Genomic DNA, 72,089 nt, shown 5'->3' with positions numbered 1-72,089 from the left:
AATTTGAGATGCAATGACCAGGTTTTGATGTTTATCACCAGTTATAGAAACAAAATGAAAGTTGAGCACGTGCTGCCCAGAGGTTCTGGAAGTGCCTGTGCACAAGTCAAGAAACTGAGACTGCTGCTGCTGATATACCACAAATTTTCCTATGGTGAGATTGTACATAATGTTTCTTCCAAAAAACTCAGAGTCATTGGACAAAGAGCAGTTTGGCCACTAGTTTCACCAAAGCCAGTACCAGACTGTAGACTGAGAAAAGTGAATAGCAGCTCTCAATTCACAATTTATTTAATGTTATATAGATTACACCATAAATTCCCAAATGAGGCAGATGGCCAGGTCAGGATCAGGATTATTTATAATTTGTGAACACAAAACTAAGATTTATTGTTTCACACAGTAATTAAATTCAGAACTTGGTAGAACCCTGAATTTTGTCCTGTACCTTATAGTTTCCATATTTATAAATGTTGTTTCCTGTTTACACCCAACATACCAACTACTAATACTTTCAAAATATATTTTAAAGATTTTCCATGATTTATGGATTGACCCTAATTGCCAGTGTGATTATCCAAATGAGCTTAATTGATTAAGAGTAACCAAATCTCACAGTTAGCAACCCACTGCTATTCAACTGAATATTTTGTAAATGCCTGGTTAGTGCAATATAGGATGGTAGGCCCTTTGGACAGTTTAGCAATGAGATGAACAGGATTCTGGCCACAAAGACAAAATTTCTAGATGATTTGAATGCAGAGAAGAATCAAATAAATACAAAGTAGAGGAGGTACTTTTTTTCAACCTTGTAACTTAGCTTATGCTTTGACAAATGGAGATAAAATAGAGGAAGCTTTTCAGAGAGATGAAGCAATAAAAGCAAACGCATATAAGTGAGAAAGAAGTAAAAGTGGGACTCTGTAAATGCAATTTGTTATTTTTTGAATGATGTTATTTATTTATTAATGAAGGACACACTGAGGCAGAAACATAGGCAAAGGGAGAAGCAGGCTCCCTGTGGGGGCCCTAGGTGGGACTTGATCCCAGGACCCTGGGGTCATGACCTGAGCCAAAGGCAGATGCTCAACCACTGATCCACCAAGATGCCCCTGCAATTGGTTATTTAAAATGATTGGTCATTTGGCAATAAGTATATGATATATGCAAGGTAGTCTATTGGCACTATAAAGTATCTGAAGGAATATAAATACTATGCTTGAATCCAGCCAAACCTCCAGAAAGCTAAATAGCTTTATGGTCTAAATAGAATGATATTTTATTTTATTTATTTTTTAGAATGATATTTTTAAAAAAGTTTTTATTTATTCAGTTATTTGAGAGAGAGAGAGAGAGAGATCACAAGTAGGGGGGAGGGATGGAGGGAGAAGCAGACTCCCCACTGGGCAGGGAACCAGATATGGTGCTTGATTCCAGGACCCTGGAAATGTCTGAAGGCAGACGTTTAAACAACTGACCACCCAGACATCCCTAGAATGTTATTTTAAAATGCATAAATTCACCACATATTTATTGAATACTTACTATATTCCAGGTGCTGAGTATACAGTGGTGAATTAAACAAACATAAGACCTGCCCTCAGAGAACTTACAGTCTAGCAGGATATTCAGAAAATATAGGCAAACAAATAAATATGTATAATTTGTATTTTTCCTACTTCCTATTCCCTTTTTATTTTTTTTTAAAGATTTATTTATTTATTCATGAGAGACACAGAGAGAGAAAGGCAGAGACATAGGCAGAGGGAGAAGCAGGCTCCTTGCAGGATGTGGGACTCAATCCCGGATCCCGGGATCACACCCTGAGCCAAAGGCGTTGAGCCACCCAGGTGTCCCTCGATTCCCTTTTTATATTTATTATTATCTTACTAAATGTGTTATTACTCTAAACTGCCTCTGTGGAATGAAGTAGAATATAAATAAATGCATAAATAAATAACATAGTCTTATGAAAATGTGCTGGGAAAATATATTTTAAGTGAATTTTTAAGTGAATGGAGTCAAATTAGTAGGAATTTATTTTTCTTGAACTAGAAGGATATGTGAGCAGTTATATCAGCTGATGAAATGGAATTTCCAAAGTTAAGATCTTTTGTTCTTAAAGCAGTAGGGAGAAAAGGAAAGCAATTTCTTCATGTATTCTGTCAATTCTTGAGGCATCCCAAGAAAAAAATTACAAACAAAACAAGAATTTCACACTATGCAGTCTAGTCCCATTACAACCTTTTCCACATAAGTGATTTCTATGCCTCTGCCAATGAGGCACTCATTATAATCAAGCCCTGGAATAAAGGATTTGTCCTCCTCTCAAATCATTAAAGTATAAGTGGCAACAGTGTTCTTCACAATATATATAGAATCAAGTGTACAAATCACACTCTCCTCAGTCATAAACTAAAATGAACATGGTTATGGTTGGTGATTCACATTTAAAAGAGGCATTTTTGTGAGGCCATAGTTGGTAGACTAAAATAAGCTGGAGCTATCTTCAACTCTCTGGGACTTACCATTTATTAGGCGGCAGGATCTAGACTAAGTACACAACCAGAAGATAGAGTACCATAAGTGCTCAGTAGTGCTATAAATAAACAAAACAAAACAAAACAAACCTAGAGGTTTTGAGTTTCAGTAGAGGGATCAGGTAAATTTTATGAAGAGGGCATTTGACCTGGGCCTTGAAAAAGGATTATCATTCTGATAAGTGTAGGATGTGGGTATGGGCATTATAACTAGAGGAAACAGCATCGACAAAGGAAAGGAGGCATAAAAGTTTAAACATATAATGTGTATGTAAAAAAATATATAGAAAAAAGTTCAAACACTGGTAAGTAGTCCAGGGTGTTTAGAATAGAGGCTAACAAAAGAATGCCATGGTATATGAAAGTTGGCAATTTTAATGGATCAAAATCATGAAGAACCTTAAATGTAGTGCTAGGGACTTTGGATTTTCAGATGGAATAATAAACACTCAATAATTGAATGAATGAATAAACATATACATCCATAAAAAAATAAATGCCACTTAAGAAATATGGAGATCCTTGTAGATATCATTTTAATCTAATCATTTTTAAGTCTTTGTTGCTTTGATCTTTTGACATTAGTGCAATGAGAGAATAAAATGTAAAAGCTGCAAAAGAGATTTTGATCTCCTGTAGTTTGGAGCAATAAATATTTGGCAGTTGTGATGAAGTGCTGGTTTGCAGTAGGGGGGCTAGATTTAGAGGGGAAGATGTTCAGAGATACACACTGTAAGTTTGGATGCCTTCAAATTGCAGCCTTGGAGATTTAAAGTTCATGTACATGTCTGTAAAAGATCTAAGAAGGACTTGTAAGAAGCTATGGTGAAAGTAGAAATGTACAACGCCAGAGAAATACACAAGAGAAGACTATAATTTATGTTGTAATGCCTGATATTCCTGGAGGGAGTTTCTGATAAAATTTTGTGTGAAAGTCTTTAGCCAATCCATCCTGTGAGGGCCTTGAATGGTGTGTCTTGTTTTTTTTTTTTTTTTTAAACCAGGACCCACCAACCAAGTCCAATCTTGGCAGTCCTATATCTGGAGCTAGTGTGAATGTTATGCAGCTACATATAGAATATGTTGGAAAAGGCCCTAAAAGACTTTTCTGACAAAAACTATCATCGCTCATATGAATCCTGGTCAAGAGCCTGGTCAGCTAGTCAAGTCCTTCATTCAAGGAGTAGTTTCCAGTAAGAGTGACTCATTGTGTGTCACAGTGGTTTTCAGATCTAAATTAACAGTGACAACCTTTCAAAGAAAATTATTCTATACCTCACTACATAAAATGGACAAAAGTGGAGTTTTTCAGCTGAAGCAGAGGAGTACTGAGCTCACTCACTCTTCTAAAACACTCTGTGAAACCAGAGTTCTGAGAAAAATAGATTCCTCCCAGACACCTGAAAAGCATTCTGGAAAGGAATATGATGTTAATTGAGAGAGAAACTTGGAGTTTTGGTATGACATGAAAGGGCCAACTTTCGTGGGACAGTCAGTGGGAACCCTGAGAAATAAGAGGCAGTATACAGATATGATAACCTGCAGGAGTGGGAAGGTTAGGAGGTGACTGTTGATTAGGATATGAACAGATGCTGAAAGTAATAGGGGCCACTATGTGGACTTTCCCCATATCCAAGAAGCTTCTGTCTTGTTTATGTTCCCTCTTCACTCTATTTCCTGCCTGCCCCACATCACCCCACCAACTAAATTTTTCTTTTCTGATGACTTGATTTCTTGCCTCTTTATCCCTATGCTAAAAATATTCTGAACTTTTTTGACAGCAGGAGGCCTGAATGCTTCCTAAAAATTCATAGTTTGATAACCTTTCTTCTTCACCTCAGGTTATATAATTATTCTACATCTTAAATTGCACCTCCTATTTAGGGCTGGCTTATTGTTGCCCTCAGTATATAGACATCTCTGTTTCTAGGCCCTATTTAAGAACATATATTCAGGTGAATTAAAACCATTTATCTGTCTCTTGGCTCTTGTTATCCTGCCTGTATCTTGTGCCTTCTTTAAAACCTTATTTTGAATTGTCTCTTTGATTAGCACTTAGAATTTATTTACCGCTACTTGTGAGGAGGACATTTGGGAGAATAGATGGTTAAGATACATCTACCTGGCAACTGAGAGGACACTTGTTTTCCTTCCTTCATTCATTCTAAACAAATGCTTCAGGCCTGGCCTTGACTTGAGGTAACAGTTTCCATTGAGATTCTCTTTCACTCCCACTTTTGTTGCTTAGCAAGGATTTTCACATCTCTGCAGGGGCTGCTTTCTTGCCCTTGGAATTTCCCATGAACTGGATGCAGCGGACTTGGCCCTGGGTCAGAACCCTCCCTCTACAGTAATGTATACTATTAAGCAAATGGCACTAAGCAATGTTCTCTCCCCAAGTCAAAATGTTCCTATTTAGGTAAAATTTGAGCCTGCTGCTAGCAGTTAGGAGCCAGAACGGCAAAGGGAAATACAATGTAAAAGCAATATGAGTTTGAATGAAATTATGATAAGTGTCAGATGGTACCATTACCCACATCCCCATAGGCAGGCATTAGGGAAGCTCTGTAACAAAATGCTGGAACAGATTCCAATAGTGGAAGGAAGAGTAGCATTCCAAAGTGAAGAAAAAAAACATGTAAACTCCTTGAAGTCCTCTGGGAGTGACAGATATGGAATGAGTGCCCATGATTTGTATGTTGGATGAATGAATGAAGTACTGGAATATTTCTTATTTCTGGATATGCATATTACATATGTTAATTATTATATATAATGTTACTATTATATATATGGTGTATGTGTTTTCTGTTTGAATGTTAGGAAAGGAAGGAATATTAATGTCACATTTATTTTCAATAATTAAACAATGGGTGTTACATATAAATGAATTCCCAGATAACTGAAACTTACTCATTTCAGATGTGAAACTAGTTAACTTGATCATTGTGGGGAGATAACATTCCTAATTAAAAGATTAGGGGCTCCTGGTTGGCTTAGTCGGAGGAGTGTACAACTCTTCATCTTGGGATCATGAGTTAGAGCCCCAAAATGGGTGTAGAGATTACTTAAAATAAATAAAAACCTAAAAAAGTAATTAGATTAATGTGATCCTACCTTAATAAACTGAATATCCCACATATATACTGTTTCTTAATCAGTTAGTTTACCATTTTCTTGGTATATTTTTTATTGGAGTTCGATTTACCAACATATAGTATAACACTCAGTGCTCATTCCGTCCAGTGCCCCCCTCAGTGCCCGTCACACAGTCACCCCATCCCTCCGCCCACTTCCCCTTCCACTACCCCTTGTTCATTTCCCAGAGTTAGGTGTGTCTCATGTTCTGTCACCCTCTTTGATTTTTTCCCACTCATTTTCTCTCCTTTCCCCTTTATTCCCTTTCACTACTTTTTATATTCCCCATATGAGTGACACCATATAATGTTTGTCCTTCTCTGATTGACTTACTTCACTCAGCATAATACCCTCCAGTTCCATCCATGTCGAAGCCAATGGTGGGTATTCCTTGTTTCTGATAGCTGAGTAATATTTCATTGTATATATAGACCACATCTTCTTTATCCATTCATCTTTCGATGGACACCGAGGTTCCTTCCACAGTTTGGCTATTGTGGACATTGCTGCTATAAATATTGGGGGGAAGGTGTCTTGGTCTTTCACTGCATTTGTATCTTTGGAGTAAATAAATCCCCAGTAGTGTAATTGCTTAGTCATAGGGTAGCTCTATTTTTAACTGTTTGCAGAACCTCCACAGTTTTCCAGAGCGGCTGTACCAGTTCACATTCCACCAACAGTGCAAGAGGGTTCTCCTTTCTCCACAACCTATCCAAAATTTGTTGTTTCCTGTCTTGTTAATTTTCACCATTCTCTGGTGTGAGGTGGTATCTCATTGTGGTTTTGATTTGTATTTCCCTGATGGCAAGGGATGCAGAGCATTTTCTCATGTGCATGCTGGCAATGTGTAGGTCTTCCTCTGTGAAATTTCTGTTCATGTCTTTTGCCCATTTCAGGATTGGATTGTTTCTTTGCTGTTGAGTTGAATAAGTTCTTTATAGATCTTGGATACTAGCCCTTTATCTGATAGGTCATTTGCAAATATCTTCTCCCATTCTGTAGGTTGTCTTGTAGTTTTGTTGACTGTTTCTTTTATGGTGCAGAAGCTTCTTATCTTGATGAAGTCCCAGTAGTTCATTTTTGCTTTTGTTTCCCTTTCCTTCATAGATGTATCTTGGAAGAAGTTGCTGTGGCCAAGTTCAAAAAGGGTGTAGCCTGTGTTCCCCTCTAGGATTTTGATGGAATCTTGTCTCACATTAAGATCTTTCATCCATTTTGAGTTTATCTTTGTGTATGGTGTAAGAGAGTGGTTTAGTTTCATTCTTCTGCACGTGGCTGTCCGATTTTCCCAGTACCAGTTATTGAAGAGACTGTCCTTTTTTCCAGTGGATAGTCTTTCCTGCTTTGTCAAATATTAGCTGACCATAATGTTGAGGGTCGACTTCTAGATTGTCTATTCTGTTCCATTGATCTATGTGTCTGTTTCTGTGCCAGCACCACATTGTCTTGATGACCACAGCTTTGTAGTACAACCTGAAATCCAGCATTGTGATGCCCCTGGCTCTGGTTTTCTTTTTTAATAATCCCCTGGCTATTCAGGGTCTTTTCTGATTCCACACAAATCTTAAGGTTATTTGTTCCAACTCTCTGAAAAAAGTCCATGGTATTTTGATAGGGATCGCATTAACGTGTAAATTGCCCTGGGTAGCATTGACATTTTCACAGTATTAATTCTTCTAATCCATGAGCATGGAATAGTTTTCCGTCTCTTTGTGTCTTCCTTAATTTCTTTCAGAAGTATTCTGTAGTTTTTAGGGTACAAATCCTTTACCACTTTGGTTTGGTTTATTCCTAGGTATCTTATGGTTTTGGGTGGAATTGTAAATGGGATTGACTCCTTAATTTCTCTTTCTTCAGTCTCATTGTTAGTGTATAGAAGTGCCACTGATTTCTGGGCATTGATTTTGTATCCTGCCACACTGCATTGCTGTATGAGTTCTAGCAATCTTGGGGTGGAATCTTTTGGGTTTTCAATGTACAGTATCATGTCATCTGTGAAGAGGGAGAATTTGACTTCTTTGCCAATTTGAATGCCTTTTATTTCTTTTTGTTGTCTGATTGCTGAGACTAGGACTTCTAGTACCGTGTTGAATAGCAATGGTGAGAGTGGACATCCCTGTTGTGTTCCTGATCCTCCGCATTGAGAATAATATTTGCTGTGGGCTTTTTGTAGATGGCTTTTAAGATGCTGAGGCATGTTCCCTCTATCCCTACACTCTGAAGAGTTTTGATCAGGAATGGATGCTGTATGTTGGTATGTTGTCAAATGCTTTCTCTGCATCTATTGAGAGGATCATATGGTTCTTGTTTTTTCTCCTGTTGATATGATCTATCATGTTGATTGTATTGTGAGTGTTGAACCAGCCTTGCAAGCATCCCAGGGATAAATCTGACTTGGTAATTGTGAATAATCTTCTTAATATACTGTTGGACCCTATTGGCTAGTATCTTGTTGAGAATGTTTGCATCTGTGTTCATCAGGGATATTGGTCTATAATTCTCCTTTTTGGTGGAGTCTTTGTCTGGTTTTGGAATTAAGGTGATGCTGGCCTCATAAAACAAGTTTGGAAGTATTCCGTCCCTTTCTGTCTTTTGGAATAGCTTTAATAGAATAGGTATTGTCTTTTCTTTAAATGTTTGATAGAATTCCCCTGGGAAGCCATCTGCCCTAGACTTTTGTGTCTTGGGAGGCTTTTGATGACTGCTTCAATTTCCTCCCTGGTAATTGGCCTGTTCGGATTTTCTATTTCTTCCTGTTCCAGTTTTGGTAATTTGTGGTTTTCTAGAAATGCGTCCATTTCTTCTGGATTGTCTAATATATGGGCATATAGCTGCTCATAATACGTCTTAAAAATTGTTTGTATTTCCTTGGTATTGGTTGTTTTCTCTCTTTTTTCATTCATGATTTTATTAATTTGAGTGTTTTTATTTTTAATAAGGCTGGCTAATGGTTTATCTATCTTATTAATTCTTTCAAAGGATCAAGTCCTGGTTTTGTTTTGTTGATCTGTTCCACAGTTCTTCTGGTATCTATTTCATTGAGTTTTGCTGGAATCTTTATTAACTCTCTTCTTCTGCTTGGTGTAGGTTTTATTAGCTGTTCTTTCTCCAGTTCCTTTAGATGTGAGGTTAGCTTGTGTATTTGATTTTTTTCCAATTTTTTGATGGATGCTTGTATTGCGATGTATTTCCCTCTGAGGGTGGCTTTTGCTGTATCCCAAAGACTTTGAAGAGTTGTATCTTCATTTTCATTAGTTTCCATGAATCTTTTTAATTCTTCTCTAATTTCCTTTTGACCCATTCATCTTTTTTAGCAGGATGCTCTTTAACCTCCATGCGTTTGAGTTTCTTCCAAATTTTTTCTTGTGATTGAGTTCTAGTTTCAAAGCATTGTAGTCTGAAAGTATACAGGGGACAATCCCAGTCTTTTGGTATTGGTTGAGACCTGATTTGTTACCCAGTATGTGGAGCATTATTGAGACAGTTCTATGTGCCCTTGACGAATGTGTATTCAGTTGCATTTGGATGGAAAGTTGTGTATGTATCTGTGTAATGCATCAGGTCCAGTGTATAATTTAAATCCCTTGTTTCTTTGGTGATTTTGTGCTTAGAGGATCTGTTATTGACAGAAAATGAGGTGTTGAAGTCTCCTACTATTAGTGTATTATTATCTAAGCATATCTTTAGTTTGGTTATTATTTGATTGATATACTTGGCAGCCCCCACATTAGGGGCATACATATTCGTGATTGGTAGGTCTTTTTGTTGGATAGACCCTTTAAGTATGATATGGTGTCTTCATCTCTTACTACAGTCTCTTGGATAAAGTTTATCTGATATGAGGATTGCTACCCCTGCTTTCTTTTGAGGACCATTTGAATGGTAAATGGCTCTCCACTCTTTCATTTTCAGGCTGTAGGTGTCCTTAAATCTAAAATGAGTCTCTCTTGTAGACAACAAATAGATGGGTCTTGCTTTTTTATCCAGTCTGAAACCCTGCATCTTTTGATTGGATCATTAAGCCCATTCACGTTTAGGGTAACTATTGAAAGATATGAATTTAGAGTCATCGTAATACCTATTCCTTCCCTGTTTTTGTGGAATATTTCTTTGGGCTTCCTCTTTCTTTTACAGGGTCTTCCTTCATATTTCTTGCAGAGCTGGTTTGGTAGTCACATATTCTTTCAGATTCTGCCTATCTTGGAAGCTCTTTCTCTCTCCTTCTATTCTGAATGAGAGCCTTGCTGGTTAAAGTATTCTTGGCTGCATGTTCTTCTCATTTAGGACCCTGAATATATCCTGCCAGCCCGTTCTGGCCTGCCAGGTCTCTATGGAGAAGTCTGCTGTTAATCTAATAGTTCTTCCCATATAATTTAGGAATCTCTTGCTGCTTTAAGGACTTTCTCTTTATCTTTGGAATTTCCAAGTTTCACTATGAAATATCGAGGTGTTGAACATTTTTTATTGATTTTTTGGGGGAACCTCTCTATCTCCTGGATCTGAATGCCTGTTTCCCTCCCCAAATTAGGGAAGTTTTCAGCTATGATTTATTCAAATATCCTTTCTGGCCCTCTGGCCCTCTTAGCATTTTCTTTTTTTTAATTTATTTTTTATTGGTGTTCAATTTACTAACATACAGAATAACCCCCAGTGCCGTCACCCATTCACTCCCACCCCCCGCCCTCCGCCCCTTCTACCACCCCTAGTTCGTTTCCCAGAGTAAGCAGTCTTTACGTTCAGTCTCCCTTTCTGATATTTCCCACACATTTCTTCTCCCTTCCCTTATATTCCCTTTCACTATTATTTATATTCCCCAAATGAATGAGAACATATAATGATTGTCCTTCTCCGACTGACTTACTTCACTCAGCATAATACCCTCCAGTTCCATCCACATTGAAGCAAATGGTGGGTATTTGTCATTTCTAATAGCTGAGTAATATTCCATTGTATACATAAACCACATCTTCTTTATCCATTCATCTTTCGTTGGACACCGAGGCTCCTTCCACAGTTTGGCTATCGTGGCCATTGCTGCTATAAACATCAGGGTGCAGGTGTCCCGGCGTTTCATTGCATTTGTATCTTTGGGGTAAATCCCCAACAGTGCAATTGCTGGGTCGTAGGGCAGGTCTATTTTTAACTGTTTGAGGAACCTCCACACAGTTTTCCAGAGTGGCTGCACCAGTTCACATTCCCACCAACAGTGTAAGAGGGTTCCCTTTTCTCCGCATCCTCTCCAACATTTGTTGTTTCCTGCCTTGTTAATTTGCCCCATTCTCACTGGTGTGAGGGGGTATCTCATTGTGGTTTTGATTTGTATTTCCCTGATGGCAAGTGATACAGAGCATTTTCTCATATGCATGTTGGCCATGTCTATGTCTTCCTCTGTGAGATTTCTGTTCATGTCTTTTGCCCATTTCATGATTGGATTGTTTGTTTCTTTGGTGTTGAGTTTAATAAGTTCTTTATAGATCTTGGAAACTAGCCCTTTATCTGATATGTCATTTGCAAATATCTTCTCCCATTCTGTAGGTTGTCTTGTAGTTTTGTTGACTGTATCCTTTGCTGTGCAAAAGCTTCTTATCTTGATGAAGTCTCAAGTTCATTTTTGCTTTTGTTTCTTTTGCCTTCGTGGATGTATCTTGGAAGAAGTTACTATGGCCGAGTTCAAAAAGGGTGTTGCCTGTGTTCTCCTCTAGGATTTTGATGGAATCTTGTCTCACATTTAGATCTTTCATCCATTTTGAGTTTATCTTTGTGTATGGTGAAAGGGAGTGGTCTAGTTTCATTCTTCTGCATGTGGATGTCCAATTTTCCCAGCACCATTTATTGAAGAGACTGTCTTTCTTCCAATGGATAGTCTTTCCTCCTTTATCGAATATTAGTTGCCCATAAAGTTCAGGGTCCACTTCTGGATTCTCTATTCTTTTCCACTGATCTATGTGTCTGTTTTTGTGCCAGTACCACACTGTCTTGATGACCACAGCTTTGTAGTACAACCTAAAATCTGGCATTGTGATGGCCCCAGATATGGTTTTCTTTTTTAAAATTCCCCTGGCTATTTGGGGTCTTTTCTGATTCCACACAAATCTTAAAATAATTTTTTCTAACTCTCTGAAGAAAGTCCATGGTATTTTGATAGGGATTGCATTAAACGTGTATATTGCCCTGGGTAACATTGACATTTTCACAATATTAATTCTGCCAATCCATGAGCATGGAATATTTTTCCATCTCTTTGTGTCTTCCTCAATTTCTTTCAGAAGTGTTCTATAGTTTTGAGGGTATAGATCCTTTACCTCTTTGGTTAGGTTTATTCCTAGGTATCTTATGCTTTTGGGTGCAATTGTAAATGGGATTGACTCCTTAATTTCTCTTTCTTCAGTCTCATTGTTAGTGTATAGAAATGCCACTGATTTCTGGGCATTGATTTTGTATCCTGCCATGCTACCGAATTGCTGTATGAGTTCTAGCAATCTTGGGGTGGAGGCTTTTGGGTTTTCTGTGTAGAGTATCATGTCATCGGCGAAGAGGGAGAGTTTGACTTCTTCTTTGCCAATTTGAATGCTTTTAATGTCTTTTTGTTGTCTGATTGCTGAGGCTAGGACTTCCAGTACTATGTTGAACAGCAGTGGTGAGAGTGGACATCCCTGTCTTGTTCCTGATCTTAGGGGAAAGGCTCCCAGTGCTTCCCCATTGAGAATGATATTTGCTGTGGGCTTTTCATAGATGGCTTTTAAGATGTTGAGGAATGTTCCTTCTATCCCTACACTCTGAAGAGTTTTGATCAGGAATGGATGCTGTATTTTGTCAAATGCTTTCTCTGCATCTAATGAGAGGATCATATGGTTCTTGGTTTTTCCCTTGCTGATATGATGAATCACACTGATGGTTTTATGGGTGTTGAACGAGCCTTGTGTCCTAGGGATAAATCCTACTTGGTCATGGTGAATAATTTTCTTAATGTACTGTTGGATCCTATTGGCCAGTATCTTGTTGAGAATTTTTGCATCCATGTTCATCAGGGATATTGGTCTGTAATTCTCCTTTTTGGTGGGGTCTTTGTCTGGTTTTGGAATTAAGGTGATGCTGGCCTCATAGAACGAATTTGGAAGGACTCCATCTCTTTCTATCTTTCCAAACAGCTTTAGGAGAATAGGTATGGTTTCTTCTTTAAATGTTTGATAAAATTCCCCTGGGAAGCCATCTGGCCCTGGACTTTTGTGTCTTGGGAGGTTTTTGATGACTGCTTCAATTTCCTCCCTGGTTATTGGCCTGTTAAGGTTTTCTATTTCTTCCTGTTCCAGTTTTGGTAGTTTGTGGCTTTCAAGGAATGCATCCATTTCTCCTAGATTGCCTAATTTATTGGCGTATAGCTGTTCATAATATGTTTTTAAAATCGTTTGTATTTCCTTGGTGTTGGTAGTGATCTCTCCTTTCTCATTCATGATTTTATTAATTTGAGTCTTCTCTCTCTTCTTTTTAATAAGGCTGGCTAATGGTTTATCTATCTTATTAATTCTTTCAAAGAACCAACTCCTGGTTTTGTTGATCTGTTCCACAGTTCTTCTGGTCTCGATTTCGTTGAGTTCTGCTCGAATCTTTATTAACTCCCTTCTTGTCTTGGGTGTAGGATCTATTTGCTGTTTTTTCTCTAGCTCCTTTATGTGTAAGGTTAGCTTTTGTATTTGAGTTCTTTCCAGTTTTTTAATGGATGCTTGTATTGCGATGTATTTCCCCCTGAGGACTGCTTTTGCTGCATCCCAAAGATTTTGGATGGTTGTATCTTCATTCTCATTAGTTTCCATGAATCTTTTTAATTCTTCCTTAATTTCCTGGTTGACCCTCTCATCTTTTAGCAGGATGGTCCTTAACCTCCACGTGTTTGAGGTCCTTCCAAACTTCTTGTTGTGATTTAGTTCTAATTTCAAGGCATTATGGTCTGAGAATATGCAGGGGACGATCCCAATCTTTTGGTATCGGTTTAGACCCGAATTTGTTACCCAATATGTGGTCTATTCTGGAGAAAGTTCCATGTGCACTTGAGAAGAATGTGTATTCAGTTGAGTTTGGATGTAAAGTTCTGTAGATATCTGTGAAATCCATCTGGTCCAGTGTATCATTTAAAGCTCTCGTTTCTTTGGAGATGTTGTGCTTAGAAGACCTATCGAGTATAGAAAGAGCTAGATTGAAGTCACCAAGTATAAGTGTATTATTATCTAAGTATTTCTTCACTTTGGTTAATAATTGATTTATATATTTGGCAGCTCCCACATTCGGGGCATATATATTGACGATTGTTAAGTCCTCTTGTTGAATAGATCCTTTAAGTATGATATAGTGCCCCTCTTCATCTCTCACTACAGTCTTTGGGGTAAATTTTAGTTTATCTGATATAACGATGGCTACCCCTTCTTTCTTTTGAGGACCATTCGAATGGTAAATGGTTCTCCAACCTTTTATTTTCAGGCTGTAGGTGTCCTTCTGTCTAAAATGAGTCTCTTGTAGACAGCAAATAGATGGGTGCTGCTTTTTTATCCAGTCTGAAACCCTGTGCCTTTTGATGGGGTCATTAAGCCCGTTCACATTCAGAGTTACTATTGAGAGATATGAATTCAGTGTCATCATGATAACTATTCAGTCCTTGTTTTTGTGGAATGTTCCACTGAACTTCTTCTTAAAGGGGAATTTTAAGAGTCCCCCTTAAAATTTCTTGCAGAGCTGGTTTGGAGGTCACATATTCTTTCAGTTGCTGCCTGTCTTGGAAGCTCTTTATCTCTCCTTCCATTTTGAATGAGAGCCTTGCTGGATAAAGTATTCTTGGTTGCATGTTCTTCTCAGTTAGGACCCTGAATATATCCTGCCAGCACTTTCTGGCCTGCCAGGTCTCTGTGGAGAGGTCTGCTGTTACCCTAATACTCCTCCCCATAAAAGTCAGGGATTTCTTGTCTCTTGCTGCTTTAAGGATCTTCTCTTTATCTTTGGAATTTGCAAGCTTCACTATTAAATGTCGAGGTGTTGAACGGTTTTTATTGATTTTAGGGGGGGATCTCTCTATTACCTGGATCTGAATGCCTGTTTCCCTTCCCAGATTAGGAAAGTTTTCAGCTAGAATTTGTTCAAATACATATTCTGGCCCTCTGGCCCTTTCGGCACCCTTGGGAACACAAATTAAGCGTAGGTTTTTCTTCCTCAGGCTGTCGTTTATTTCCCTTAATCTATCTTCATGGTCTTTTAATTGTTTGTCTCTTTTTTCCTCAGTTTCCCTCTTTGCTATCAACTTGTCTTCTATGTCACTCACTCGTTCTTCCACCTCGTCAACCCTCATCCTTAGGACTTCTAGTTTGGATTGCATCTCATTCAATTGATTTTTAATTTCTGCCTGATTAGCTCTAAATTCTGCAGTCATGAAGTCTCTTGAGTCCTTTCTGCTTTTTTCTAGAGCCACCAGTAGCTGTATAATAGTGCTTCTGAATTGGCTTTCTGACATTGAATTGTAATCCAGATTTTGTAACTCTGTGGGAGAGAGGACTGTTTCTGATTCTTTCTTTTGAGGTGAGGTTTTCCTTCTAGTCATTTTGCTCAGTGCAGAGTGGCCAAAAGCAAGTTGTATTGGGAAAAGGAGAAAAAGAGAGGAGAGAAAGAAGGAAAGAAAAGAGAAAGAGAAAAAAAAGGAAGAAAGAAAAACGAAAAAAAAAAAAGAAGAAAAAGAGAAAGAAAAAGAAAGAAAGGAGAAAAAAGGGGGGTGGGGGAAGGAAACAAATCAAAAAGCAAAACCAAAAACAAAAAAAAAAAGAACCATGGGGGAGTATCTTCTGATTCTGTGTACTTTAAGTCCCTTGGCTTCCCCTGGAAGTTGTCAGTCAGTCTAGCTGGTGTTCTGGGGGAGGGGGCTGCTGTGCTGATTTTCAGGTGTTAGCAGTTGGGGGAGCTGCTGTGCCCCTGCCTGGTGCAGGGCTCAGTGGGGGTTGTTTACCCCGTGAGGCCCCAGGAGCAACAGCCCTAGTGGCGGGGCCAGCTCTGGAAACCTGGATTCAGCCCCCGCAGGAACTCCGGAGCTCTCCGTCTGCAGGGCCTGGAGGCTCCGGGTCGGGACCACTGATCTGCTCAGCTGGGGCAGGAGCGTCCTTGCTGTCCTGGGCCCTCCCGGCCTCTGCCTGTCCCGGGGGAGGCCGGATCCTGGGCTGTGTCCCGGCGCCCTGTGCCTGCGCTGGTGGATTCGCGCTCCCGGGCCGTGCAGCCCCCTCTGCGGAGCCGCCGCCCGAGCCCCTCCGAGCTGCTCCGGGTCCCGCCGGGTCCCGCCGTGCGCGCTGCAGCCCTTAGGGAGCTCGGCGCACTCTCCTGGGCGCGCAGTTGCTCTGTTACTGTCCCCGGGAGCCCGAGGGCATCCCCGCCCTCCTGGGTCCTGCTCCACCTCCCCGCGAGCCCCTTTCCGCCCGGGAAGGTCGGTGCAGCTCCTGCGTCTCCGGGACGGGGCTCTCCTGTCCTGGGGACACTCGCCCCGGCCTCAGCCCGGCTCCTCGCGGGCTCCTCCCCCTTGGAGGCCTTTGTTTCTTTGTTTCTTTTTTCCCGTCTTCCTACCTTGATAGAAGCGCGAACTCTTCTCACTGTAGCATTCCAGCTGGTCTCTCTTTAAATCTCAGGCCGAATTCATAGATTTTCAGGCTAATTTGAAGGTTTTCTAGGTAATTTGGTGGAGACAGGTGATTTGGGGACCCTACTCTTCTGCCATCTTGCCCCTCCTCCCCAGCATTTTCTTTAACCCCAATTATGTGTCGATCTTTCTTTCTGTGGCTATCATTTATTTCCCTTAACCTTTCCTCATAGTCTTTTAATTGTTTTTCTCTTTTTTCCTTAGCTTACTTCCTTGCCATCAATTTGTCCTCTGTGTCACTCACTCTTTCTTCTACCTCATTAACCCTCATCATTAGGACCTTCAGTTTGGTTTGCATCTCATTTAATTGATTTTTAATTTTGGCCTGATTAGATCTAAATTCTGCAGTCATGAAGTCTCTTGAATCCTTTATGCTTTTTTCCAGATTGATCAGTAGCTTTATAATTGTGCTTCTGAATTGGCTTTCTGACATTGAATTATAATCCAAATCCTGTAACTCTGTGGGAGAGAGTTCTGTTTCTGATTCTATCTTTTTTGGTGAGTTCTTCCTTCTAGTCATTTTTCTGAGTGCCGAGTGGCTGTATGAGTGGGCTGAGTCAATAATATCAACCACAACCTAAGTATATTTCACCCTAGATGATTCTGATTAGGTCAGAGACCAGAAAATGAAAACAAGATCAGAGCAAAATAAAAGCAAAGGACCACTAAAGTGAAAAAAAAAAATTGAAAACAAAGTAGTAAAAAATAAATAGCCATAAATCCGGAAGAAGAAGAAAAGAAGAAACAAGAAAAAAAAGAATGGAAAAAAGCAAAGGTAAATAGGGAAAAAAAAAAGAAAAAAAGGGGGGACTGGGAGATGGTGGTGGTGTAGAAGTTGTAGTAGAGGGAAAATGTAGTCTACCTGAGGGGCCCGTAGCTGGGGATTCTCTTGTTTCTGAGTGTATTAAGTTGTCTATGTTAGAAAATGCTCAGTCCCAAAATTATATAAACCAGTAATACTTGTAGAAACCCCTCAAATTGACCCCAAAATATAAACGAGATAAAAGAGGGGGGCAGAATGGGAATGAAGAGAGACTATAATCACAGAATGAACCAGGATGGTATACCCCTTGGTTCTGGGTACGTGTTGGTCATGTTTTAGAAGGTATTAACTTCTGCCTTTTACAACAAAATGAGGCAGAGGATACAAAAAACACAAAACAAAAAAACATATTTTGTATATCTCCCAAAATTGAGTATGTTGAAGGGAATATAGAAGTGGGAAATATATCTAAGACATGTAATTGTAGAAATATGAAAGTCAAAAAGAGAAAAATGAGGAGGTGGTAAAATATTGTAGTTAAGGTGGGAAAAGAGAAAAATTTTGGAAATTTTTAGTCTGATATAAAAACAAGTTGTACTTGAAAAAGGGGGAGTACTCTCTAGTTCTATATACTATAAATCCCTCAACTTCCCCTGGAGCTTTCCAGCGCTGCTTGATCAAGAACTTGCCCCTGTCCTTCCAGCTGGTCTTCTGGGGGAGGGGCTGCTATGCTGATTCTCAGGTGTGTGTACCTGGGGGAGCTGCCCCGCCCTCTGCCGGGTGCACAGCTCTGAGCTGTTTATCCTGTGAGGCCAGTGTCCCCTGGTGGCCCCGCTCCGTCCCAGGCACAGCGTGACACAAGGAGGAACAACAACACTGGCAGGGGCCAGGTCTCTACCCCTGGAGTCCGCTTCCTGCATAACTACCATAGTCTCCCAGTCCGCACTGGCGTAGGTGCTCCCAGGGCAGCACAGGGTGGCACAGGGTGGTACAGGGGCGCTCATCTGCACAGCTCAGGGGCACCTGGTGGCAGAAGCGTCCTCACTGTCCTGTGCCCTCCCAGCTCCACCTGCCCCGGGGGGAGCGCAGGATCCTGGGCTGTGTCCCCAGCGCCCTGGGATCCAGGGCCTGTGCTGCTGGAATCGCACTCCTGGAGCCTCGGCTCCGAAGGCAGCAGGGCACGGATCCCTCGCCAGAAACCTGCCTGATAGTCTGGCTCCTCCCCAAGGCCCCGCAGGGCGAGCGCTCCAGCCCTTTACCGAGCTAGGCCTGTGGGGTGTGGCGTGGTCTCCCCGGGCACACTTCCTCTGTTAGTGACCCTGGGAGACTGGAGGCTCCATTGCCCCTCCTGCGATCTGCCCAAGTTCCCTGCTAAGAGCTTTTTAGTCTGGGAAAGAATCCGGTGCGGATTTTTAAAGTTCCTGCTTCTCCAGGGCTGGGCTTTCCTATCCAGGTAGGCTTTCGCTGCTGGACTGTAGCCTGGCTCTGCATGGGCCCCTCCCCCACTTGATTCTTTTTTATTTTTTTCCGCCTTCCTACCTTGTTAGAAGCACAAACTCTTCTCTCTGTAGCGTTCCAGCTGTTCTCTCTTTAAATCTCAGGTCAAATTCTTAGGTGTTCAGGATGATTTGAAAGTTATCTAGGTAAGTTGGTGGGGACAGGTGACTTGGGGACCCTACTCCTCTGCCATATTGCCCCACACTCTTGTTTACCATCTTAATCAGTAGTATATAGTACTCTTTTGTTGGGGAAGGATTAATCAGGAAAGTGACATTTTTATCTGGGATTTGAATGATGGCTAGAAATTTGCCACACATAGAAGAGGATAGGCAATACGGGCAGAAGGGATAACATGGTCAATAACATAGATGCACAGTATATTTTGAGAAGAATAAGCAGTCTCATGTAACTATGATACATGTATGTGTAGCCCCTAATATAACTAAGGGAATGAAATACCAGAAGAAGAAACTAGAATAGGAATTTGTGATTGAATTATAGAAGGCCTTGTAAGTTATTATAAGAGGTTTGAATTTCAACATATACCATGGTGAGTTATCAAAGGCTTTTTTGCAGAGCAATGATGTGTTCTCCATGTTTCTGTGTTTTTATGTTTATATCACAAGCTGCATTAAGGAGTGTTTGGGAAATACTTAAAACCCCTGTAATTTCCTACAGCCCTTCTCCTGCTTGTAATTTCTGTAATCCAAGGGAAAGTGATATGCAAACAACTTCAAGTCCCTTTCCAATCAGATTACTGTTCCTATACCCCTCCAAAATAGAAATTCTGAAGTTGCCTCTGCTCTATTTTTATATATCCATGTAACTCAATATCTAAAAAGTGTTTTATGTGTGCTTGGCATCACATTCTTCTGTACTTTGTATACATTTCCCTATTTTAATTATTCAGCAATACCACAAAGTATTCATGATTGTTAGGCCCCCATTTGAAAGAGAAGGAAATTGAAGTTCAGAGACATTAGATAACTTATCAATGGTCACATGACTAGTAAGTGGTAGAGCCAGTGCTGAATTCTGTCTGACTCCAAAGCCCACAATTTTGTGGTAGTACAGGCTAAGAATGTGACATAGACTTAAAGCATTTTGCATAGGGTCTAAGCAAGAGTGGTTAATTTTGAGATTATTTCGAAATAAAGAATTTTCTGGGGCGCTTGGGTGGCTCAGTTAGTTAAGCATCTGCCTTTGGCTCAGGTCATGATTCCAGGGTCCTGGGATCAAGCCCCATGTCAGGCTGTCTGCTCAGAGCCTGCTTCTCTCTCTCTCCCTCCGCCTGCTGCTCTGCCTACTTATGCTCTCTCCCTCTCTCTGTGTGTCAAATAAATGAAGAATTAAAAAAAAGAATATTCTTTCAAGATGTCCAAAAATTCATTAGAGCAGTCTGGTAGGACTGTATTATGTTTTTTCAATGTCTATTTCTAAAGAGATTAGAAAAAAAGCAACTGTTGAAGTCATTCAATTAAGAAGTTATTTTGAAAGCACTAGTAAGAAATTAGATGTTTCTTCTGTGACTTAATTCAGTGTGTGTATGTGTGTGTGTGTAGCCATTGTTAGAGTGCAGACACTATTATTGTTACTGTGTGTACCTAGCAATAATGAGATATGTTATTTTATTTTTTTAAATAGGTTCCATATGCATGCAACATGGGGCTTGATCCCTGAGATCAAGAGTCAGATGGTCTACTGACTGAGCCAGCCAGGTGCCCCAGGAAATATGTTATTTTAAAAACTGTATTATTTAAATTGCAAATTAATTATCCTGGCCACCCAATCCCTATTTGTATTAGTCTGTAAGCTTATGGTCTTTTTTGTCTTTATCTAATCTCACATTTTTCCAGATGTTAACATTTTCAGGATTATTTCATATACATTTTCTTATTTGAATTATACATAGTCATGTAAGTAAATGAGGCTCAGAAGACATTTAATGTCTTAACCTGGGATCCCTGGGTGGCGCAGCGGTTTGGCGCCTGCCTTTGGCCCAGGGCGCGATCCTGGAGACCCGGGATCGAATCCCACGTCGGGCTCCCGGTGCATGGAGCCTGCTTCTCCCTCTGCCTGTGTCTCTGCCTCTCTCTCTCTCTGTGACTATCATAAATAAATAAATAAATAAAATAAAAAAAATAATGTCTTAACCTAAGATGACATAGATAATTAGTGATTGAGCTGACTAGAAGTTTTAGTTCCTGACGCCTAATTCAGTGTACTTTCTACCTAACAATAGGGATAATATTATCCCCAGCATCTAGCCATCTAGCACAGTGCATGGACCATGGACCAGGTAGGTGCTTACTCAATGTTTGTCCAATGGATGAAGAATAAATAGCAGCTAATAATAGTTTTGAGTTATGAAAGAATTGATAATAAATTGCTAATAATTAGTGATTCTTAATGTCCAGAATCATTCCTTATTTTAATGGAACACTAAAGATAGTTTAAGTGAGCCATTGTAGTTAACTTCATTGAGGATAAACTAGAGCTCTATTGATTTTGCAGTAGCTTCCAGGAGTTGTGGTGATGGTTTAAAGTCATTCTTTTGATAAAAAGTAATTATATTTGGTCACACATGAAGGGTAATTTGTGGCATAGAAAGAAGAACAGTAGATCAGAGAACTTGGGTTCAAGTTCCTTGCTCTGTAATTTATTAAATATTGTGACTTTGGGGGAATTATAAAACTTTCTGGGACCCAATTTCTACATTGATCAAATAAGGATAATAATGTATGCATCAGTAGGGCTGCTGTGAAAATCAAATGGGACAATATACATGTGGATATTCTTTGTGAACTATAACGTACTACACAAATTCTATTAGAGGGTTTTGTTATTATTCGATGTTTTAAATGAGATTAAAGAATGTTCCATCACAGCTACCAAGGAAACCGTATAACTCCATTCAGAAGGGTATTCCTGCAAAGATGACCACCACAGCCAATATTAGATTATGTCCTGACAAAGAGAAAGTTGGAAATAAATTATGACTCATTGTTACCAGGCTTACAAAAGGGAATGTTTGTGTGAGGTAGGCATCCCTTTTAAAAATTCTTAGTCAGAGGCATTTCTTGAAACAGCTATGCAGTGAACCCTTTAAATGTGGATTTATTGGAAGGTGATCCACTTCCCAGTTAGGTATCACCTTCTGAAATATGGCTACTTTGGTCAAAAATCTCTGAAGGAGATTGGCTGTAATATCTAACTTATAAGTGTGAAAATCAACAACAGTCAAGTTTAAGGGCCTATGGAGATGTATTTGCTGCTTTGAATTTCTTAGTTGTGCAGGATAGCTCCATTCCAACTTTATTAGAAAACAAATGTCCTCATCTCCCCCAAACAAGCTCCTCTTCTTGATTTTCTTATTACTGTATTCAGCAGTTTTTCAGGTGTATTTTGATTCTATCCTTCTCTCTAGTCAACAAATCTGTTAACTGTTATTTGACAGTGTGTGTATTTCCTCCTTTCAGTAGTCACCACTTCATGCCCTCAATTGTCTCTTTGTATGGTTTAGAGTTTACTAACTTATCTCCCTGCCTCTGTCCACCTCAGTGTATCCTGTCACCTCTCCAGATGAATCTGCCTAAACCGCTGCTATTGATTACTCCATCTCCCTGGTCAGAAGTTTTCGTGGCACTCAGTTGCCAACTGAACATAAACTGGCATTCAAAGTCTGCAACAATCTATCCCAGACCTTATCTGTCCCTCAATCCCCTGTTGGATTTAGTAAAAAAAAAAATTCACACTTTTTAGAATACATCTTGCCTTTTCTTCTCTGTGTGGCTTTATTCAGAATTTTCTTTGTTTATAGAAGCATCTTCCTTATCCCCAGAATAAGGGGGTATCTGACAATAACCTGACAATAACCTTCCCGTCATTTAGGGTGCAGTCCACATGGCATCTCCGCATCTACAAGCTTTGGAGTCATATATGCCATGCTTAAATAATGGCTCTAATACTCCATAACTCTAATATTGATGAATTATCCCATATGTTCTGTGACATTGGGCAAGTTATATAACCTCTCAGAGCCTCAGTTTCCTCATCTGAAAGATGGTGACAGACCTGTAAAGTAGGTACTGTTATTCTTGTGAGGAGCAAATAAACTGATGCATAAAAGACTTAGCATGTACCTTAGCATCCATATAGTCATCACTCAGTAAAAGGTAGCTTTTCATTGTAATTACCTCAACAGAGAAGATGTAACTCCCTTTTGAATTTTGAAAACATTTTGTACTACTCTCAGGGAAATTATCCCATACTAGTTTTTATTAACGTTTTCATGTCTTCTCTCTTTAGAAATTGCAAGCTCCTTGAAGTTGGGAACTTATGTGGTATTGCTATGTGAAGTGCCTGCATAGTAGGCACTCAATAAATGTTTACTGAATGAATGAAAATACTTTAAAAAAGGGGACCATCAGCCTTTCTCCTTTTATTTTTTTGAAGGTCAGTATTTGTAATAATGATAATGTATGCAATGAAATTAGACAAGATTCACAGCATCCTGATGAAAGAAAAAGACCACATCTTTTAGTATATGAAGGAAATGACATTATAAAGGCATTGAAACAATACTGTGACACTTTTTTCTGAGTTAGCAATGGTTGAGAATCTAGTTTCCAGGCCAGTTAACATTATTGTGTTATACTGTTAACTGTGCACTCATTTTCTTGTTAGTTAACGTGCTTCAGATTATAGAAAACCATTCATATCATGTTTGTTTATACAAGAGAAATATAAAATAGAAGATAATTGCATATTTAGTTGAATATTTTTAGGTAAACTTAGGGTAAACCCTATACTTTTTTCCTTTTCAGTCTAGCCTGACTTAAACAACTCTCCAGGGAACTATTCAAATCCTGGCCTCTTTCCTGAGCATTTTCTGAAGTGGCTGAAATAGAGAGAGGATATTAAAAATAAGTGCCCTCCTCCTTGTCCTTGCCCAAGCTGTGTATAATGGGGAAGAGGTGGAGATAACCCCATGACATAGTTAGAGAGCATTCTGACTCTCTAGTCTCAGAGGCAGTATTGATGATGGTGATTCTGGGAGGCTTGGAGAGGGAATTATGTGCAAAGGGGGTAAAAAAGTGAAAAGGCAGGTGAATCCCAATGAGCTCCACCACAATGCCGTGCACAAATAGATGCAAGTCCCTTTCTACTTTTCAGGGCCCACACTCCATTCAGAGCCCAAATGACAGGCACTCTGCCTGCATGTAAGAAAAATCACACGCATCTTATTAGCTAGCTTACTGTTAATTCTAATATGAAAGAAGTAGTGATGTTCAAATAAGCAGGCTTGGGAAACTCAGGGTAGGGTTTGAGTTGAAGGAATACAATAACAACCATTACCTTTAGACAAGAAGAAAAAGGATGGCTTACATCATATGGCCTGCTATCACCCATGTGAAGTGTAGTCAATTGTCAATGTTAATGATCATACCCTCACAAGTGGACCTATCTGTATTATTCTTTTGGCCTAATGCTCTGTACACAGTGGGTACTCGACACTGGATGCTGACAGCCTGGTCAATTTCAACCAGAAGGCAGTACTATGATCTGAGCTTCTATTGTAACCAACTACAATGGATTTGATTCCCCCCTGGAATAGTGGCTGCAATCAATGTGTGAACTGATGGTATACCATCCCCCTGAGATAAAAGTGATGACAACCTTGTTGGGTTCCACGGAAAACTGAGTGAACCTGGCCCACTAAGCTATGGTATTTTGCCTTCAGCACTTCTTTACATATGAATTAACCAGGAAAGATTGTACCTAAAAAGAAATTTACCTAGTGATATGTAATTATAAGTATTATATCATATAACTATTTCAATTTCTTTTTTTGTTGTTGCTTAAGAATGAAATTCTGACAAATGAGAATAAACACAATTGGCTTGTCACAATTTTATGTAGAGCATCAAATTAGATTTTGAGTATTTGCAGTGCAATAGCTCAAGATTGATAGATGGAAATCTGATAATCCACAAACGTGACCCAGCACAATATTGTCCTAATTTGCTTTGTGAGGATTAATTCAACTCTTTTCTGCTTTCATGACAATGAATATACAGTGTGGTACAAATAATGCCATGTAAACAAATTCTGAGCTTCCTTAATCTTTGCAAATGTCTTGAGTTGACCTTTTCTTCGAGTGTCCTTTAGCAGGTTCTAAGATAGAGCCCAAAAGCATGTATGTAAACCATGGAAGAAAGAAGATTCCAATCAAAGAGAATAGTGGTCCATTGGACCCATTGTTCATTCCAGGAGTTCCATTTTTCTGTGATATTTTAAATACAGTAATGACTTGTTGGTAGTTTTTCTTAGCTACAATGACTAAAATACCAGAAGTGAAATTCTACTGCAACGAAATATTTTATACCAGAGCTTCCTATGTTTAATGTGACTCTGTAATTTATTCTAGCAAATGTAAGTAATAATGATGTCAACAGAAGAAATATGGACTGCTAGCTTAGCTGTGGTTTCAAATATAACCTAAGAAATATTCTCTGATTAGGCTTCACAACCTTTCTCAGAGCAGTGGTTTGGGGGCAGGACCACATTGAAAAGCTAAGAAAAGCCAGCCCTGAAAACTTCTCCCCACACAAAGACATGCAGAATTTTACTCACAGCTTCTGGGGTTTATAGATCTTTTGAAGTTTAGCCACTAGAGGTCCATGTTAATCTCTCTTATAAAAGAGAGCCAGAAGACAGTAGTGGTAGCTTCATTATAGCCAGATATTTTTTATTTATATTTATTTATTTTTAAAGATTGTACTTATTTATTTGGGAGAAAGAGAGTGAACTAGTGAGAGAGAGCTCATGAGCAGGGGGAGGAGCAAAGGGAGAGTGAGAATCAGACTCCTCGCTGTGCAGAGAACCCTACATGGGGCTCAATCCCAGGACCCTGGGATCATGACCCAAGCCAAAGGCAGATGCTTAACCGACTGAGCCACCCAGGTGCCCCATCCAGAGATTTTTAAACATTTAAACAATTTTCCAAAATATAACTGATAAACTCTGAGATAATGCAATGAAAGGAACAGGTACCATATAAGAAATCTCTTCTTTCTCCCACCCCTGTTCAATGTTTCTTAGTTTAGTAGCCAATGTTCTATTTTAGTATTTTAGGACTCTCCTGTTTTATGAGCATCCTGTTAATTAGTCGTGTGGTTTCTATAAAATTGTTCCCATAGCATTGGTGGTCACTATCTGAGGCTTCCAGAAAACCCTGACTTTTATAAAATATCCTTACACAAAGAAAGGGCAACATGGTAAGTACTGGATAATGTGTGGTCATGGGGAAACTGAGACTGACAATAAGAATTAAGAGAAAGGGGTTCAAGATCCCAATCCTAATTTAGTGAAATGGGACTGAATAATTGTAACATGCCTTATAAAAATATGTTATGAAGTGGTGTCACAATTTAAAGCACTTTTTCCCTTCTTTGGCTTTATGAAACCCCTTTGGCCATATTGAATAGTTTTGAGGAGGTAATTGTGGATTTTAATGTAAAAGAGGAAAAGTAAAATGTTTGAAAATAAAAGAAGGAAGTTTACCTTAGAATCTAAAGTTTAGATGTTTGAGCTGGCCCGGGAGAATGCTCAAAGGAATGGAAGGAAGGACTATACCTAAAATGAGTCAAAAGAAGGAAGGCTTGAAACAAAGGCTGAACTTCAGCATGGCAGAATGGGTTTTGGTGGCCAGTGTGAGAGCTATCTGATCATGGATGCTGCTATGAATGCTGTTTAGCAACCTTTTGTATGTCTCCAGATCACCTTGTTTTAACTCCTATAGCAAATAAATTCCTACCTTCTCTGAATCAAAGCAAATTCTCCTGCTGGGAGGCAGCAGAGTATCAAATTGAAAAGCCTGGGCCATAGGATCAGGCTGTGTTCAATTCCCAGTCCAACTGTTACTGTATGAACTTGGGAAACTTTATTCAACTACTCTGTGCTTTAGTTTCTTCTCCTGTAAAATGGGAATACTAGTTATATCCATGTGCTAGAGTTATTGAGAAGATTAAATGAGCTAATGTCTGTGAATAATTTAAACTCGACATATATTAAGCATCCAATACATGTTAGCTATTGTTGCTATAACTCCATTAGCCCTTTGTTTTTAGTCAGTATAATGGGTTCTAATAGTTAACCTAAGAGATTGTGAATTCATTGGCAGAGGCAATAACTTTATGGTTATTGTAACACCCAGCATAATGTCTGAAAGGTAGTAGGCACACACATACAGAAAACTGACAAATGAATTATGGAACATTTTCAGCAAACAGTGGTCTTAGGTTTAAATGTCATTTATCTAGCACATTTCATTAAACTCAACTCCTATCCCCTATGTATTAACAAACCTTTTTATGATGACTGAAAATCTCATGTTAAATATCAGTTCCATGTACATCAAATATGTCTTGTGTGTAGGAGCTGTGTATTTTCAATTGGCTATGCTCAGACTTGACGAGCTAAGAATGATATCCCCCTGCCCCCTACCAGTTCTTTTTACATTTCATGGTTTGAGTTGTAAAGCTGAGGGTACACCTTCTGCATTTTTCCTGGTAACTTCAAATTCCATCAATACCTTTCCATCTGGCAGAGGTCTGTGGTGGTGTGGGCCAGGAAAAAAAAAAACTATTCATCTTCTTTTCCTGTCCAGGCAATTATTGACCTTCTTTCAGTCCTTCTCTTTGATGGTATTTAACCTTGTCCTCCACATGTTTCACTGTCTGATTTCTGATTTTTTAACAGGCACTTAGTACCGCTGCTTCTCTTTTTTTATTTTTATTTATTTTTAAAGATTTATTTATTTATTTATGATAGACATAGAGAGAAAGAGAGGCAGAGACACAGGAGGATGGAGAAGCAGGCTCCATGCCGGGAGCCCAACGTGGGACTCGATCCTGGGACTCCAGGATCATGCCCTGAGCCAAAGGCAGGCGCAAAACCGCTGAGCCACCCAGGGATCCCCAGTACTGCTGAGCCACCCAGGGATTCCCTGTACCACTGCTTCTCAATAACACTTTTGATACTTCAGAGATTGCCAAGTTAGTTCAGCTTTTTCCTAATTTGGACTTTTAATAGTCTTTCTTTTAGACTCTAGAGTTTGCTGGAATTGTGGCTTTGTACACAATTTGAGTAAATTTAATTCAACAAACCAACCCTAAATGCTTGAATTTTGCCAAGTAAGCCTTTTTCTTTCTCCTTTTTTAAAAGTCCACTTCCTGATTCCAAATAGTCCATTGGATTGAGTTTTGGGCCAGGTTTTTTGGGAGAGGGTATGAGATGGGGTCAGGTGGTATGTTATGCTAAGGAACAGAGAGAGCCTTGTGAATGCTTACACAGATGAAAGATATTTTTAGATAATTTTAGGGTACTATTGCTAAGACTATTTTTTTTAGGGTTTGTATCCTTTTCTTAAATCCATAATTGTCCATGAGTAAACTAAAATACATTTGACTCCTCAAAAAAAGATTTGGCGTGGTATTAGTGGTGTCCTAGGCTGGGCAAATGATTTTTGTACTAAGACTTATAATCAGAGTTTATTGGTCTATTTAGATTCATTGTTTACAAATATAGTAATAATAGCCGTTTATATACTGAGTATCTATGATGTACTAGACTGTCCTAGATACTTTATGTGTATTGTCTTATTTAATCCTCACAACTATCTTAGAAATTAGTTATAATTATAATCCCCATTTTACAGATAAGGAAACTGAGTGGTTAAATAACTTTCCCAAGGCTATACAGCTATATAATTCATTGTACTTAGTATGATATAGAGATATGCAAATTTGCACTTAGTTAATTGGTCTTCCACATTGTAAACTTTAGCCATTACTTGTGCTTTGGATGAATAGCACTTTCTCTCTGCTTCTACTGTTTTGCTCTTTATGAAATGAGCACACACAAAGTCACATAAGTAAACAGGCAGCTCTCCCTCATTTTAGTTCTTAGGTTTTATCTTTTTTACTTCCACTGGCTTTGACATTGGAATGACTCAAAGACTTTCGATCCCTTGCACAGCATGGACTTTGGGGTCTAATTTTAAAAAAAAAAAAGATTTTATTTATTTATTCATGAAACACACACACAGAGGCAGAGACACAGAGAGAGAAGCAGACTCCATGCAGGGAGCCCAATATGGGATTCGATCCCAGGACTCCAGGACCATGCCCTGGGCCAAAGGCATACGCTCAACCGCTAAGCCACTCAGGTGTCTCTGGGGTCTAATTTTTTAAGGCATCTCTGACTCTGGACATAACCTGTTCCTACTCCACAAAGTATGTCCTCTATCCTCTGTATATTATGGCTTTTTACCCATTGGTCAGCACCTACTTTGGCTTTTATCTTCCAAAACAATGACTTTATCCATTCCTAAGTCACTATGTACCAGAGAAAGGACATTCAGAAACTTAGCCTCTGCTTTTGTCCACACAGAGAAAAGAAAGGATTCCTTAGTTGGAGCACAAGTAGAATGAGTACCAGAGGAAGGGATACTGTCTTCTGAGGACCTTTCTCTTTTGGTCAATTGTCATTACTCCAGGGTACATCCTCTCTGGTTTACAGGACTGTCTTGAAACAATCCTCTGAGCTGAGTCCAACTATAAACATGCAGCATATGCAGAAAATGCTGTGATTGTATGGTTAACTATGTATTATATCTTGTACCAAATCTGACATTTAGGTTTAGCATGTCAGCATTCCATAGTGTTTCATAAAGAGAACTGTGAACTTCAGGTACTCTGCCACCTGAAAAAAAATGATAACACCAGTTTTATAAGTAGAACCCTAGCAGAAAGCTGGGTTAAAGATAATATGACACAAGGCAGGAATGTTTTGATGGGTATAAGGAAAAATTCTAGACTGTAGACATTAGAATACTGAACAAATCTAAATGGCGCATCATAGTGTGGGGCTTTAAGTACCTGAATCACCAAGCCCCTGAGTATCTGGAGTTAGAGTAGAAGATTAAAGCCTAAATCTTAATTCATATATAATTTAGTATTGGTCTGTCACCTTCAAGACAATATTTTAGGGGTGAAACAACCAGGCAGCAAACACCTCCAGACATGGCATGAATAGAACTGAATATCAGCCATGGGGAAATGGTCTAATGACTGTCTTCTTGATTTCTGGCTGTTTTTTTTTTTTTTTTTTTTTCAAAACAGGTCACCTACCTCATTACTCCTCTCCCTCTTAAAAATGGGACTTAATAAAACAGTATGTTTTATTAAGCGGGTACATTATCCCAGCTGTGCTATCATGACCACCATTTCCCCTTCAGAGAAGGTAGTGAATTTATTAATGCAGATCCTTTATGAAAACTTAATGAGGCTATCTATCAAGAGTGATGTAATAAATTTGCTTACTCACTGAATTAGTATGGGCCCTCTGTGTATTACTTATTAATATTCTTTTGTTGTGGCCTAACTTCCTTTTAAAGCATATATGCTAGAAAATGGACAGAATGGCCCTCAAGAATGGAATGCCTACACTAAAACAGAATAATTGCCTTTGGAATTTTTTAAGGTATCATCTTAGACCTGATAATTGTGAGCACTGGCAGAGAGCTGAAGGAGGACAGAAAACATGCTGGTAAAAATGGCGAGAAAGGCACAGAGACAGGCCTATCAAGACATAGATCCTCATGTGGAACCACAGGCAAATCCTGCCTCAGACTCATGCTGTATGACTTAATCATGATCAAATGTAAGCTCTCTTTACTAGGAATTGGATTAGCCTCCTGATAGGTTGTGAGGAGGTAAAATTCATGTCCACAGACCATTCACAAAATCTGATCTTCTTGTGCCCCTAACTCAACCATCTTTTAAATTTTATTTCAGTAGCTTCCTATGGCTTCCCACAATGGATGCCTCTCTAATTCTGCCTTCCTACACAGCTTCTCATGTTTAGCCTCTGCCACTTCTTTCTTAAGTACCAGAACCTCTACATCTCTGGAGGTTCTCTGCTTTCAGAGCCTAGGCTGTGGGGATGCTCATCTATGTTTAGAGTCTTTGGGAAATAATAATTTAATAAACAGCTCATTCCTCCCTTTAATATGTTTATTTCAAAGATTTTCTAAAAATTCAGTGATTTACTCAAAGATTTGGATCCTGTTTATATTTGATGCAATATTCTAGAAAAAAAGTATTGTAACTCAAATGAGTAGACCTGTCTGTAAAACATGTTGAGGTTTTATTTGCATGGTCAGGTAGGGGAAGGAACGGAAACTAGCAATATGTCAAGACTACTCTAGGGAGTAGCATCAGTGTCATAATGGAGGGTGAGGGAAAGCTGATGGGTGAAGAAGAACAGCAGGAATCTCAAGGATGTGTTCATATAAAACATATTAATCTATGTTAGAATACTACCCAGGCCAGTCATTGGAGCCATGGATGATTAGGGTCTATCCTTCATGAGAAGGTGCTGGGAAGAGGTAGAAGTCAATCAGGGCCCCAGCTTAGTGGCCTGAGGTTCAGATAGAAGTTCTAAAGGATAAATGCCAGTTAAACAGAAAGCAAGGAATGGGACTAGTCTTATAAATTGTGCCCAAATTGTCAGGATATAGATGTAGCTCACTCTAAGCACCCCTGATTCCAGGATTATGGTTGTCAAATTATTTTCAGATCCTACTTCCTGATAAGGTGGTAACTCTTAATGTGATATTACTTTAGACTGGATTGCCTTCAGGAAGTAGGCTGAGGTACAGGAACAGAAAAAGCAAGGGCTGCAACATGGAATTTTTAGCAAAGCCCCCAACACCACAAATACATCTTATGTCAGTCAACTATTTATTCTACAAACATTTATCAAACACTTGCCATGTACAAAAGACTGTGTGAGACATCAAAATACTGCGTGTTCAGCTTATAACAAGGATAAGTCTGATCTCAGCATGAAAATCTCACTGATTTCCTGAAGGGGTACCTGCATTCCTTTTTCTATCTATACTATGGGGCTGATTCACTAGAAGAAGTATTTTCAGGGGTCAGGGTATCTGGGCTCTAGTTCTAGCCCTACCACTCACTGGCTGTCATCTTCAGTGAATAATATCTCTCCTTGTTTCTTTTTCTTTTTCTTTGAAATTATTTATTTATTTTATATATATGTATTTTTTATTGCAGTTCGATTTGCCACATATAGTATAATGCCCAGGGCTCATCCCGTCAAGATCCCCCCTCAGTGCCCATCTCCCAGTCAACCCATCCCCCTGCCCACCTCCTCTTCCACTACCCCTTGTTCTTTTCCCAGAGTTAGGAGTCTCTCATGTTTTTGTCACCTTCTCTGATTTTTCTCACTCATTGTCTCTCCTTTACCCTATAATCCCTGTCAGTGAAATTATTAAGGCTTTTTTTCTATCTTTTTAAAAAAGATTTTATTTATTTATTCATGAGAGACACACAGAGAGAGAGGCAGAGACATAGGCAGAGAGAGAAGCAGGCTTGATGCAGGGAGCCTGATGTGGGACTCGATCCTGGAACTCCAGGATCATACCCCAAGCCAAAGGTAGATACTCAACTGCTGAGCCACCAAGGTAAGGTGTTGTTGTTGTTCTTGTTGTTCTTTCTTCTTTCTTTCTTTCTTTCTTTCTTTCTTTCTTTCTTTCTTTCTTTCCTTTCTCTTTCTTTCTTTCTTTCTGGCGGTGCGGGATGGGGGCGTGTGGGCGGGCGTGGCGGACGGGGGCGGGGGGGGTGAGGGGTGAGGGGGGAGGGGGCGGGGTGCTAGTGATGTAGGGGAGTGGAGGGAGTGGTGGTGTTCATAGCGGCATCCTCCCCCCATCCTCCCCTCCGCTATCCTCCTTCTACCTTCTTCCACTTCCTCCTCCTCCTCTTTTTCTTTTTACATTTATTTATTTTTTGTATATTTTTATTGGGGTTCAATTTACCAACATACAGCATAACACCCAGTGCTCATCCCATCAAGTACCCCCGTCAATGCCCATTACACAGTCACCGTAACCCCCCACCCACCTCCCTTTCCCCATCCCTTGTTTTTTTCCCAGAGTTAGGTGTCTCTCATGTTCTGTCACTCTCACTGATATTTCCCACTCATTTTCTCTCTTTTCCCCTTTATTCCCTTTCACTATTTCTTATATTCCCCGAATGAATGAAACCATATGATGGTTGTCCTTCTCCGATTGACTTACTTCACTCAGCATAATACCCTCCAGTTCCATCCACATAGAAACAAATCGTGGGTATTCATCGTTTCTAATGGCCGAGTAATATTCCATTGTATATATAGACCACATCTTCTTTATCCATTCCTCTTTCGATGGACACCAAGGCTCCTTCCACAGTTTGGCTATTGTGGACATTGCTGCTATAAACATTGGGGTGCAGGTGTCCCGGCGATTCACTGCATCTGTATCTTTGGGGTAAATCCCCAGCAATGCAATTGCTGGGTCGTAGGGCAGTTCTATTTTTAACTCTTTGAGGAACCTCCACACAGTTTTTCAGAGTGGCTGTATCAGTTCACATTCCCACCAACAGTACAAGAGGGTTCCCTTTTTTCCACATCCTCTCCAACATTTGTTGTTTCTCGTCTTGTTAATTTTCACCATTCTCACTGGTGTGAGGTGGTATCTCATTGTGGTTTTGATGTGTATTTCCCTGATGGCAAGGGATGCGGAGCATTTTCTCATGTGCTTGCTGGCCAAGTGTATGTCTTCTTTGTTGAAATTTCTGTTCATGTCTTTTGCCCATTTTATGATTGGACTGTTTGTTTCTTTACCATTGAGTTTAATAAGTTGTTTATAGATCTTGGATAGTAGCCCTTTATCTGATAGGTCATTTGCAAATACCTTCTCCCATTCTGTAGGTTGTCTTTGAATTTTGTTGATTGTTTCTTTTGCTGTGCAGAAGGTTCTTATCTTGATGAAGTCCCAATAATTCATTTTTGCTTTTGCTTCCCTTGTCTTCATAGATATATATTGCACGAAGTTGCTGTGACCAAGTTCAAAAAGGGTGTTGCCTGTGTTCTCCTCTAGAATTTTGATGGGTTATTTTCTCACATTTAGATCTTTCATCCATTTTGAGTTTATCTTTGTGTCTGGTATAAGAGAATGGTCTCGTTTCATTCTTCTGCACGTGGCTGTCCGATTTTCCCAGTACCAATTATTGAAGAGACTGTCCTTTTTACAGTGGATAGTCTTTCCTGCTTTGTCGAATATTAGTTGACCATAGAGTTGAGGGCCCATTTCTGGGTTTGCTCTTCTGTTCCATTGATCTATGTGTCTGTTTTTGTGACAGTACCATGATGTCTTGATGACCACAGCTTCATAATATAGCTTCAACTCAGGCATTGTGATTTGGTTTTCTTTTTTAACATTCCCTTGACTATTTGGAGTCTTTTCTGATTCCATACAAATCTTAATATTATTTGTTCCAGTTGTGAGAAAAATGTCAATGGTATTTTATCGAATTTGTATTGAATGTGTAATTGCTCTCAATACCATAGGCATTTTAACAATATTTATTCTTCCACTTCATGAAATATTTTTTCATCTCTTTCTGTCTTCCACAATTTATTTCATTAGTGTTCTGTAGTTCTCTGAGTACAGATCATTTGATTCTTTGTTTAGGTTTATTCCTAGGTACCTTATGGTATTTGGTGCAGCTGTATATGGGATTGATTACTTAATTTATCTTTCTTCAGTCTCATTGTTAGTAATTAGAAATGCAACTGATTTCTTTGCATGGATTTTTTATCTTTCTATGTTGCTGAATTCCTTTATGAGTTCTAGCAATTTTGGGGTGTATTCTTTTGGGTTTTCGACATACAGTATCATGTCCTCTGCAAAGAGGGAGAGTTTGACTTCTTGCCCATTCTAATGCCTTTTATTTCTTTTTGTTGTCTGGTTGCTGAGACTAGGACTTCTAGTACTATGTTGAATAGCAGTGGTAAGAGTGGAAATCCCTGTTGTGTTTCTGATCTTAGGGTAAAGGCTCCCAATGTTTTCCCATTGAGAATGATATTTGCTGTGGACTTTTCATACATGGCTTTGAAGGTGCTGAGGAATGTTCCGTCTATCCCTACAATTTGATGAGTTTTGATCAGGAATGGATGCTCTGTATCTATTGAGAGGATCATATGGTTCTTGATTTTTCTCTTGTTGACATGATCTATCATGTTGATTGCTTTATGAGTGTTGAACCAGCTTTGCATCCCAGGGATAAATCCCATTTGGTCATGGTCAATAATCTATAAAAGTACTGTTGGATCCTATTGGCTAGTATCTTGTTGAGAATGTTTGCATCTGTGTTCATCAGGGATATTGATCTATAATTCTCCTTTTTGATGGGGTCTTTGTCTGGTTTTGAAATTAAGGTGATGCTGGCCTCACAAAACAAGTTTTGATGTATTCCATCCCTTTCTATCTTTCGGAACAGCTTTAGTAGAATAGGTATTGTCTCTTCTTTAAACGTTTGATATAATTCCCCTGGGAAGCCATCTGGCCCTGGACTTTTGTGTCTTGGGAGGTTTTGGATGACTGCTTCAATTTCCTCCCTGGTTATTGGCCTGTTCAGGTTTTCTATTTCTTCCTGTTCCAGTTTTGGTAGTTTTTGGTTTTCCAGAAATGCATCCATTTCTTCTGGATTGCCTAATTTATGGGCAAATAGCTGGTCATAATATGTTTTAAAAATCTTTTGTATTTCCTTGGTATTGGTTGTGATCTCTCTTTTTTCATTCATGATTTTATTAATTAGAGTCTTTTCTCTTTTGTTCTTAATAGGGCTGGCTAATGGTTTATCTATCTTATTAATTCTTTCAAAGAACCAACTCCTGGTTTTGTTGATCTGTTCTATAGTTATTCTGGTCTCTATTTTATTGAATTTGCTCAAATCTTTATTAGCTCTCTTCTTATGCTTGGTGTAGGTTTTATTTGCTGTTATTTCTCCAGTTCCTTTAGGTGTAAGGTAAGCTTGCATATTTGAGTTTTTTCCAATTTCTTGAGTTATGCCTGTAATGTGATGTCTTTCCCTCTCAGGACTGCTTTTGCTGTATCCCAAAGATTTTGAATGGTTATATATTCATTCTCATTAGTTTCCATGAATCTTTTTAATTCTTCTCTAATTTCCTGGTTGACCCTTTCATCTTTGAGCAGGATGGTCTTTAAGCTCCACGTGTTTGAATTTCTTCCAAATTTCTTCTTCTGATTGAGTTCAAGTTTCAAAGCATGATGGTCTGAAAATATGCAGGGGACAATCCCAATCCTTTGGTATCAGTTGAGACCTGATTTGTGATCTAGTATGTGATCTATTCTGGAGAAAGTTCCATGTGCACTTGAGGAGAATGTGTATTCATTTGTTTGGATGTAAAATTCTGTAAATATCTGTGAAATCCATCTGGTCCAGTGTATCATTTAAAGCTCTTGTTTCTTTGGAGATGTTGTGCTTAGAAAACCTGTCATTTGTAGACAGTGCTGTGTTGAAGTCTCCTAGTACTAGTGTATTATTATCTAAGTATGTCTTAACTTTGGTTATTAATTGATTGTTATACTTGGCAGCTCCCACAATAGGGGTATAAATATTCATTAGTCTTAGGTCTTCTTGTTGGATAGACCCTCTAAGTATGATATAGTGTCCCTCTTCATTTCTTACTACAGTCTTTGGGATAAACTTTGATTTATCTGATATGAGGATTGCTACCCCTGCTTTCTTTTGAGGACCATTTGAATGGTAAATGGTTCTCCAACCTTTTATTTTCAGGGTGTAGTTGTCCTTAGGTCTAAAATGAGTTTCTTGTAGACAGCAAATAGATGGGTGTTGCTTTTTTATCCAGTCTGAAACCCTGCATCTTTTGATGGGATCATTTAGCTCATTCATATCCAGAGTTACTATGGAAAGATATGAATTTAGTGTCATCATAATAGCTATTCACTCCCTGTTTTTGTGGATTATTTCTTTGGACTTCCTCTTTCTTTTACAGAGTCCCCCTTAATATTTCTTGCAGAGCTGGCTTGGTGGTCACATATTCTTTCAGATTCTGCCTATCTTGGGAGCTCTTTATCTCTCCTATGCTGAATAAGAACCTTGCTGGATAAGGTATTCTTGGCTGCAGGTTCTTACAATTTAGGACCCTGAATATATCCTGCCAGGCCTTTCTGGCCTGCCAGGTCTCTATGGAGAGGTCTGCTGTTAATCTAATAGTTCTCTCCATATAAGTTAGGGATCTCTTGTCTCTTTCTGCTTTAAGGATTTTCTCTTTATCTTTGGAATTTGCAAGTTTCATTATTAAATGTCAAGGTGTTTAATGGTTTTTATTGATTTTAGGAAGGGATCGCTCTATCTCCTAGATCTGAATGCCTGTTTCCCTCCCCAAATTAGGTAAGTTCTCAGTTATGATTTGTTTAAATACAGTTTCTGGTCCTCTGTCCCTTTCCGCGCCCTCTGGAACCCCAATTAAAGATAGATTTTTCCTTCTGAGGCTGTTATTTATTTCCTTTAACCTTTCCTCACGATCTTTTAATAATTTTTCTCTTGTTTCCTCAGCTTCCTTCCGTGCCATCTACTTGTCTTCTATGTCATTCACTCGTTCTTCTACCTCATTAACTCTCATCATTAGGACCTCCAGTTTGGATTGCATTTCATTTAATTGATTTTTAATTTCGGCCTGATTAGATCTAAATTCTTCTGTCATGACGTCTGTTGAATCCTTTATGCTTTTTTCCAGAGTGACCAGTAGCTTTATAATTGTGCTTCTGAATTGGCTTTCTGACATTGAATTATAATCCAAATTCTGTAACTCCATAGCAGAGAGTACTGTTTCTGATTCTTTCTTTTGTGGTGAGTTCTTCTTTCTAGTCATTTTGGTCAGTGCAGAGTGGCTAAAAACAAGTTGTACTGGAAAAATGAAGGAAAAGAGAAAAAAAGGTGGGGAGGGGGAAACAAACAAAAAACAAAAAACAATATGGGTATCCTCTGATTCTATATACTGTAATTCCCTCGACTTCCCCTGGAACTTTCCAGCACTGCTTGGTCAAGAACTTGCTCTTCCCTGTCCTTCCAGCTGGTCTTCTGGGGGAGGGGCCTGCTGTGCTGATTCTCAGGTGTGTGCACCTGGGAGTGCTGCCCCGCCCCCCGCCAGGTGCTGGGCTCAGTGGGAGCTGTTTATCCTGTAAGGCCAGTGTCCCCTGGTGGCCTCGCTCTGTCACAGGCACAGAGTGATACCAGGAGCAACAACCACACTGGCGGCAGCCAGGTCTCCAGCTGTGGAGTCAGCTCCTGCAGTAAGTACCACAGTCTCCCAGTCCGCACTGGCCTGGATGCTCCGTGAGTGGGTGCGCTGATCTGTACAGCTCAGGGTCGCCTGGCAGCAGGAGTGTCCTCACTATCCTGTGCCCTCCCCACTTCTGACTGTCTGGGGGGAGCTCAGGATCTTGGGCTGTATCCCTCAGCACCCTGAGATCTGGGGCCTGTGCTGCTGGAAACGGGATCCCTGGCCGTGGCTCCCGAAAGCAGCAGGGCGTAGCCACCTCCATGGGGAGCCATGGCCTGAGCTGCTCCTGAGGCCCCCAACGGGGCATGCTCCAGCCCTTTACTGAGATCGGCCTGCGGGGTGTGGGCACTCTCCCCCCGGGGTGCCCTTCCTCTGTTAGTGACTGGGAGACTGATTCTCCACTGCCCCTCCTGCGGTTCTGCCCAAGTTCCCTGCTAAGTGCCTTTCCATGCGGGAAGAATCCAGTGCGGATTTTTAAAGTTTCTGTTTCTCCAGGGCTGGGCTCCTGTCCCAGGAGGCTTTTGCCGCCTGGCCTTAGCCCGGCTCCTTGCGGTGCCCCTCTCCCACTCGATTCTTTTTTTTTTTTTTTTCCGCCTTCCTACCTTATTAGAAGAGCAAACTCTTCTCTCTGGAGTGTTCTAGCTGTTCTCTATTAACATCTCACGTCAAATTCATAGGTTTTCTGGATGATTTGAAAGTTATCTACTTAAATTGGTGGGGACAGGTGACTTGGGGACCCTATTCCTCTGCCATCTTGCCCCGCCCCCCCCCCAACCCATCCCCTTTCTTCTGTCTTGATTGATCTTTGGTCACAAGACTTGTTGGCCATAATTTATTCATTTATTCATTCACTGACCAAATACCAGATTTGAAAGGAGAATACATTGAGTATCAAGTGAAGATCCTGAGCAAAAGTGGTTCTTCTTATGGCTTTCATTTCCTGAGTGTCCTTTGAAGGTTTAAATCTCAAGAATGTGAAGATTAAGAATGAGAAACATAGAAATGCCTGAATTAAAACCACAGGAATCCAGGACTTAGTAAAACAAAGGGAGGGAACCCTTATGATAAGTCACTGTTTTTCCACCTAAGGAATAGTTGCTATCTCTAACAAGTCATATCTTAATGAATGCAGTGGATGGTCACCAAACACAATGCTAATCAAATGTCGTGTGGAAAACTGAATGTATGGTATGAAGCTACCTAGACAATAAAGACTAATATTTCTACCCACCATAAAATTGTCTTTATATCCAGGAAAGTACACTATGGTGTGAGGTAGAAGGTAAACTGAATAAATACTGTGGTGGTCAAGGATGGTTACGGCTGGCTGAAGAGAGGGGAGTAAGAATGGAAACAGGTATGCCTAGCTCCCGAGAGAAGTATGATTTCTGGCTCTTTTTTTTTTTTTAACTTTCTTCTGTCTTCTGTGTGATGCTGGTGTATAGAAGAGAGGAGAGATTTGCTAATTTAAGTGTTTAAATGTTCCACTCTCTTGAGGAGTGGGTATAATTTATCTTTGCTCTCTTCTAACAGTTCTCTCTCTAGTTCAGTTGTTTTCAGGCAGAGACAGCTTTACTCCCCAGGGAGCATTTGCCTTTGTCTGGAGACATTTGTGGTTGTTACAGCTGGGCAGTGGTGAGTGTGTTTTTATTACTGATATCTACTGTTAGAGATAAGGAGTGCTACTAAACCTTCTGTAATGCACAGCATAGATACCCATAACAACGAATTATCCAGCCCAACATTTTAGTAGTGCTGGGGCTGAGAAACTTTGCTTAGGTTTTTCACATATGACGTCATTTGAGCACTGCTTGTGTTCCAGGCACTGTGTTAGGTGCTGGGGATAGAGTGATAAAAAGACAAACCTGGTGCCTGCTCTCATGGAATTTACAATGGAGGAGACAGAAAATAAACAAGCAGCAATAGGTTCCTTTTATTTATTGCCACAATTCCCCATGCCTGTTCATACAATGGACATTCATTAAGTCTACTCCAAGCCAGATATGTTATTGAGGAGGTGATGACCTTAGTCTAGTGGGAAAAACAGACATGGAAATAAATAATTGCGACAATAGATCATAGGTTTAATAGAGGTATGCCAAAGTGCTATAGGAACATAATTGTAAGTGTGCAGGCTCTCCTGGAAGTGATGATATCAAGTTAAAGCTCTTTATTTATTTTTTTTTAAGTTAAAGCTCTTTAGAGAACATGTTCTTACCAGTGGATGTTGAAGAAATATTTTGAATTCACTGGACAGAACTGAGAAAGGCATTTCTGTTAAAGATACCAACATGTACAAATTCATGGAGGGTGAACACTCTTGTCCTTTGGTTAAATGGCCATAGCATGTTGTGTCTAGACTATAGGGAACCTGAATGAGAGTGACTCAGATGAAGCGGAAAGGCAAGCAGGAGCCATAGCAACGAGGGCTTTGTGGGGTCTATTAAGTCCCTTGAATTTTCTTTCTTTTTTTTCTTTTTTAAAAGATTTTATGTATTTATTCATGAGAGACAGAGACAGAGAGAGAGGCAGAGACATAGGCAGAGGGAGAAGCAGGCCTCCTGTTGGGAGCCTGATGTGGAACTCAATCCCAGGATCCTGGGATCACAGCCTGAACTGAAGGCAAACACTCAACCACTGAGCCACATCAGCATCCCAGGTCCTTGAATTCTCTTTCAGAGGGTAACTGTCGAAATGTTATAAGCAGGGTAGGGATATGGTTACATTGCTACTCTAGGTCGGCAGGACTTACCTAAGTCCATCCTATAGCTACTAGTATCACAGTTAATTTTCTCTTATTGTGGTCTCTCCTACACTACCCTCACTCTTCATCAAACGTGTTTTCTGTCACTGATATCTCATTGTTCACTATAACCCCACCAAGCAATTGGGTGCCTAACATGAGCCTGGAGCCCTTAAAATGATAGGTTTCCATTCCCCATTGATTTGGTTCTCCTGATGTCATAGACTATTGTGTTTGGAAAGGATCTTAAAGGAAGGGCAAGCAGAAGGGCCTAGTGTTAATGACTGCTTATTATGCATCTATAACTATGGCTACTTTACTTCCCATATATCTTTAGTGCTTAATGCTTGGTAGAAACTCAGTAAATGTTAAATGTCATCATCATCACATTGTCTCGTGTATTTCTCACAATTCTTTGAGCTAGATGCTACTGTTATTTCCACTTTCTATATGGGAAAACAGAGCTAAAGCTCAAAGTACTTCTGAAACAAGAGACTTCTATTAGGTGGATAGGCAAATGTTAACTGTAGTAACAAAGGAATACAAAAACACGTGAGAAGTAATATGTCCGTTGATGTTTTTGGATACAGACACTGTTGCCTTTCTTTTGAGGGGGACCTTTCTAATTTAAGATTTTTAGTTGGTTCAGGAAGGACTTCAGAGGTAAATGGCTAGGGTATCCATTTTGGTGCCAATCTATTTTGTGATTAAAATCTACCCAATGTTTTTCAAACTTTCAACTGTGGCCCACAGTGAGACATATATTTTATATTCTGATGTAATATACATACATATAACTGAAACAAAAGATTTACTCAACAAAGCTTAACTTTATGTGACACGTTCTTAGCTTTTCCATAGAATATATTCTATTATTTTCCATTCCATTCCATTAAAAAATGCTAGTTCTGACCTATAGTTTAGAAAAACCACTGCTTAAACTATCTTGTACCTGTTCTACATGAGGTTTGGAATCCAAAGGGGCCTCATCTGGATAGGTACTTATCAGTTCTGGGTACAAGACCATGTTGCCTACTAAACCTAGCTGGAATCCTGAGCTCCGTTTTTAGGCAGCATCTGGTCCACAAAGAACATCTTACCAAATCAGGCAAGAAGCTCAAGGGAAGGGTACAATATCCTATAAGCATAGGAAACACATGCAAACTCATATTAAAGCAGGATGAACATATGAAAAGGCATATGAATTATCATGTAATAATTATACTGAACTCAGATACCATCTCAGGGATACACCCATCAAATGCAGCTTTAAGGAGTGATATCAAACCCAAAAAATATGACTGAAAGGTAGGCAGGGTTGTATATAGGTCACTACCTATTCTCTCTTTTGGCGTAAATTTGGATTAGTACTTAAAAACAAAGAACTATTTTGGCCACCTCTTCTTCCAGTCTCTTGGTCTCTAGGCCTCTGTTCCCTCTGTATCTTGCCTCACGCTAGAATCTTACAATCATGTTTTATTTTTTTGAACATCCCATTATTAGGAGTAGAATGTATACTAGGCTCACTAAGTCAAATCTTTCACAGATTTCAAGGCCTTGCTCCAGACCATGTATTACATTGTAATCAGTATGATTCTTTTTTTTTTAATTTTTTTTAAATTTTTATTTATTTATGATAGTCACAGAGAGAGAAAGAGAGAGAGGCAGAGACATAGGCAGAGGGAGAAGCAGGCTCCATGCACTGGAAGCCCGATGTGGGATTCGATCCCGGGTCTCCAGGATCGCGCCCTGGGCCAAAGGCAGGCGCCAAACCGCTGCGCCACCCAGGGATCCCAGTATGATTCTTGTATGTGCAGAGGAAGGCTTTGTTAGGACTCAATATATTTCCATATTTTGTAGTACTCTGAATGCTGTGGAGAGTGTGATAGTTTATTTTTATATTTCCAGGGTTACTTCTAGTAACAAAACCCTTGGCTGTGAAGCTCCATAATTTGAAGGTTGATGATTAAAAGACAAAACACCAAAGCTCCTATATGTCTTGTGAAACGGTTTGCTTTTTAATCTTAGAACAAAAATATATTGGTTTACTTTATTGTATCCTTACTTCCTACTTCAGTCTTTCCCTTCAGCTGAAGGACATTTTCCAATATACCTAAGTAGGAATGTGTCCTTTTTCTGAACCTTTTTTTTTCTCACTCAGAGACACACTTGTCTGCCTATCCATCCTCATCCCCAGGGGTCCCTCTGCCATTTTGTTGAATAGCCAACCTTTCTCCTTATCCAAACAAGAAGGAACTGATGCCATTCTTTAGAATCTGGGATTTATTGAGAAATTTATCTATTGAGAAGTGTCTCCTTGCCTATAGGTATTTGTAGTTAAAGCTTTTCATTCCACAATGAGCTTTGATGTTTATAAAGGGATTTCAGGCTTCAGCAAGCAATATGGAAATTTTTGGATGAATGAAGAGGACCCACTAAGATCTTTTTAAAAAATTTATTTATTCATGACACACACACACACACAAAGGCAGAGATGTAGGCAGAGGGAGAAGCCGGCTCCATGCAGGAAGCCCAACACGGGACTCGATCCCGGGACTCCAGGATCACGCCCTGGGCCAAGGCGGCGCTAAACCGCTGAGCTACCCCGGCTGCCCCTTAATAGATCTGTAATCCTGTGAAATTGAAGGCAAATCTTAGACGTTTTGAGATTAGAGAAGAGAGAGAAAGAATGGCTTGTGATTGATCCTGATCTATTCACCATCTCTCCCCCTCCATTCCAGCCCATCCCCTGGCACATTGCTCTTCTAAGAAAGATAAGTCCATATTGGCTCTGCTGAGGTTACTGAGGCCTGGACTTGATAGGAAGCAGGAGCAGTGGTGGGGGTGGAATTCATTCTTACTGACTTTCTTCAAAATCAGAAGCCCACTGTGTCCCAGCAGAGTTCTGCCAGAGTACCCCTCCCCTTGCTCCCTGTCAGAGCACTAAACTTAAACCCACTTGTCCTTCACATGTGTACCTATTTTCTGACACCAATTTTATTTCTCGTTTATTGCTTTCTTTATTTCTGACAGAGAGGGATGTATTTTATGCTTCTTATTGTCATTTCTACCACTGGTTGCTACTGTTGACAAGAAAGGCCTTTTCACTTTAGTAATTTCTTTTATTCCATCCATATTTCCTTAACACTTGATGGCCGATACTGGCCCCAGTAGGCTGCCTATTAGATGTTAGATGGTTTTATAGCCCAGTCAACTTTCCTTAACCCCATTTTCAAGAGGCAGAGGTTTTTTCTAATAGCCTAAGATTTTCTGTTTTTAATAATGTTCTTTCATCATTTTCTCTATGATGCTAGTGATTTATGTGCATTATATCACTCATAGCAACCCTATGAGAACAGGTTCAATAATTATCATCCTGTTTTGAATTTGAAGGAACTCAGAGGGTTAAGGATCATGCCAAGGTCATACAGAATATTTTACTCCTAAATCTAGTATGACTGGACATAGGTAGGAGCAGATATAAGAAATGATTGGGCTTAGTCATTAAAATAGTGATTTAAAACAAATGTATTAAAAATAAATAAAACAAATGTATTTTTAGCTCAGGTCTTATACTTTTATGCATAGTGCCTCAAGAACACATAGGCTGGGGGGAGGTTGATGGCATATTAAGTAGTTTTGCTTATGGATTATATCTGAGGAGATATTAAGGCTCTTCACCTTTTGGTTTACAAAAAGCACACTAGAAAACTTGATTAATGCTAATGGGATATGTTGTTGCTTGTAGTGTGGCTAGGACTTTGAGCAGTGTTTTGCCCAGTAGCCAGGGATATGTTGCTCTGAGCTATCTGCATATTCCTACCTGCTCCCTCTGTTGGGAGTTTTCCAAGCTCTTCTCAGCTGATGTCTTCAACCTAATGATTCTGCCAAGCTAGGCTTCTGATCCAATTCTGAACAACACTGCAAAAAATTTCCTGTATGTGCATTATGCCCATGCACATGCCATTGACCTAGGCTGCTTCTTCCCCTCACCAGGTGTGCCCACTGCAGACCTTGATTTCTGATTAGTTCCCTAGCTACCCTGCTAGGGTTTGCATTCTCTAAATTCTACCTCACTTTGTGACCTTTACTGCTTACCTAGTCCAGGTGTTATCCCCTTCCCCTTGGGAGCCAAAACCTGTCACTCAAGTGCTAGTTACTTTAAAAAAAATAAATTTATTTTTTTATTTTTATTTTTTTAATAATAAATTTATTTTTTATTGGTGTTCAATTTGTCAACATATAGAATAACACCCAGTGCTCATCCCGTCAAGTGCCCACCTCAGTGCCCCTCACTCAGTCACCCCCACCCCCCGCCCACCTCCCTTTCCACCACCCCTAGTTCGTTTCCCAGAGTTAGCAGTCTTTCATGTTCTGTCTCCCTTTCTGATATTTCCCACTTATTTTTCTCCTTTCTCCTTTATTCCCTTTCACTATTTTTTATATTCCCCAAATGAATGAGACCATATAATGCTTGTCCTTCCTTCTCCAATTGACTTATTTCATTCAGCATAATACCAGTTCCTTCCACCTTGAAGCAAATGGTGAGTATTTGTCATTTCTAATGGCTGAGTAATATTCCATTGTATACATAAACCACATCTTTATCCATCCATCAAGTGCTAGTTTCTTAGAATCTTTTTTCAAACTGCCTGGAACCATGATTTTTATTGCTATGTGCTTGACTTTGGATATTTCCATTGTATGGAGAGTTCCAACATTGTGCACCATTCTGTAGACCTCACCTTCTGTGATTTCCAAGATAACAACTCCAGCCCAAGTCAAACTGAAGTTTGAAAATTTGATGGACTAGTAAGTACCATCCTACTGCACAACTACAGTTTATGGACTAAGACACATAGCTACGTCCTTTCTTTTTTCTCCTAATTTACCCTATTCCAACCTTCTCTGTTTTCTTACCGATCCTGGCATATCCGGTGTCCAAGTTTTCCAAAATGGACATAGTTGGTTGAATTCAAACATTCACTTCATTAGCATTGTGCTATGTACAACTTACCTACAGGACAAGAAGCTTCCCCTACATCAAAAACAATGTGAGGCTGTGAAACAAAACAATTTATCTCCTAAAGCTCAACTGCCTAGTTTCTGCTGCAAAAGCAGAAGAGGATGGAGAAAAATCCAGCTTCCTTTGCTTCATCTGACTTCTAAGCAGCGCATTAGTATGGCTAGTTAGTTCTTTCCAGTTTATGCCATCAACATTGTAAATTCAGTAGCTTAAGTCTCACAGTGATTTTGGTATAAGCCTTTAATCTTAGTAATGATTCCTTGATCAGCTGTGTCCCTTCCAATACAGAGGTCATTAGAGGTCCCTGTTGAGAACTCCCCAGCTGTTCCAGTTCAGTTCATGTATATTTATTTACATGGCTTTTGAACCATATTTGGGTATGCAGGAATACAGTTCCTTTTAGAGGTTGGCGTTCCAGATCATTTCCTGAAAGTGCACCAGAGCTGGGAGAAAACCAAACCCAAGGTACAGTGTGTCTCTGGTGCTTGAGATTGATTGGCATCTTGCTTTTAACTACCTGAGGGTTAGTAACACATCTGCCAGAATCTCTTTGTTGCTTTCAAATAGGCCAATTGGAGACAAAAGCCATTTTCCAGGTAGGATATCATTTTGTTGAAAAGACAGGACATTGAGACAGGGAAATCGAAATGACCCACTGAAAAGCGAAAATTCAGTCAAACTGTCCATTTGGCATTACTGAGGCCAGGACAAAATGTACTATTTTGATGTATCAGGCTAAAAGTGTTCATATGTGTAGACATGAGTAAAAATACAGAGATTAGTTTCATGTCATAACTCCTCAGTGCAGAAAAATACCCATTTCGGAAGAATTTATGAAAAACTGGCAGCAAATGACACCTAAATGGATTTTAAGGATTAATATGTTTCTCTTAGAAACTTAAAAGTATGCAGCCATGAACTTCTAGAGGTGAAAAAGACATTAGAGATTACCTGGATCGGTCTCCTAAATTTACAGATGACAGAATGGAGAGAACCAGAGAAGGAAAACTGCATTGCCAAAATTCGCATAAGCAAGACAGTGGCAGAGTGAGGATTAAACTCCAGGCACTGATTAAAGTATTGGGGTATTCCTCCACCATTTTAAAACTATAGATACATAGGTGGCAAATTTTACATTATTATTCCAAATTAGGGAGGCAGTAGAGTAGTTGAAAGAGCAAGCCTTTAATGTCATACAGGCATGGGTTATACACTCTGCTCTACTGTTTAAGTAGCTGTTTGAATTTACTTAAATAACTTAATCTCTCTGAGACTCAGTTTTTGCACTTGTGAAATAGAGATAAAGATATCTACCTCAAAAAGTACTTCTGAGAATAAATGTGGTAACACATGTAAATCTCCCTGTGTGATGCATAGGCAGTGATACCAAATGACAGCTGCACCTGTTGATGTTATTATTTTGAAAGGTGTTTTGGGAAATAGGTTTCTTTGTGTCAGGACCCTTTCATTATGTCATTAAATACTGAACTGGGGGGTCAGAAGCAGGCAAAAATCTTCAAGCCTCTATCAGTTGAGGCTAGAGCCCAAATGATGATAAAGCTGCTTTGTGATTATATTGTTTTGCAGGGAAGAAATATAATTTGATTTACAAAAAATTCAATTTAAGGAAGTCTTCTGGAACCTACTTTCATAAAGCAAGGCACATCTGCACAGCAGCGACAACAACAGAGGCACTTCTGTTGAAAAAGTGTCTTCTGGAAATGTGGAAAAATGTACACAGTCTTAGCCTCCAGCTGGGTAGCAAATTTCAGAATATTTCCTGAACAAAGGCTAGTAAGTATGAGGTGTGTCATGTTTGATCATTAGGTAGTTCGGCTGGAATAAAAAAACATACACCAAGACAGCAAGAGCCGTCAGATACTATGTGCAGAGTTTGCAGGATAGGAGCTCTTTTATTTCCTTTTCATATTCTCACTCAAACTTCCTTCAGTTATCCACAGAATGACCTCAGGGATGCCCAGCTGGATTTTATCTCATCTCTTTCCATTAGCTCCCCCATCCTACCACCAGCTTTTCTTTGCCCTAGTGATCAATAGTGAGATCTCTTTCTATGAAAAATAACAAAGCCCTCAGCATTGCCATTCTTCTAGTGGCTGTGGCTGGCGCAGCCCCAGGCCATGAAGTCAGAGTTGTGGCTGTTGATTTGATTACAGTTCTGGGAAGAAAAGAGGGAGGAAAGTTTCTTATACCTCTGTTAGATTATGAACCAGTTGCCATGACTATTCTGGAAACTGAGAACAAAACCAAATAAATGATAGAGAAGGCAGGAATTGAGATATTTATGGCAGGAAAAATGTCAGATTCATGCGTTGTATTGAATAAATCCTTTGATGGTAACTAAGCAGTTCACTAAGGTTTGATTTATGAAGTATACCGTGATTATTTTCTTTGGAAATAAAAGTTAAACTAGATACTTTTAAATGTTCTCTTAGGACCACTAGATCAGCCAGTGAAGAACATGGATAGAGAGTTCACTGCTCTTTGGGGCCCCACGTTTTTAGAGGTAGAAAAAGCTGTGTTCCTTTGAGCTGTTCATAGTTACATTGGGAGAGTTAGAAGTAGGGCAAGTCTGTTCCCCAACCACCTCCAATAAACCACACAAGAAGATACCACCAAAGTGGCATCTCAAAAGGAGGCACCTCCAGAGGAAAAAAAAAAAAAGAAGACAAATCCAATGTCCATGTGCCAAGTAAATTCAGGTGAAAACAATCTCTGAAGTTTTCATTGAACTAGTTTTTTGGGGGCTAAGTTAACTTAGCCCTTCTATTTCCCTGGGCCTTTAGTTAACTATCTGTACCTGAAGTGAATAAAATCATCCTGAGGCTTTGACAAGTTCTAACATGATATGCATCCTAACATAATAGCCACCTTTTACTGAGCAATACTTATGTGCTAAGCAATATGGTCAGCAATTTGCACACCTAACCCCATTTAATCTTTAAAAAAATCCAAAGAAGCAGCTAATATTATAATTCTTGTTTTTAAGATGAGGAACCTGCAACTCAGAGAAGTAATTTATCTAAGATTACAGGGCTAGTAGATGGCAAAGTTGTGTTCCTGGATTTATAGGGTTCTCAGTCTAACTGGCAAAACCATTAGGTCCTTTCTTTAGTTCTGACTTAGGGGTCCTCACTGGATAACAAATGACTATGACAGACATGAACCATCCTGCGCCTTGCCCTCCTCTGGTTTCCCTTATGTCCAGGGGAGCTGACATGCAGTACCTCAACAAGTATTACATGAGATTCTAGGTTACTTTGTCAAAAAGTCTCAGCTTACCGAGAAGCATAAATATTCCAATTAGGTGATGAGAGGGTCAGGCTTGGGTGAGAATCTGAGTGGTTAGGACAAAGGTCAACTTAAAGGACATTGGGAAAGTGTGTAAGTAAACTTATAGTCACTACTATAACAGAAAAATTTCCATGTCTTATAGCCATACTACATTCAGAATATATGCCTTTCTCATGTCACTGTCCAGTGCAGGAATGGAGGAGAGCTCTGCTCTACTCAGTCATCAGGATCTTGGTCTCTTTCCATTTAATGGCTCTGCCATCTTCTAGGGCCTCACTATTTTTCACTAGATCCTTCTGACATCTAAAGGGAAGGGTATCCCTGGGTGGCACAGTGGTTTAGCGCCTGCCTTTGGCCCAGAGCGCGATCCTGGAGACCCAGGATCGAATCCCACATCGGGCTCCCGGTGCATGGAGCCTGTTTCTCCCTCTGCCTGTGTCTCTGCCTCTCTCTCATCTCTCTCTGTGTGACTATCATAAATTAAATAAATAAATAAATAAATAAATAAATAAATAAATAAATAAATAAAGGGAGGGCACACAAAGGCACATCTACTCTTAAGCTCTTTGGCCTAGAGGTGACCTATATCACTTCTGCTTATTACTGAGAATTACATGATCCCATGTAGATGCATGGGGCTTGAAAAGTTTAGTCTAGTGGAATACTCAGGAAGAAGAGAAGAATGTAGATCTTGGTGAAAATATACCACTGTCTGCCACAGAGGAAAAGACAAGGTTGGAAGAAGGCAGAATAAAGAAGGTGACAGAGGACTGCCTATAGTAATCATTACTTGATTCCTTTTTATTCTAAAATCAAGGCCTAGGAGGGCATGTGCAATTTCACGGCCTTAGTGCTATACAACTCCAGGCAGCACTATTCACACTATAGTCTATATAAATGGCATCTTCTGGAACACAACCATATGTCTTTGTCTTTTAAAAATGACTTGGGGTTATGTGGAATTCTTGGGATGTATAGATTCTGAAAACACAACCCTTGAACTTCTTCAAATCTTAAACTAGAAAGCAGAATACCAAGAGGCAGAGAACACTGGCGCTACAGTGACAGGATTTGATTTAAGACCAGTGCGACAGATGGTGTGTGTTTTCTTAGAAGCAAACCAGGAAACGACAGATTTGCAAACAAATTTTAACTGCCTTCATTCTTCTAATGCCCCATACGAGTAATACAAGCCACTGTGAAGCATAATGCTTCCTGAAGGCAGTTGTCCCTCAAATGTTTTCCTTCCCACCTATGCAGAAGGAGAGGCCTGTAGCAATGTTAATGGAATAATTATACCCCTAATATTATTGGAACTCTGAACTTCACTCTGGCCTCAGAGCAACTGGATTGATCATGTCTATAATGGAAGGGCATGAGCAGAGCATAAGTAACATTTGTAAATCAGTTTGATTTACTTTCTCGGGGTGATGAGATTGGTTTCTGGCCTAAATCCTCACTCTGAAATGCAAGAGGCAAGTACAAATATAACATGCAAATTATAGCAACATTTTTCTACTTAGAATGGCTTTAATCCCATTGAAAAATTTTAAAAAATTCTTATTTATTCATGAGAGACAGAGAGAGTAAGAGGCAGAGACACAGGCAGGGGGAGAAGCAGGCTCCATGAAGGAGCCTGATATGGGATTCGATCCCTGGACCTCGAGATCATGGCCTGAGTTGAAGGCAGATGCTCAACCACTGAGCCACCCAGGCATCTTAATCCCATTGAAATATTTTAAATACCTGTTCACTTTAGGACAACAAGAGAATACAGAAGCACAGCTCACAAATAATTTTCCTTTTTTTCCTGATTGGTCTGTATTCTGGAGGATCATCTAACGCTTGCTCTCTCTCTCTCTCTATCTATACACACACACACACACACACACACACACACACACACACTTGGCACAACTCGTGTTTGAGAGTCTATGCCTGACCACTTACTTGTCATTAAATTGTCACCACAGTCTCACTTTGGCTCACAGTGATTGTAGACATCTAGCCATTGTCTTCACGAATTCATTTCAATGAATATACTAGCGAAGAATGTATTCTTGGATATTTAGGCTTGGAGCTTCAATGATCAATACCTATTCAGCTAGCAGGATGAATATATATATATATCAAAGGACATTGTGGCTCTTTCCAAGCTTTTTTTAAAGATATTTATTTATTTGAAAGAGAGTGAGGGAGCATGAGTAGTGGGAGGGGCAGAGGGAGAGGGAGAAGTAGATTCTCTGCTGAGCGAGGAGCTCAATCCCAGGACATCAGTTTATGACCTGAGCTGAAGGCAGATGCTTAACCAACTGAGCCACTCAGGCATCCCTTCCTTTCTACCAGTCTTAATGAACTGGAGGCTCATCATGTTATGCCTGAACGTTTCTTACCTACAGCCCCGTTGCTCTTACTGCGCACTCTAGAATACTTCTCTCTTTCCCCTCTCCCTAATCACTGCCTGTGAAACTTACTCATTCTTCAAATCTCTGCTCAAGTTTTACCTGATCTTTGATGCTTGCTTCTCTGACTCTAAGTTAAAAAGGAATTAATTCTCTGTGTGCCCATAGCATACTGCTGGTACCCATATTGCACATTTATGTTATTTTGCCTCAAATATTGGTTTGTTATTTACAAGCCTGTCACCACTAGTCTGTGAGAGATTGTCAAAGACAAGGGCTGTGTCTTTTCCATCTCTATCTCTACTATAACACATGGAACAGTGACTGGCAGAGAAGAGATACGCAGTGAAAGTCTGGTGACTTGAATTGATAGAGTCCTCAGTTTTCTCCTGTGATACAAGTGGTGATAGGTTACTTATTGTGAGTACAACTACATTTCTGCCAGTGGGGTCAGAAAAGTGGAGTATCAAGCTACTCTCTTCCTGTATTGAAGCGATTAAGATGAAAAAACCAATCCTTAACCTTACTCCTTGAAGCCATCAGGCACTATTTATTGTAAAGTTATTATAAGACCCTCTTGTGTATTGAAAAGGGAAATTTGGGAAAAACTGAAGTCAAAGTGTATCTTCATCAAAGATAGGCCAAAGACAGGAGTCTTCAGATAGAACCAATGAAGTTGTTATGATATAAATTCATCTTGTCACCTGCCAAGCTTCGTTTTGTTTTTTTTTTGTTTTTTTTTTTTTAATTTATTTTTTTATTGGTGTTCAATTTACTAACATACAGAATAACCCCCAGTGCCCGTCACCCATTCACTCCCACCCCCCACCCTTCTCCCCTTCTACCACCCCTAGTTCGTTTCCCAGAGTTAGCAGTCTTTACGTTCTGTCTCCCTTTCTGATATTTCCCACACACTTCTTCTCCCTTCCCTTATATTCCCTTTGTTTTTATTTTCATTACAACCTCCCACAGGGTCAAATGTATGCTTCATATTTTCTATCTGTACAATATCTCAAATACAAATGGTACTGTTATTTATATGTAGTTGGGGAGATAGAATATGTACATAAGATGATAAATACTACAATATATAGCATAAGAGCTTTGAATCACCAATATATCTTACTAGCTGGGTGATCCTGGAAAAGTTATTTTGTTTCTCTGAAATTCAGATTGCTCATATTTAAGAGCAATTCATTGCTCATATTATTTTGTTTCTCCGAGATTCAGGTTGCTCATACTGTAATAATAGTAGTTAACTGAAAGGTTGGTTATAAGGGTTAAATGAGTTAATATATATATATATATATATATATATATATATATATATATATATATAATTTCTATATATATATATAGAAAGAGCTTAGTAAGTGTTTAAAATGTTAGTTATCATCATCATCATGTAAGAGTACACCATAAGATAATATGGCCGAATGTAATGAACAAAAAGCTGGAAAGTCAGAAGATCTGGGTTGTAGTCTTGACTGCCACTCACTCACCTTGGCCAATGTATATATCCTGATTCTTGGTTTCTTAACTATGAAATGAAGTGTAGAACTAAATATCTAAAGTTTCTTCCAGCTCTAAAGTACTAGTGTTCAATATTGACTATAAGATCCTTCCCCAGTAAAAGATGGTTTATTAAAAAGAAAAAAATAATGTAACTAATATCTGCCAAGAGAGATTTTTTTCCCCTACTCCTTTCATTGGTTTTTGATATCAGAAAAAAATCAAATGTGTAGCAGTTTGATTTTATGCTTCCTATCTTGATTTTTCATGTTTTCCCATCACCATTTCATCAATGCTCAAGAAAATGAAAGATCTCAAAAATAAGGATCCTTAAAGGCCACTGGTTGCAAAACAGCAGAGGTGATTGTATGGTTCAGAGACTCAGCTCAGTGCAGCTTTTCTTGTAGATCATTTCATGTAATTAGAAATGCAATATATCCAAGGAGATAGCAATCTTCTTTGTAGAGAGAAAGCTTCTAAAGCTTTTACTAACTGACTAATTGATATGAAGTTTTAAAGTAACTTTTTTTTGAGACCTGTAAAACAAGATTGAAGTGAGCTTGAATGCAGTTACTATTTGTAAAAATTTAATAGCATCTTGTTATCAGGCCTGATGAGAGAGATCATGCACATTTTATTGATCCCAGGTCCTATTTAGTTAGTACTTTGACAATTCTCTGTCCCTCTACCATCTCTACTCTGTCATAGCAAAAATATGGTCAAAAGATGTGACATTTCCCTAGCATTTACTGCCCCTTGGCTTTTTAAACTAGGCTGATCCACTTGTGAACCATATCTTAAGGGCTCACAGAGGTTGATGGACAGGCACTCCAGCTTAGCATTGGTCCAAATTTCCTGGGCAAGGTAATGGGAAGGCTCAGAGTGATATGACTTTTAGGTACGGAAATGACCTTTGGTTGAGAATATGTTTCATCTTAAAGTTAACATGGTGGCAAGCTATTAGAATGCTGCTTTGTGGGTGAAAATAAATAGATATTGAAATTTAATACAGATTATTCTAATAATAGTTGGGCCTAGACTCAGGTACATACCATTATCCATTCATGCCATTGGTCACTAGCCTTTGGAACTATGGACAGAGACTTAAAGGCAAGGTTTAATGACATCTCTCCAAGTGTTTGTGCATAAGAGTATTATCCATTAATAGAAACTGCCCCACATTCACTATTTTATTCCTTAAATTTTTATTTTAACTTTCTATTTTGTTTCTCTTCTTCTCCTCTGTTATGTCATTTTTTTGCACTCTTGCTGTTACTCTTTCTTTCTCTATGTAAGTATTTAAGAGAGGAGATTAGAATTCTGCTTTCACCACTCACTTCTTACATGATCCTAGGCAAGGAAGCCTCTCTTTTCTTAGTTGTTTTTTTTTTTTTGAGATTTTATTTATTCATGAGAGACACAGGGAGAGAGGCAGAGACACAGGCAGAGGGAAAAGCAGGCTCCACACAGGGAGCCCGATGTGGGACTCGACCCCGGGCCTCCAGGATCACGCCCTGAGCTGAAGGTAGAAACTTAACCACTGCACCACCCGGGCGCCCCCTCTCTTTTTTAAAAAATATTTTATTTATTTTTTTGAGAGAGAGAGAGAGAGAGAGTAAGCAAGCATGAGCAGGGAGAGGGGCAGGGGAAAGGGAGAAGCAGACTCCATGCTGAGTGTGGAGTCTGATATAGGGCTCAATGAAAGGCTAGATTCCAGGACCCTGAGATCATGACCTGAGCCAAAGTCAGATGCTTAGCTGACTGACACACTCACGCACGCCAAGACAGTATCTTTCTGCTGTATATTATCCATCTGTAGATTTGGATAATCAATCAAGTTGTTGAAAAGATTATATCAAAATCCTTGAGGAAAACACAGGCAACACCCTTTTTGAACTTGGCCACAGCAACTTCTTGCAAGATACATCCATAAAGGCAAGGGAAACAAAAGCAAAAATGAATTATTGGGACTTCATCAAGATAAAAGCTTCTGCACAGCAAAGGATACAGTCAACAAAACTAAAAGACAACCTACAGACTGGGAGAAGATTTTGCAAATGACATATCAGATAAAGGGCTAGTATCCAAGATCTATAAAGAACTCATTAAACTCAACAGCAAAGAAACAGTCAATCCAATCATGAAATGGGCAAAAGACATGAACAGAAATTTCCCAGAGGAAGACATAGACATGGCCAACACACACATGAGAAAATGCTCTGCATCACTGGCCATCAGGGAAATACAAATCAAAACCACAATGAGATACCACCTCACCCCAGTGAGAATGGGGAAAATTAACAAGACAGGAAACAACAAATGTTGGAAGGATGTGGAGGAAGGGGAACCCTCTTGCACTGTTGGTGGGAATGTGAACTGGTACAGCCACTCTGGAAAACTGTGTGGAGGTTCCTCAAAGAGTTAAAAATAGAACTGCCCTACGACCCAGAAATTGCACTGCTGGGGATTTACCCCAAAGATACAGATGCAGTGAAACGCCGGGACACCTGCACCCTGATATTTATAGCAGCAATGTCCACAATAGCCAAACTGTGGAAGGAGCCTCGGTGTCCATCGAAAGATGAATGGATAAAGAAGCTGTGGTCTGTGTATACAATGGAATATTACTCAGCCATTAGAAATGGCAAATACCCACCATTGGCTTCAACGTGGATGGACCTGGAGGGTATTATGCTGAGTGAAATAAGTCAATCGGAAAAGGACAAACAGTATATGGTCTCATTCATTTGGGGAATATAAAAAATAGTGAAAGGGAATAAAGGAGAAAGGAGACAAAATGAGTGAAAATATCAGTGACAAAACATGAGAGACACCTAACTCTGGGAAATGAACAAGGGGTAGTGGAAATGGAGGTGGGTGGGGGATTGGGGTGACTGGGTGATGCGCACTGAAGGGGACAGTTGGTGGGATGAGCACTGGATGTTATGCTATATGTTGGCAGATTGAACTCTAATAAAAAATAATAATAAAAATTTTTTGAAAAAAAGATTATATGAGCCAATATGCATAAAACATTTAGTTCTGTGGGCTAGTACATGGTAAACACTTAATTTTAGCATTATTATTTTATCCTTCTTCCTTTCATGTTTTATTTATACCTCATAATTTCTTATTTTTTTCCTGAGTTTTGTTCTCTTCAGTATTGAACTCCATCCTTAAGCATTGCTAGTTTTTCTCAGTTACTGTACAGCCACTTGACAACTTGGACTCTGTGATACATTCTTTAATCTCTTTCCTCTAGCCCTGCCTCCATTTGGAAGTCGGACTGATTTTTCTAAAATTCAAATATGACTATGTAATTCTCTGTCTTAAACTTGCCTGTATAATATTAAATCCTTATCATGGAATAAAAGGCCATCCACAGTATGGTTCCTATCATCAATCAGACTTAACCACTGCCACTGAAATAATCTTTAAAAATAAGTCACATACATGGGCTACTTCTCCAGAAACCCACACTTTTTGTTTTTTTCTGAACCGTGGTACATCTTCTCCTACTCTTTTACCTAGCAGACACTAGTGTAGTCATCAAGATCCAGCCACAAATCTTTCCCCAACTCTGTTATCTGGATTTGATTCTTCTTTCTGTTTACATCCACAGAATTTTGTGCAAATTACTATTGCAATGCTTATCACATTCTTTTTTTAAAGATTTTTTTGAAAAAATTTTAATTGAAGTTCGATTTGCCAACATATAGTATAACACCCAGTGCTCATCCCATCAAGTGCCCTCCTCAGTGCCTGTCACCCAGTTACTCCATCTCCCCGCCCGCCTCCCCTTCCACTACCCTTTGTTCATTTCCCAGTTAAGAGTCTCTCATGGTTTGTCACCCACTCTAATTTTTCCCACTCATTTTCCCTCCTTTCTCTTATAGTACCCTTCACTATTTCTTATATTCCTCATATGAATACTACCATATGATGATTGTCCTTCTTTGATTGACTTACTTCACTCAGCATAATACCCTCCAGTTCCATCCATGTCAAAGCAAATGGTGGGCATTTGTCCTTTCTAATGGCTGAGTAATATTCCATTGTGTATACATATATACCACATCATCTTCTTTATCCATTCATCTTTTTATTTTTTTTTTTATCCATTCATCTTTTGATGGGCACCGAGACTCCTTCCAGTTTGGCTATTGTGGGCATTACTACTATAAACATTGGGGTGAATACTGGGGTGCAGGTGTCCCGGCGTTTCACTGCATCTGTATCTTTGGGGTAAATCCTCAGCAGTGCAATTGCTGGGTCGTAGGGCAGTTCTATTTTTAACTCTTTGAGGAACCTCCACACAGTTTTCCAGAGTGGCTGCACCAGTTCACATTCCCACCAACAGTGCAAGAGGGTTCCCCTTTCTCCACATCCTCTCCAACATTTGTTGTTTCCTGCCTTGTTAATTTTCCCCATTCTCACTGGTGTGAGGTGGTATCTCATTGTGGTTTTGATTTGTATTTCCCTGATGGCCAGTGATGCGGAGCATTTTCTCATGTGCTTGTTGGCCATGTGTAGGTCTTCTTTGGTGAAATTTCTATTCATGTCTTCTGCCCATTTCATAATTGAGTTGTTTGTTTCTTTGCTGTTGAGTTTAATAAGTTCTTTATAGACCTTGGATACTAGCCCTTTATCTGATATGTCATTTGCAAATATCTTCTCCCATTCTGTAGGTTGTCTTTTAGTTTTGTTTTATATACTTATTTTAGAGAGTGAGCATGAGCATGGAGAGGGAGGGAGAGGGAGAGAATCTTGAAGCAGACTCCCTGCTGAGTGTGGGGCCTACTGTGTGGGCTCTATCCCATAAGATCATGACTTGAGCCAAAACCAAGAACCGGATGCTTAACTGACTTAGCCGGCCAGATGCTCCATCCTTTCACACTCTAAATATAGATCTCCCCGTATAGATTGTGAGCCCTTAGGGGCAAGGCTCTGTTTTGTTACTCTTTTTTATTTTGGAATCCTATAGTTAAGCCTGTTACTCAACTAAGAAAGATGTTCTATTTCTAAAATATTCTTCTATCAATCTGAATAAGATTTATGTTTGAATTTTTTGTCCATATAGCTAATGTGATTTAAGTCAACTTTCATGAAGATACGGTACATATATACAATAGAATATTACTCAGCCATAAAAAAGTGAAATCTCACCATTTGCAATGACATGGATGGAAGCAGAGGACATTATGCTAAGTGAAATAAATCAGTCAGAGAAAGTCATATGATTTCACTCATATGTGGAGTTTAAGAAACAAAACAGGATCATAGGGTAAGGGAGGGAAAAATAAATAAGACGAAATTAGAGAGGGAGACAAACCATAAGACACTGTTAAGTATAGGAAACAAACAGTGTTTCTGCGGGGGGGGGGGGCAGTGGGAGGATGGAGTAACTGGGTGATGGGCATTAAAGATGGCACTTGATGTAATGAGCACTGGGTATTATATGCAACTGATGAATCACTAAACTCTACCACTAAAACTAATAAAAAATAAGTCAACTTTCATGTCTTTGCCTCACTGCAGACAGTCTCATGGAAAAGGTGCATAATAAACCATTATTGAACCATTGAACCATTACTCAACCTTATTGAACCATAATGAACCATTACTGAATCTATCTTTGACAATGGACATGTAATCCTAATATATACAGGACTGTACTGTGTGAAGACCAGGGGGTATACAAGGATGATATTTTATTTTATTAAAATTCTTTTTGGATCTGTCATTTATTCTTTTTTTTTTTTTAAGTAAGCTCTAAACTCTACGTGGGGCTTGAACTCACAACCCCAGGATCAAGAGTCACTGACTCCTACTGACTGAGACAGCCAGGCACTCCAAGGATTATCTTTTCAGTCCCTTTCTATTTAGCTTTAGGGCTCTATTTTAACAAGCCATAGAATTAGTATGTCTTAGGAAGTGCTTGAAAATTTTGATCAATTATTCTTTTGATTACCTTTCTGAAGTTTTCTGATAATAGGATAAAGATTAAGAGTTCTCTTATGTGTTTCTGATTGGAAGGAAGGCATGGATGAAGGATAGTATTTTTTCAGTTTTGCTCACATATTGGCCTCCCTCTCAGATTTGAAGGGCTGCCCTTTTTGCTTTTATATCTGAGTTATTACCTCACTGGCTTGCAAGTAATTTTCCAATGGAAATTAAATATAATCTCCACTCTATCAGGACTTAAGGAAACAATCCTAAGAAAAAAGAGAGCTATAAACATTTGGGTCAACAAATTTCAAAGCAGATTTATACAGAGATTCCTGGGTTCTAAAGAAAGAGGAGAATCTAGATGTGGGATTGTTGGCTGTCACTGGTGCCAGTAGAAGGTGATAAATTGGAATTAATTTCTGGAGGACATAATGAAGAAGAGAGCTGGGGACAGGGAGAAAGACTTATCTATGTCTCTGGGAGAGATTACAAAATGCCCTTGGAAGTCTGAGCACTGAGACAAATAAAGGCATGGGAGACAAAATGAGAGAAAGGAAATATACATGTTTTTTTTTTTTTTGCTAACCAGTGAGCAATGAAGGGGGAGAAATGAGAAATAAGGAAATGGAAATGTAGGGGTGGGAAAGTACCACCAAACTCCCTGATTTTAATGATGGCATCTACGTAAATTCTCCTAATTCACTTAAACAATCTCCAAGAATTGTGGCACATATATGAACCTGGGCATCCTTAAAAATATATTCATATCAAGAGGAAGGAGAGTATGGTTGACTCATGGAGACACTAATAATTTTGAATGAAATTCTATCTCATCTGGGCAACTGCTACAAACAGGCTAGGCCAATGTTTGCAAAAATGAGCTACATATGAGAATCATAAGACCCAAGACAGTCTTTGTTTTATCAGTTAGTTGCTGTGTGAGCTTGGGCATGTCACTTCTCTCTTTTGTTTTTCTCTCCGTTAAAAATGAAGCACATTAAACTTTTCCCTGTATGCTTCAAGGCTGGTTGTGAGAATCAAATTAGCTGGTAGCGAAAATTATGATTACAGCAGTTTCTGTGAGGTTACTGGGCTCATATACCAGAGATATAAGCTCTATTGCCATTATCTAGAAGTGACACTTTTTCTCCAGAAAGATACTAGAAGACCATCACAAATTCAATAGCAATGGCCTTAATCTCTTCATCTACAAACCAACAGAAACATTGCCAATGGTGTGCATAAGATTGTTCTAAATGTTAGAAATGATAAAGTCATGCATTTCCTATGGTATTTATTATAAAAGCGTTATGCAGCTCAAAGATCGGGACTGGTCTCTATGCACATTCTCTATGGTTCCAGGGTAAATAAAACAAATAAACAAACTCACTAGCCTTAAATTTGTGCTAATCCCAAAATCAAAGTCCTTACAAGTAGAGAGCACAGACTGAACTGCCAGAAGTAAAGTGGGAGGAGGTCTGGAGATGTTTACATTTTGCTGAATAAAGAAAAGATAGTTTGTCTTTTTTTTTTTCCACATACAAAAATGGTGTACTTTGGATTCAGTAGCAATCTTCTGGAACTGGTTTCCTGCTTTTTGTTATCCAGATGAATCTTTGGAATTCCCATTTCAAAAGCTGCTGCCCTCCCACTAGTCCTCTGACATGGTGGTGCAGTGGAACTTATAGTCACATCAACAATTCAGAATAGTAGGGGTGACCTCAGTGGCAGTCTCTACACATTCAAACATCTCTGGAAATAGGATGGGATCTTCAGGGAAGATTTGGAGTGTCTCAATAGCTTAGGTTGGATTTTCTGAAGGAGTGAAATACCTTCCTGGGTCAGAGGGTGGTAACTGACTAATGCCTAATGTATTTCTTATGACTACAAGAGTAATAGGGTTTTGAAGTGCACATTTTTTTTTAAATTTTGTGGTAAGAACACTTAAATTTTTAAGTGAACAGTATAGTGTTGTTGACTATAAGTTTAATGTTGTACAACAGATCTCTAGAGTTTTCATCCTGCTTAAATGAAACTTCATGCCTATTGATTAGTAACTCTCTATTTCCCCCTCCTCTAGCCCTGGCAACTGCTATTCAACACTTTGATTTTGACTATTTTAGATACTTCATTTAAGTGGAATCATGCAGTATTTGTTTTTCTGTGACTGGTTTACTTTACTTAGCATAATGTCCTCAAGGTTCCTCCATGTTTCTATATTTTACAGAATTAGCTTTTTTTTTGAGGCTTAATCATATTACAATTTATGTATATACCACATTTTCTTTTTCTTAAGTTTTATGCCTTTGACAATCAAGGATTAATTCCCATCCACATAACTGTCTATAGATTTTTGAAAGTGGCAACAAGTATATAGGTACCTAACATATAGAGCTTGTTTGGTGAATCTTCATTCTCATTACATTTTCTGGACAATTGCACACAAATATGGAACATACTTTATTACTTTGGCCCAGACAGCTGGTATCAATGTGAACATCTGGAGTTCCCATCTCCTTCATGGCAAATTTCCAGATCCCTTTGAGTGTCTGAGGGGTTTGCTTCTTGAAACCTACTCCATGGATGTGCTTATGAATGTCGATGGTATGTTCTCTGGTCACTACCTCAGTGACGGCAGAATGACTTTTCTTTTTCTTTTTTTTTTTAGATTTATTTATTTATTCATGAGAGAGAGAGAGAGAGAGAGAGGCAGAGACACAGGTAGAGGGAGAAGCAGGCTTCATGCAGGGAGCCTGATGTGGGACTTGATTCTGGGACTCCAGGATCACGCTCTAGGCTGAAGGCAGGTACTAAATCGCTGAGCCACCCAGGGATCCCAAGAATGACTTTTCTTCTTGTCACCCATCTTGCAGTAGCCATTCTGTTGGGCCTTGGTTGAAAAGCATACCACAATTTCTTTATTAATTGATCTGTCCATAGACATTTTCACATCTTGGTGATTTTGAGTAGTACCGCAATGAACATGGAAGTGCCAAAATGTCTGAGATTCTGATTTCAGTTCTTTTGGATAAATATCCAGAAATGGATTACTGGCCCATAAGGAAATTATATTTTTAATTTTATGAGAACATTCATACTATTTTACATAGCATTAGCACCAACAGTTTGTAAAGGTTTCAGTTTCTCCACATCCTTGTCAATGGTTCTTGTCTTTTCTATTTTTTATGATAGCCATCCTGATAGATGTGTGATAATATTTCATTGTAGCTTTGATTTGCATTTCCTTGCTGATTAGTAACATTGAGTATTTTTTTCATATACCTATTGGCCTTTTGATATCTTCTTTGGAGAAATATCTGTTCAAGTCCTTAGCCCATTTATAAATTGTATTATTGTTTTTTTTTTTTAGTTTGTTTTGCTACTGAGTTCCAGTAGTTCCTACATATTTTGAGGATTAACCCCTTATTAGATCAATGTTTTGAAAATATGTTTGCTCCTTTTCCATAAGTTGCCTTATCATTCTTTTTTTTGTTTTTTTTTTTTTTTTTTTTTTTTTTTGCCTTATCATTCTGATGGTTATTTCCTTTGCTGTGCAGAAGCTTTTTAATTTAATATAGTCCCATTTGTCCACTTTTTTGTTTTTGCTTGAGCTTTTTTTGTTCAATCTATGAAATCATTGCCAAGACCAAGGTCATGATGCTTTCCCCTAGGGTTTCTTCTAAGAGTTTTATAGTTTTGGGTCTTATATTTAAGTCTTTAACTCATTTTGAGTTGATTTTTCTGTCTGGGGTAAGATCAAAATCCAGTTTCATTCTTTTGCATGTGGCTGGCTATCCACTGTTTGCAATGCCATTTTTTTTTAAGAGACTATCCTTTGCCCATTGTGTACTTTTGACACCTTTGTCAAAGATCAATTGATTCTATATGCGTGGACTTAACTATGGGCTCTCAATTTGTTTACATTGGGCTCTATGTCTGTTTGTATGCCAGCACAATACTGTTTTGATTACTATAGCCCTGTAATATATTTTGAAATCAGGAAATGTTATGCACCTAGCTTTGTTTTTTCTCAAGATTGATTTGGCTATTCATGGTCTTTTGTGGTTTCATGTAAGTTTTAGAATTATTTCTCCAGTTTTTTAAAAAAATGGTATTTGATAGTGATTTCATTAGATCTATATATTTCTTTGGATAGTATGGATATTTTTGACAATATTAAGCTTTCCTATCTATGATCACAGAATATCTTTCCATTTGTCTATGTCTGTAATTTATCTCATCAAAGTTTTATAATCTGAACAGGTCTATAACTGGTATGGAGTTTGAAGCAGTAATCAAAAACCCCAGTAAATAAAGCCCAGGACCAGATGGTCTTTTGGGTGAATTCTATGAAACATTTAAAGAAGAATTAATGCCAGTCCTTCTCCAAATATTGAAGAGGAAGGAATGCTTCCAAAATCATTACCCTGATACCAAAGCCAAACAAATATGCCACAAGAAAAGAAAACTATATCTCAGTATCTCTAATGAATAGAGATGCAAAAATCTTCAACAAAATACTAGCAAACCAAATCCGATAGCACATTAAAAGGATCATACACCATGACCAAATGGGATTTATCCTTGGTATGCAAGGATATTTCAACATACGACAATTAATGTGATACACATTAACAGAATAAAGAATAAAAATCACATGATTGTCTTAATAGATGCAGCAGACACATCTGACAAAATTCATCACCTGTTCATGATAAGAACTCTTAAATTAGGAATAGAAGGAAAGCATCTCAACATAATAAAGGTCATATATAACCTAAAGCCTACTGATCTATTATACTCAAAAGCAAATAGTGAAAGCTTTTTCTCTAAGATCAGGAATAAGAATAAGACAAAGATGCCCACTCTCACCACTTATATTTAAAATAGTATTGGAAGCCCTAGCCAGAGCAAGTAAACAAGAAAGAAATAAGAAGAACCCAAATAAAAATGATGAAGTAAAATTGTCCCTGTTTGCAGATACCATGGTCTTATATAAAGAAAACTCTGACTCCATTTAAAAAGAACTGTTAGAACTAATAAATTCAGCAAAGTTGAAAGATGAAAAATGAACATATAAAAATTAGTTGCATTTATATACACTAACAATAAACTATCTGGGAAGGAAATTAAGAAACAATCCCATTTACACTAGCATCAAAGAGAATAAAATACTTAATAATTTTTAATGTAGTCAAATTTATAGCTTCTGGATTGAGTTATATTTAGAATTTTTCAGCTAAATTTATAAGTGGATTATTCAAAGTTTTGTCTCAGTTTTTTGTGGTTTATTTAATATTTTAATATTTAATCCATCTGGAGATTATCCTGATATACATATTAAGTATAGTTACAATTAACCTTGTGTAGATGTCTATTCAGTTGTCTTAGAATCACTTATTGAACAGTTTTTCCCCCATGCATTATGGCTTATTTCTAGACTTTATATTCTGCTCTAATCATCTGCTTATTTGTACCCTGGTATTATACTTTTAATTATCATAGCTTTATAATAACTTTGAATATATGATAGGTCTGTCCCTTACAGTTCTTATTTTTTTCGTTTTTTTTTCTCCTCTGGGGAATATTGTTTATTTAATTTTATACGAATTTGAGAAACTGCTTGTCTAATTTTCCCCATCAAAAAATGCTAACTTTATTCATTCATGTTAAATTTATAAATTAGGAGAATTTGCAATTATAATGAAATTAAGTATACATATTTAAAACACCTTCTGTATGCAAGATTTTGGAATTTTATTATCTCTTTATCTCCTCTAAAATGACATTCTTTAACTATCTGTTCCATTTTCATTTTTTTTTTATTTTACTTTTAGGACAATGGAGAGACAGGTCTTTGACAACTTTCCCTAATTCCTTAGTGGAACTCAGCTTATTTGGATTTTTCTCTTTTAGTGTCAGTTTTGGTAAATTATGTTTTTATAGAAAATTACTCACTTCATCCTGGCTTTTGTTTTTATTTATGTAAGTGGTCTTATAATTTTTAAAAATCTAATCTTGGGGGCCCTGGGTGGCTCAGTGTCTGAAGCATCTGCCTTCTGCTCAGGTCGTGATCTTGAGGTCCTGTATTCAAGCCCTGTGTAGAGCTCCCTGCTCAGTGGGGAGTCTGCTTCTCCTTCTCCCTCTGCACCCACCCCTGCTCATACCCTCTCTTTCTCTCTCTCTAAAATAAATAAATTCTTTAAAAAAATAAAAAAATGTCTTTTAACAGTTATTTATTTAACAAACTCCAAAATTTTAGTGGTCTAATATAGTAAAAATGTCTACTTATGCAGAGCCCAATATAGGTATTTCTGATCAGTAGGCAGACTTCTGTGTGCTTTTTAAGGCCCCTGATTCCTTCCATTTTGTAGCTTTGCCATTTACTAGGGCTTCTGAGTTTTCAAATAGATCATCTGCCTCTTATTGACAGTTATGGGATGAAAAAATAGGGACACATGGGAGGATTTTGTGGGTTTGTCTCAGGTGTGCTATATATCACTTATACCCAGCATCCATTGTCCAGAACACAATCACATACTCATATTCCAGTGTAAGTAAGCCTTGGAAGTGTAGTCTAGCTTTTTGTCCATAAAGGAAAGGAAATAGATTTTGGTGAACACTTCTCAGTCTCTACCACACTGGTTTCTTTAAAAATTGAGTTTATAAAGTTTTTTGGTTTTATTTTGGTTTTATAATAATTTCTAGGAGGATATATGGGAAGATATTGACATTATGATTCCTTGATGTAATTGGAAATCTATACAACAGTGAATAAGAGAATGGACTTTGATGTAAGACAGACATGGACTCAAATTCCAGTTATACCTCCAACTAGATGATCTTAACCAAGTTGTGTAATAGAATATAGTAATGGAACTTATTTCAAAGTGTTGCTGTGAAGATTCAATGAAAAGCTTAGTGTAAAGTTATTAATTTTGGAACTGACAGTATTATTATTAGTAATAATCATAGCATCATGTTGGTAAGCAGAGCACACATTGGTCTGTGAGAAGTTAGAGGCATGAAAAGTAGACACAGTTTAGATATATATGGGTTGAGATAGGTAAGTGCCAATTCAGAAGTAGCAATTTCAGAGGGCAATGGTTTTCTATAAACCTTTATAACATTGATCAAAATAGTAAGCTGTCTTTTAACCTTCAAAGAGCTTTGGTACTCCCATGCAGTCTTGTTCAGGACTTACTTTTATGCTACAAGATCTATAAAATTTCTGGAATTGCTGCTGTTTGATGCTAGGCCATGTCTCTACCTATGGCACTCCACCAGAGCTCTCTGAGTAGTAATATTCGTAATTCAACATTTTTTTTTCTACCTGATCATATGTTAAAACCACATACTACTCAGTATCACATCATATCCCTTTCCTCCTTTAATCTCTGTATACAGAGTCACATCTCCAGTCAACCTGTCTTGGTTAGTAGCATAGCTATTTGTCTTTCTTTTTTTTAATTTTCTAAATGTTTTTTTAATAATAAATTTATTTTTTATTGGTGTTCAATTTGCCAACATACAGAATAACACCCAGTGCTCATCCTGTCAAGTGCCCCCCTCAGTGCCCACCACCCAGTCACCCTCAACCCCCACCCTCCTCCCCTTCCACCACCCCTAGTTCGTTTCCCAGAGTTAGGAGTCTTCCATGTTCTGTCTCCCTTTCTGATATTTCCTACCCATTTCTTCTCCCTTCCCTTCTATTCCCTTTCACTATTATTTATATTCCCCAAATGAATGAGATCATATAATGTTTGTCCTTCTCCGATTGACTTATTTCACTCAGCATAATACCCTCCAGGTCCATCCACGTCGAAGCAAATGGTGGGTATTTGTCTTTCTCATTGACTGTACTTTTTCTCAGAAAATATTCAGTAGACTTTCTAATTATGCATTTTTCCAGTTCTTGGAGAGGAATAATCAACTTTTTCTTGTATTTATGTATTTAGGCAAAAATTAGATTATCAGGTTCTCAGGGGCATGGACAAGTGAGCTTTTTTATATTCTATTTTCTTTGTACTCTAAAGTACCTAAAATTGATTTTTCATACAGTGGTCATTTGAGGATAAGTTGAGATATTAACTAGTCACTTCATTATATCCCTAGAATACTGCCAACTTCTTCAAAGAAAGATGTAAAAACAGTCCTTGTACTTCCTGTTCCTTCTGTAAAGTAGAGAGAGGTGATAAAAGGCCAAGAATTTGCTGGAAAGTTTCTCAAAACTGCTCACAAATCCTGTGGAAAGTGGTGCCTATTTTAGTCACATGGCTGACCAGCACTCTGAAAAGATGGATAGGAAATTTATTTGGGCTCTCTAGGACCTTGCAAATAAGCAAGTTTGTGTGTAAGTGTGAGGTCACTGTCTGGGCCAGAAACCCCAAGAAGTTATAAGAAATGTTGAAAATTGGCTCCCATCGTAGTAAAACATATTTTGTTCTCTTTGAGTAATTCCACAAAATAGAACAATATGAGTTGGCATTTGTGTAAGTGGAAAGGGTTTGAAAGCCACAGGGAAATCAGTGATTGAGGTTAAAGCTATTACAGAAATGGTGTTTACCATGCTGTTAATTGGGTAGTGGGGAAGAAGGTAACTAGGCAGTCCAGAAAGACATGGTACTTCCAACAAAAGATAATTTGGGTTGCACTAAGCAATGTTTTTCTCTTCTGTGTTATGCAACACTTCTTACCTAATAGATTGACAAGTAGTCATCTTGGATATATTCAAGCCAGCAAAGAAGTGGAGGAGTTCTTAGAGGAGTGTCATTGTGTCCTTTGTAAACTAAGTTGGAATTTCTTACCATTGTAATTGCAGTTCAGCAGACATGTATTGAAGAAATGTTTAATCTATGCTATGCTATGTGTGAGATGATAGATATTCAAAAATGAAGGAAAGAGACATGGCCCCTGACCCTCCAAAAACAAACACACTAATGGCTGACCAGAATTTATCACACTATGAAATATGTCTCCTAAAGGGAAAGGATTTGTGGCACTGACAGGTACTGTCTCCTTTATGGACATTAATAAGCTTTCTCCTTTGTAAATAAAACTTTATAAAAGTAACAAAGGTTAAAAATTTAGAAAATACATAAAATATAATGAAAGAACTTATAATCCTAAAACTAGAGATAATTACTGTTAACATTTTTTATTTCCTTCATTTTATTTGCATGATATAATTCTTTTTTTAACAAATTTATTTTTTATTGGTGTTCAATTTACCAACATACAGAATAACACCCAGTGCTCATCCCGTCAAGTGCCCCCCTCAGTGCCTGTCACCCATTCACCCCCACTCCCTGCCCTCCTCCCCTTCCACCACCCCTAGTTCGTTTCCCAGAGTTAGGAGTCTTTATGTTCTGTCTCCCTTTCTGATATTTCCCACACATTTCTTCTCCCTTCCCTTATATTCCCCAAATGAATGAGAACATATGTTTGTCCTTCTCCAATTGACTTACTTCACTCATCATAATACCCTCCAGTTCCATCCACGTTGAAGCAAATGGTGGGTATTTGTCATTTCTTTTTTTTTTTAATTTTTATTTATTTATGATAGTCACACACAGAGAGAGAGAAGCAGAGACATAGGCAGAAGGAGAAGCAGGCTCCATGCACCGGGAGCCCGATGTGGGATTCGATCCTGGGTCTCCAGGATCGCGCCCTGGGCCAAAGGCAGGCGCTAAACCGCTGCACCACCCAGGGATCCCGGGTATTTGTCATTTCTAATGGCTGAGTAATATTCCATTGTATACATAAACCACATCTTCTTTCTCCATTCATCTTTCGATGGACACTGAGGCTCCTTCCACAGTTGGGCTATTGTGGACATTGCTGCTAGAAACATTGGGGTGCAGGTGTCCCGGCATTTCATTGCATCTGAATCTTTTTTTTTATTGCATCTGAATCTTTGGGGTAAATCCCAAATTTTGGGGTAATCCCCAACAGTGCAATTGCTGGGTCATAGGGCAGGTCTATTTTTAACTCTTTGAGGAACCTCCACACAGTTTTCCAGAGTGGCTGCACCAGTTCACATTCCCACCAACAGTGTAAGAGGGTTCCCTTTTCTCCGCATCCTCTCCAACATTTGTGGTTTCCTGCCTCGTTAATTTTCCCCATTCTCACTGGTGTGAGGTGGTATCTCATTGTGGTTTTGATTTGTATTTCCCTGATGCCAAGTGATGCAGAGCATTTTCTCATGTGTGTGCTGGCCATGTCTATGTCTTCCTCTGTGAGATTTCTCTTCATGTCATAATTCTATGTAAACATACACAATTGATGCACTGTATATAAACTTCCAATCCTGCATTGCCCCAGTAAGTTAGGATCTTTTCTTTTTTTTAAGATTTATTTATTTATTCATGATAGAGAGAGAGAGGCAGAGACACAGGAGGAGGGAGAAGCAGGCTCCATGCTGGGAGCCCGACGCGAGACTCGATCCCAGGATTCCAGGATCGCGCCCTGGGCCAAAGGCAGGCGCTAAACTGCTGAGCCACCCAGGTATCCCCAGAATCTTTTCTTTATGTCATGAAAAACACCATAAACATCACGTTAAAGGCTAAATTGCATTAAGTTGTAGACATACTTGATTTTATTCAATTGTTCTTTAATTTATAGACATTTCCAATAGTACACATTTTTCAAATGTTTGAGATGGATAAACAGTTGAGTTTGGCTGTATTAATGTGGTACTTTAAATGGCCTAATTGGGGAAGCCTGGGTGGCTCAGCGGTTTAGCACCACCTTCAGCCCAGGGTGTGATCCTGGAGATCCAGGATCCATTCCCATGTCAGGCTCCCTGCATGGAGCCTGCTTCACCCTCTGCCTGTGTCTCTGCCTCTTTCTCTGTGTGTGTGTGTTTCTCATGAATAAATAAATAAAATCTTAAAAAAATAAAAGGCCTAATTGACCTTAAAATAAGTAGAGAGGGAGAAAGGGAAGGAGGCAAAGGGTGGGGGTGGGGAGGAAGGGAGGAAGGAGGGAGAGAGAGAGAGAGAGATTGAACGAAAGAATGAGAATGAATGAAAACACCTAGATTTGGCTAAATCTGCTTCTGTGAAATAATGCCTAGGATACATGCCCCCAAGATCTCCTTTGATGGCTACCTGTCAATCAGAGAGCCTGCATTACTATATCATGACCTCAACATCAGGACCTCATTGATAGTGATGGCTGACATCAGGGGGATAGTATTTCCTTTTTGAAGTGGTTCTTAGAATTCATAGCATTTGAGAGTTCGTCTTTGAAGGGATCTGAAAAACCACAGAGTCAAAGTTAGGTATTAAGAAAGGCTGAGAATTTTAGTATGAGAGTGAGAGGGCATGGGAAGCTTAAGGAAGATCTTTCCCTTTCTATGGCTAGGAGAATAGATTACTACAGAGTTTGATGGAACATAGTCTACTAGTATGCCCTCACTTCTGACATCAACTTCAAGTTTGAGGGGTTCCCAAAACCACTCACAATGATTTGCTAAAAGGACTCACAGGACTCACTGAAAATTGTTAAAGATTATGAGTTATTACAGGGAAAGGATTGAGTTTAAAAATAATTCAGGGGAAGAGACACATGAGGCAGAGTCCAGGAAAGCTACAAATACAGAACTTCCAGTTGTTCTTTCCCATGGAGTCATTGGTAGTATTAATTTATCAGCATCAGTATGTGATAATATGCACAGAATATTGTCATCCAGGGAAGATAACCTGAGTCTTGGTGTCTAAATTTTATTAGGGCTCCATGGTTGTCTGCCCACATGATAGACCCTTAGTTTCCAGGCCCTCCAGAGGTAGAACTGATAAGACACAGAAGAACTTTAGTCTCTGTTCCCTCTTGAGGTAAAATGGACACTGCATGGCCCAAAGTCCCAGTCATAAATCACATTCTTAGTCCAGTGTCCAAGACCCCCAGGTAAACAAAGACACTCTTGTCAGGCCTGGTATTCTGGGGGTTTAGAGATTACCTCCCAGAAACCAAGGGCAAAGACCAGACCTCTTTCTGAACAAGATTACCTTCTTTATTCTACGGGTGCATTATTTAGTAGGGCCCTCCCCTTGGTGATTCTGTACCAGCATGTGGTATATACTATGATGGACACCACTGAGGAAGCTGATATTATCTTTATCTCATAGAAGGGAGATAGTGACTTAAGCACATAAAACACTGTTTTAGTGGTCTGGCATCCTAGCACTTTGCTTAGCTTATCCTGTTTTCTCTGTAGGGCTGTCCAGGACCAATCACAAGCAAGATAGGTATTTCTTATGTGTTGTGACATGAAAGACAGACAAAGAAATCCCATAACAACAAACCTTCATATGCCTAAGCCACAGATCAGAATCAAATGATCTTTTAAAGATGATCTAGTTCAGGTGTTGGCAAACTATGTCTTGGGATCAAATCTGGCTCTGCCTGCTTTTGCAAATACATTGTAATTAGAATAGCCATGCCCATTCATTTATGTATTGTTTATGGCTACTTTCATGCTATAGTGGCAGAGTTGAAAAGTTGTGATAGAGACCAGATGGCTGCAAAAATAATTAAATGTCTGGCTACAGAAAAAAGTCTGCTGACCTCTGGACAAGTTCAACTATATCATGATGCAGAAGGAGAAATTGAAGTCCAAATTGGAAAAAAAAATTATTAAGTTAGGCAAATAACTACCCTACTTTGTATTGGGCACTTTTGAAGTCACTTGAGATACATCAGTGAACAGAAAAGATAAAAAATGTAGACTAACTATACTAACAATTACACTAATATATTAATTTTAGCAATTTATAATGTCATAGAAAAAGACAAATGGATAGTAGGTTAAAGGGGAATTGGGAGTGTGAGGTGGGAAGAGTCAAAACTTTAAATAGGGTGATGAGAATAGGCTACATTGAGAAGTTGAGATTTTAGGAAAAAAACTGAAAAGGTGAAGGTGAGCCTTGGAGACACCTGGGAGAAAACATTTTCAGGCAGAGGGAACTGTTCATGCAAAGCCTGAAGCAGACATGTTCTAGCAACAGCAAGGAGGCCAGCTTGTGTTAAGTAAAGTGAGTGAGGAGGAAAATAGTAGGAGATGAAGTCAGTGAGGTAATGGAGTACTAGATGCCATTGGGTTTATAATGCCATTGGAAAACTATGAGTAAAATGAACAGATGTAGATTTTGAGCAAAGAAGTGACATTTGACTAGGATTAAGATTTTAGCTCCATTGTTGAAGATAGTTAGGGGGGTAAAAGTAAAAGATCAATGTGATGGTTGATTTTATTTGCCAATTTGACTGTGCTAAGGCATACCCAGATAGCTGGTAAAAAAAAAAAAA

Source organism: Canis lupus, chromosome X (genome assembly GCF_011100685.1).
Source record: "Canis lupus familiaris isolate Mischka breed German Shepherd chromosome X, alternate assembly UU_Cfam_GSD_1.0, whole genome shotgun sequence".
Lineage (NCBI taxonomy): Eukaryota > Metazoa > Chordata > Mammalia > Carnivora > Canidae > Canis > Canis lupus.
This window is presented reverse-complemented; position numbering follows the sequence as displayed.